A 71,448-nucleotide genomic window follows, 5' to 3' on the forward strand; every position below is an offset into this window, starting at 1 on the left:
TGAACAAGACTCCACCTTCTGACTACCGATGGTCCTCCATGCTTGGAATTTTCTTCATCCGCCTTCCTAACTTCTCAGGCTTCCCAGCTAAACTCCCATCTTCTGCAGGAAGCCTTTGCCGACCCCCTTTCATTCTAGTACCTTCCCTCTGTTGCTCTCTCCAGTTTCTCCCGTATCTAACTTGTTTGTACCCAGATTTTAGTTTTTGTGTTCCCCCTTTAGACTGTGAACTCCTCAAGAACAGGGACTGTCTTTTACCTTTATCCCCAGCACTGAGCACAGTGACACACAGTGGCGCTTAATAAATGCTTGTTGACTAACTCCTTGAGAACACTTTTGCTGCAGCTCCGGTGGCCCGGAACCCTAAGGGTGCATGGAAGTAGTGAAAGGGACCGACGGCCGCAAACGCAAACAGGAGCAGGTCACTGCGGGCACTTGGAAAACCCTCGGGAGGGAGGGGGCCCTTGGGGAATACCTCTTCTCGCAACTTTGTATCTCTTCCACCCAGTAGCGCAGAGCTCAGAGCACCGCAGGGACTTCGGAAAGGCTGGCTGCGCTAAACCAAACACGTTGGAAGGTTCCTGACCGCGGCGGCGGGGAGGACCTGCTGGGACCTCTCTGGGTGGCGGCGGGGGGCAGACCCCTAGGTGTCGCTAATGCAAACGGAGGTGCAGGGGCAGCCCGCGAGAGTCCCGAGAGCCCGGGGGAGGCGAAGAAACTACCAGTCCCGGCATGCCCTACGGGCGCATCCCGCTTCCCCCTCCCCTCCGCCCATACCCCTCAGCGGGCGCCGAAGCCCATTGGCCGCGGCCTGGCGAGGGTCGCTCCCTCCCACCAGCAGGTTAGTAGGCGCCCCCCGGCAGACGTTGACCGGGGCGGGGGGCCTCCGCCATTCTGCAAGCGGCCGCCCGCTGTCGGCGTAGCGTAGGCGCCGGCGGGGCAGCGCAGGGCGGGGGCGCAGACGGCGTGGCGCAGGCGCGCTGCGCGGCTTCGCCCGGGTCCCCAGACAGCTGGCGGAGATAAACAGAGGAGGAGGGAAGGGAAGGGAAGGAGACGAGGAGAGGGAGGGGAGTGCGTGTGTGTGCGTGTGTGTGAGGGGGTGAGGGCGGGCGGGCTCGCGTGTGTGTGCGCGCGTGTGTGCGGGAGTGTGTGCGGGAGACAGACGGTGGGAGTGGGTGCTGGGCCGGGGGCCCGCAGCCCCAGCCGGGCTGGCCGCGGGGAGCATGGGAAGGGCTTAAGGCGGCGGACCGGCCGAGCGAGCGAGCCACGGGCGGACGGACGGACGGGACGACGGGCAGCCCGCTGCCGCCGGACGGGGCCGGCCCGCCCGCTGTCCCCCGCCGCGCCGACATGGGCTCCTGAAGTTGCACCGGCCGCTCGCTGCTCAGCCCCGGGACGAGGCCTGACAGGTAAGCCCGGCCCGCTCCCCCGGCCCCGGCCCGGGCTGGACGGAGGCCTGGGGGAGAGGAGGCGCCCCCCCGACACCCCCGGAGTCCGAAGGCGGGGGAACTTGGGGGAGCGGAGAGAGCCTGGTAACCAGAGGGAGAACTTTGGGGGAGCTGAGGGGAACCTTAGCAACTAGAAGGGGGGACTTTGAGGAGGAGAGGGGAGACTTGGGGGGAAACAGAGAAAGAGCCTGGTAACCACAGGAAGAACTTTGGGGGAGCTGAGGGGGACTTTCACAACTAGAAGGGGGACTTTGGGGAGTAAAGGGGAGACTTCGGGGGAGAACAGAGAGGGGACTTTGGGGGAACAGAGAGAAAGAGCCTGGTAACCAGAGGGAAAACTTTGGGGGAGCTGAGGGGGACCTTAGCAACTAGAAGGGGGGACTTTGGGGAGGAGAGGGGAGACTTGGAGGGGAACAGAGGGGAGAATTTGGGGGAACAGAGAGAGAAAGAGCCTGGTAACCAGAGGGAAAGCTTTGGGGGAGCTGAGGGGGACCTTAGCAAGTAGAAAGAGGGACTTTCGGGAGTAAAGGGGAGACTTCGGGGAAGCAGAAGAGACCCTGGCAACCAGAAGGGGGACTTTGGGGGAGCAGAGAGAGAGCCTGATAACCAGAGGGAGAACTTTGGGGGAGCTGAGGGGGACATAAGCAACTAGAAAGGGGGACTTTGGAGAGTAGAGGGGAGACTTGAGGGGAACAGAGGGGACCCTGGCAAACAGAGGGAGGACTTTGGGGGAGCAGAGAAGCACTCTGGCAACTGAAGGGGGGACTTTGAGAAAGCAGAGAGAGAGCCTGATAACCAGAGGGAGAACTCTGAGGGAGAAAGGAGGATCTTAGCAACTAGAAGGGGAGACTTTGGAGAATAGAGGAGAGACTTGGTGGAGCAGAGGGGACCCTGGCAAACAGAGGGAGGACTTTGGGAGAAGTGAGGAGTCCTTGGGACCCAGAGTGGGAACTTGGAAGAGGAGAAGGGATCCTTGGGAAACAGAGAGGGGACTTTGGGAGAAGGGAGGGGGTCACTGGGTCCCAGATGGGATCCGTGGAAAAGAAGGGGGAAAAAATGAACTTTGTGTGGAAAAGGCTATGCTAGAACTGAGGACAGGTGTAGGGAGGACATTGGATCCAAGAAGGGAGGTTTTGAAAGGAGAGCAGGCCTTACCCATGGTAGGCACCTAATAAAAGTTTATGGACCTGAGAAGGTTGAAGGGGAAATTTTTTTTTTAATAAATTTTTCCCTGGGTTAGTTGAACCAGCACAGGACCTGGGAATTTGGGGGACCTATGTCTGTGGAATTTTGGAGACTTCCTTTGGGAAATTGGAGAAGGAGACAGAACTGAGAGAGTGGTGGAAGTCCCAGAATCACGAGACTTTGGGCAGAGTTTTTGTTTGACATCTGATCTGGCACAGAGCTCAGGAAGAGGGGGCAGGTGGAAATGCTGGGAGGGCTGCCACACTGACCTGACCCCTTCTGTTTCCTTTGCCTGTGTGTGTGCTCAAGTTCAACAGAAGTTCCCTTTAATTGTGCTTCTCTGACCCTGAACTAAAACTCTGTCCAGGTATGGTCTCAGCTGATGCTGGCCAGTGACAAAGTCACCTTTTATGTGTGAAGGTATACAGCCATCAGTTAAAACAATCTGAGGGACAGTTACTTCACAGAGGGAGAGAGTCAGCTAATTCCACTTCTTTTTTCTGAAGCAGCCTTAAGGGAGCCTCTTGCCTGTTCCTTTGAATGTACTTGGACATTGCTGGGCTGGCCCTTGGTCTAGCTTGCAGTTTCACTTATCAAACCTGCACTTTTCTTCTGGCAACTTACACGAACGTCTGCATGAGACTTAGGGCTTGATCTGGGGGACTCTGATGTTTTCTTTAGAACATCTTTGTACTTTTCACCCACTGTGCAATGATTGGGGTGGTGTTCAACTTTGCTTAAAAAAAAAAACACAACTTTGTGTCAGTAGTTTGAAATGCTCTTGCCTATTGGGAATGGTGAATGTCTGCACCAGGTGGCATAGTCGAACAGGGTAGAACTGGAGAGATAAATTGATCTCTCACGTATACAAGGTCTGAAATCTAGAGCAAAAGAAAATATTGGTCAGTGATCCCCATCTTGATCTGTAAAACCACCATGAAAATCTCTTGAGGATCAGGACATTCAAACAGGTAGAAGCCAGTAACCCTAAGTAAGTCACACTTTTCTTTGCTCTTTTGTTACCTCTCTCAGCTGGCTAATCCAGCAACTCATTAAGATGATAGGGAAGGAGTCTTTGTGACTGTATCAAATTCAATTTTATTATCTTATTGTGTGATTCTTAAAAATCACTGTTATAGAACCCATCAGGATTTTGGAGACCATCTAGTCACAATTCATTAATTTTACAAAGGAGTGAAATTCAAGGAGGGGGGAATGAGTTAGGAAAGTCAAGATTAGATCCTAGGGTTCCTGATTCTTGATCCATTCTCTAGTTCCATGACAATAGGCTGCCTCTCATGTTTGAGAGTTCAGATTAGAACTATTGTTTTTAAATTTAATAGCTAGACTCTCTTTAATTTACCATCAATTAACTGGTTCTTGTTAGACCTTTTTTAATGTTAAACATTGTAGTAGATTTTTGAAGAAAAAGTTACTGTTTTGGTGCTAGGCACTTTGATTCTGGGGTTCTTTCAGAGTAAGCAATTTCTTTTGACTTCTCCAGGAGGAGTAAGGTTAACCTGAGTTCATCTTGAAGCACTATACAGAGATGAGCATATAGAAACTGGAATAACTAAATTATTATATTTTTACCTTCTCTTGCTGCCATCCTGTGGTCTAATAGCATAGACCTGGCTTGGGGTAATCCAGAATAGCATGTTGTATATCAGCAGCATGGTTTATTGAGTAGCGTCGTGGACTTGGAGTCAGCAATTTGGATTTAAATTCTTTTTCAAGTCCTTGTAGCTCACAGTGATCATGGGCAAATCATTTAGCATCTCCCAGCCTCAGTTTCCTCACCTATAAGAATTACTCACTTCCTAAGGTTATTTTGATGAAGGCACTTTTCAAACATTAAAGTATTGCATAAACTCTAGTTAGTGACAATTTTATTATTGTGTTGATTATGACAGCTCTAACCTAAACCTGTCAGAGGACTCTAGTTTTTATTGCTAGAGGAAACTCTTAGCAGGGGTTCATTAAAAGTTGGACTGCTTTTGTGTAGTGCCGTTTTGTACAGAGGCATCTGGGAGTTATTCTTGAGTCCCTCTGACTGTCGAGGATCTTTAGTACTTTGGATGCCCATCTGCAGAAGCAAGTCCAAAGCTAAGGTTTGGTGTTTAAACTCTAAACATTGTTTTTCCTTTTCTTCTTTCTAAACTTAAAAGTTACTGTTGTGGAATAGAACACTGGAGAACGGGAGCATCGTGCATCATCAGTGGGGCCCAGGTAGGAAGAGTCTCAATGTCTGACTTTCCTCTAATGTTGACCAGTTGAATAGTTTGTCCCTATTCTGCCTTCATTCTCTGCTTTCTCAAATCACCCCTGTTTCTTTAGGCTGCTGCTTTTGATCACTTGAGAACTCCTGATTAGTATATGTTCTCCACCTTTTTTGTCTAGTCTACAGGCTTATGTACTGCTGCTACAGGATCTCCAGCTGCTGAATTTTAAAAGTATTAACAGGACTTTTGCTACCTTTGACTGAGCTATGGGTATTTAAGTTTATCTTGAAGTATGCTAGGTATGAAATGGACACCCCTTTAAGGCAGGCAGGTAGGCTTGGGGAGAGAAGAGTACTTAGTGGTTCACTGTGTATGGTGTGGTAGGGGAAGGTGAAGGAACCCCTCCTGATTTGTCCCATGTTCTTGAGTTTCAGAGTGCATTTTGTGCTATTAGTAATAGCTGTAAGCTCTACATTGGGCTTTGTGGCATTAGTGACTAATAACTTAAAAACTTGAGGGCTGAATATAGCCCTAGAACATGTCAAGTAAGTGGGAGTGTCCCACATGTGTGTAGGAGGACCTAGGCAAAGAAAATCCTTATCTCATGACTCTCTTGGAAGGGCAGTTGCAATGGGTTCTCTCCTGGTTTTGTTTCTTTATATGTCTTTAAAAAAAAGAGCAGAACTTAACAGATTGGTGCAGTTTTCCTCAAAAGGGAAGTCAGTGATAATCTGAGGTGCAAATTCTATTTTGGATAATACCTCTGAAACTTAAGAACAAGTACCTGAGAGTTTGGATTACCAGGGCTGCCACTAGATGAGGAGCAGCTTCTTGTCCCAGGACTGCGGGCACCTCTTCTGGAGCCCTGACAAGACAGTGCTGGTGCCGAGAAGGACAGCCCTGAACCGTGGTGGGGCAGGTATGGGCTGCTGAGGTCTTTGTCTTGCTTTGCTGTGCTGTCCATCTTCTGAGTTCGTCTAAACCCAGCTTTCCACTGGGCTGACAGGAACTTGCTGCTTGTAGCATGTCATTGAACTGCACTTCTGGTTGACGCTGAGCTGTTCAGGTCCTGGTGATTCTCTCTTGTTCTGGCAGAGCTGCATTTGAAACCAACCCCAGTATAAAGGAAGGGGCTTCTGTTTGTTCCCCTTGATTTTCCCAAGTCCCTCTGCCATCATGACCATGTTTAGAGGATAAAATTTCAGCTTTGGAACTTCCCAGTCACTTGTTTCAAAAACTTCTAGGAGTGGCACCTTAACTAATCCCACCGCAATGTGAGGCAAGATCTAAGAGCAGGCTGTCTTAAATGTGGTGAGAAAAGATAAAGTTATTAAATAGACATCCATTTCTGTCACCTCCTCTTACCTCCAGATAATAGAGGGGTGAAGAAAGTGGGAAGAATGGAGAAACTGTATTGAGCATTCAAAATAAAAATGCTAAGAACCTCAAGGAAAAATTCTTACAAAGAGACAAGCATCTTAAAAGTCAAATCACAGAGAAACATTTCAGGGCTGAGACAACATTGATCAGTTTTTATCAAAAGTTCTTTGGAAAGTAAAGTATTTCTTAGAATAGATGATTCTAAACAAGGGAAAAGGTTACCTAACTTATCATTGACTGAGATGAATTGGTAGCCTTAAAGGTGACATGAAAACTCTCTATAGATCCTTTGCAAATAAGACAATCTCATGTAAAATTACATAGTCTCAAAATTGAAAGGAAACCTTCCAGGTCAGTTAGTCCCTGGATAAGTATCTGTACCTGAATAAGAATTGTCTCTAAAATAACTCCTCCCCTCCAGGCAGTTATCTGGCCTCAACATGAAACAGCCCATTATTTTCCACTTTTGGAAAGCTTTAATAGTTAGAAAGTTCTTCCTTATGTCAAACCTAAATCTACCATCTTCTTCCCATTGCTTCTCCTTTTGCTGCCCGGAGCCAAGCAGAGCAAATCAATTTTTTCCCAAATGAGAACCCATCCAGAATACTTTGTAAGACAACCCTCATATTAACCTTGAATATTCTCTTTCCCAGGCTACACATAACCAATTCCTTCAACCAACTCTCCTATGGCACAATGTAGGCTTTTCACCTCCTGGTTACCCCATCCAGAAGGCCTCCATTTTGTTAAAGTCATTCCTAAAATGTGACCTCCAGAACACTGTACTTCAGATACGGTCTACCAGGGTGAAAGGGCTATTATCCATTTTGCCTTGGACATAGTGCTAAATACGCCCTAAAATGGCATTTGTGTGTTTGAGTTTACAGTCTACCACAGCCCCCTCATCTTTTCTTTAGTTGTCCAGCTGTACCCCTTGTTGCTTATCCAGAACTCCTTGGTGGTATTTGATTCCTAGCACATAAGGTTCATTTACCTTAGTAGTTATGTGCCACGTTTTGTGAAGCATGGTGCTAGGAGGGGACTTGGACATCACATAGGCTACCTCCTTCATCTTGCTAATGCAGAAACTGAAGACTGTAGAAGGAAGATGACTTTAGGCCAACAGAATAAGGAGGATATCTTAGAAGAGGTCACAGGATCAACCTTGAGTGTCCAGGCAGATGACTTTGTATTGTACTTGTCTATCACTGCTAAGAGGAAAGTTCGCCCATGGTCACATATTTAAGTGTGTTAATTATACTTACTTTTAAGTAGTAACCTGTCCCAAGTTTCTCAATATAAATCCACTTCTTTGAGGTTTATAAGCTAACATATTGGAGAATAGCTGCTCAGAGCCTTCTTATAGAAAGTACTTTGTGTATGTGAAAGCAGGCATTAATCTTTAATTAATAGTTAATAAGAGCTGACTTAACTGTTGATTTATTGATCTGTAGTACCTGAGTTTGAGAAACTTAGAAAGAAAAAAACTATTGCTTGGTAGATTTGCTATTCTCATACCTCCCCAGTATGAATTCCTGACAGTGAGATTAAATGTGAGCTGTTATAATCTCTGAATGGAAATGTATCCAGATTGTTTGTCTACAGAACTTTAGGACTCATAGAGGCTTCTCTGAGATTGAACTCAAAGAATCCTGGCTCTGCCATTACTATGTGACCTGGGGAAAGTCATTTACCTTCTCTGGGCCTCACCTTCTTATCTGTGAGATGGAGGTTAAACAAAAATGATCTTTTAAGCAGATCTTTGTCTTCAGTAAATCATTGTATGAGTCTGTAAACAAGCATTTTTGAAGCACCTACTATGAGTCAGGCCTTATGCTCATTCATTGAATGAGATAGGATTCTTTGTGAAACATATAAAAGGGAAAATGCTTCACAAATAAATAATACAAAATAGACTTCATGTACCTTGAAAGAAGTAGAGTTCTATATGAGAACTGGGAACAAAGATGATTTCTGACTATTGGGTTACTGAAGGTTTCATGGAAAAAGTAGCATCTGAGTTGAATTGGGTCTTGAAACAAGTTTAGGAAGATAACAGGAGATATCATGGAGTTTGGGAAATAGCATTCTAGGCATAGAGAATGGTGTATTAAAAAAAGCAGGAAATGAAAGGGTCTGCTGGGAACGGCAGCTTCACTTGGGATCATAGACCAGGTGAGTAAAAAGGGGTGGGAATGCCTCAGCCACTGATCCTATTGTGTCTGACTTCTTCCTTGTGTCTGACATCTCACCTTTTTATGCTTTCCAAGCATACAACCACCACCCTAGTTAAAGGCCTTCATCTCCTCTCACCTTGGACACTTCTCATTGGTTTCTGCTTCAAGTTTCTCTCCATTCCAGTCCATCCTTCACTTGACTGCCAGAGAGATTTTCCTAAAGCACAAGAACTCTGGTGACTCCATATTATTTCAAGGATCAAATTAAAAAATCCTCTGTTTTGCATTTAAAGTTCTTCATAACCAGACCCCTTCTTACCTTTCTGTTCTCCATGTACACTATGATCCAGCTACACTGGCCTCCTTGCCAGACCTAGCACATGATGTTCCATCTCCTGACTCCATGTCTGAAGTACCCTCCCTCCTCACCTCAGCCTCATAGCTTCCTCGGCTTTCTTTAAGCCTCAACTCAAATCCCATCTTCCACCAGGAAAGCAGGCCTTTCCTGGTCTTTGTCGCTGATAGGACCTTCTCTTCAATTACCTTCCATTTATGCAGCATATGCCTTACATGGTTATTTATGTGTCATCTTCTCCATTAGAGTATAAACTCTTTGAGGACAAATCTCTTCTGGGATAACTTGTCAATGTGACGCCTCAGCCACTGTTGCTCCAGAAAACTCAGCAGTTGCCTTGTTCTTGAAACGGGGATTGAAAATCTCTCCATTGATTTGGGTGATGGCACAGACTTTTGCTTATGCCTTTGGCATCACAGGCTAAAATGGTAGATGCACCTTGACAGCACTTGGCTTCTGGTCATCATTTGAGTTGAAACTTCCCCTCCAACCTAGGAAGTTGGAAGGCCTGCAGCATCTCAGGATGCTTTTTGTTCCTTGCTCTGGTGTTTGTAGGTGGTGGGGAGAGCCCCACTAGACATGTTAGTAACCTGTTTATCATCTAGTGCCTGGTACATGGTGAGCTCATAATAAGTGCATGAGAACCAGGGAAAGGACTGTAAGAGACCCCGTGGGAAGAGGAGTGACTGGCTCAGGGTCATTTCTTCAGTGGCAGGAAGATGAAAATGCCAGTGTTCAGGCTCGCATCCTTGTGTTCTTTCTCTTGCACCCCAGAGATCTCATTGGCTATTAGGCTGCACCTAGTGTCCTATCTGAATTTTCAGACAAGGCTCTCCCTGCCCATTTGTAGGTTTACCAGGCATTTAACATAGGAGAACTACATGGCATATGCAAAGATGAATGCCTCCTATGTGCCTAGCACTGAGGACAAGTCTAGACTTGTCCTTGTACATGGGTCCTGCCGGCCAAATGCTGCCAAGGTTTTCACACACACACACAGAGTCATACTCTCTTCTCTCTCCCTCTCCCCCCCCCCCTCTTCTTTTTCCTCTTTCAATATCCATTTAGTACACAAGAGCTAGTAGGCCAGTAGGACCTGTCTACCTGTCCATTGCCCCGTTGGGTAATGACTGGCCCCGGCATCATGCAGGCCATCCTGGGTCAACTTGTAGTTGTGAGAAATGCATGTAGCCTTCACACATACACATGATTTCTGACTATGTGGCCCGTAATTGGGGGCGAGATCTTGGATACCCATACTTGGAGGGAGAAGAAGAGCTAGGAGAACCTTTCTTTAGGAATGTGCTTGTTGATGCTGAGAAGTAGCATGGAAGCATGTAATATGGCTGCCTGGAGTCTTAGAACCAGCCTAAGGAGTTTAGCAGTGGAAAGGGTGGTGGCTGTTCTAGCCATTTTGCTGATTTGACTGGGGTTAGAGAAGCTTGGAGGACATGAGCTAAGGGGCAAATACTGGAGCTATCCGTCAGCTGAAGTTACTAAGCATCTACCTTTACCAGGCATTACACTAAGCGCTAGAAATATTCTGAAAGTCCCCCTGCCACAAGACCAATGCCAAACTAGAACCCAAGTTAGAAATTCAACTTTAATAGCTTAAAGCTGCACTAAGACTTTTGGAACACCTTGTGATATATTTCTGGTGAAATACCTATAACCCCTTTAGCATTTCTTCCCTTTCCTAGTGGAGTTAGTCATTGCTTTCTACCCCTATTCCCGAGGTTCTTCAGTAAACCTGCAATGGGACTCATCCAGTGTATGAGGAACAAGGCTCTACTTAGACAACAGGTCATTAGCTAGCGTGCTGTTTAAGCGACAAAGAAGGATTCTGACACCTACACACATGAATGCTCTCTACACACCCACAATCCACATGCTTTTCCCCCTGGCCAATAGTTGATGATGATTTTTTTCTTTTCAGGTAATTACATGTGTGCCCCCTGGTCCTGGGCTTGGCTGGAATGCTTGGGGGTACAGAAGATCCTTCTAGAGCCTCCCTTTTCCTACCCCATTTTGAGAAGATGGCAAAAGTCAACATAACTAGAGACCTCATTCGTAGGCAGATAAAGGTAAGCGGCTCAGGATCACCAGGTCTCAGAGACTGGGAGACTGCATCCAGTCCCTTACCCCATAGAGCCATAAGATTGTTGGAGTTGAAAGGAATGTCAGAATATGGAATGTTTAACATAGATGATCCTTTGTGATCATTTCGTTAAATCTGCTCTTTAACAGATGAGGAAACTGAGGCCTGGAGTAGTGACTCCCATGTTCCTATAGTGAGTTAATAGCAAAGCCAAAGTTCAGACACGGGCCCCCAGATTCTTAGATCAATGTTCTTTCCTCTGTGCCATACCCTCTCCCTTTCTCTTGTGGGTTTGACTTTATGGAGCCCTTCATCATGTGGCTGCTTATAACTTTGCTGCTAAATAAAGAAACCAGCCAAGTTGGTGAGAAGGGGTCTTTGGGAAGCATGTGCTGAAATGCAGTAGATGGGATTGCCTCACCAGGCTGTCATGCAGGTGAGAGGCGTCAGTCCCTATTCAGCCTCAGGAGGGTGGATCTTGATTAGACAGCTTTATTGTTGAGATAGTTGAGATAGAGTAGGACAGAATCCACTATTTTAATTACCTGTGTGGCCTCCACTGAGTTTCTTAATGTTGCCTCTCTGGGATTCAGTTTCTATTGCCTATAAAATTAGGGGGTTAACCAGATCATCTTTAGCTTTACTTCAGTGACCCTAAGGGCCTTCTTCAGGCCTCTGCCCACTTACCTTATCCGAACTTTGAGGCTTTACTTACTTTTTGTACTCAGAGAGACAGCACAATGTTGTGGATCATGCACCAGGGCCCGGGGGCTTCACAGCTCCACTGATGAGCTGTTACTTCATTTCTCTGGACTGAGGTTTACTCCAGTGTAAAATGCGGTTGTTAATACCTCTATTTAGAGGCAATGAGGTGGCTAGATTGGAGAGTTAGGGAGAACCAAGTTCACATCCAGCCTCAAAACACTTCATAGCTGGATGACCCTGGTCAAGTCACTTGAGTTCTGTTTTGTCTCAGTTTCCTCAGCTTGAAATGGAGACCATAGCAGCACCTGCCTGTCAGGACTTTGAGAAAGATCAATTGAAATAATACCCATAAAGTGCTTAGCATGGTGCCTGTAGTAGGACCTTCATTAATGCTTATTCCCTTCCCTTCCCTTCCCTGTAGTACTTCACAAGTTGGTTGAGACTCAGATGAAATAGCGTGTTGTAAAGTTCTTTACGAACACTTTGTAAACGTCAGCATTATTACGATGTCCCAGATACCCAGTGACAGAGCAGCATTTAGGGTGTAAGACAGCTCCTCACTGGCACAGGGGCCTGGGGCTAGAGGTCACAGAGGAGGGCCAGCAGGGCATAGTAGAAACACTAGAGTACTTTCTGTCAGAAGAAATAGAACCAAATTCTAGGTCTAGAGCTTAGCACAGTTCTCCTGACAGTGACTTTTGGGGTCTCAGTGTCCTTATCTGTGTTAACTGAGACAGAGTGGGATGTATGTACTAAGTGGCCATGGCCATGATCCTCTAACTTAGACCCCATCTAAGTGTAAATCCCCTTGAAAGAGGCCATCTAGGCTTCCTTTGGAGTTTCTGTAGTGCTGTACGCATTTCTTCACTCCAGTGATAAGGGTTCTCATCCCTCATTGTTAGAAAACTCTTCTTAGTCAGACTCTTCCCTAAGTGCTCCCCATTGGCTCTGGTTCTGCCCTCTGGCTCTGGAGCTGTGTTCTAGGTGTTAACCTGTCAGGTGTTTGAAGAGAGCTGCTGTAATGCACATCATGCATGCGTGTGCATGCACACACACACACACACACACACACACACACACTCACTCACTCATTGTGTCCCCTCAGGGCAGGTGCCTGCATTGTGTGTCATCTTATCATTGCCATGCTCACAACATCACTCAGTCACTCAGAGCCTCATCAGTTTCCTCCTCTGTCAAATATTGATCACTATTGTTAAGTTATTGATCTTGAGAATGAATGAGAAAGCATTTGAAAAACTCTAATGCCCCACATACTTGCATGTGGTGGCATGCCTTTACCTATCAAGTGAGGACAGTACTTCTTGTTCCTACCACAGGGCAGAATTGTTAGAATAATAATGTTCAAATACAAATTTAGCATTTAGGATGTGTCTTTATTTTCTTGGCATGGGCCCAGTTAGTGAAAGTTACAGAAAAGCAGATTTAGGCTGGTGATAAAGAGAAACATCCAGGAACTGTAAAAAGTGGCATGGGCTGCCTTGGGGAGGCAGTATGTAAGCAGCTCTCTCAACACCAGAGTTTTTCAAATGGAGACTGGATGAGCACTTGGGGGTGAAGTAGTGGACAGAAGTCCTTTCTATCCCTAAGATGCTATGATTCCCTGGTCACAGTCCTAGCCCTAGAATCTTGGTCTTGGAAGGGACCTTAGAGGTTGAAACCCAGTGAGGTTTTGACTCATCCCCAGGTCACACAGGTACTTAGCCTGCATATATTCTCTGGTATTTTTCAAGTGTTTTTTTTCCCATTAGATTCTAAGCTCTTCAGTGCAGAGAATCTATCTTCTCCTTCCCACAGTGCTTATTATGCTGGCCTGAAAATAGTGGGAGCTTAGTATGACAAGTGTGTTTAACTGAGATGAGCCTTGTGTCCTAAGAACTCCCAATTTCAAGTAAAAATCTTAAACTTATAGGTGAATGGGCATCAGCAATTACACTGGTACTTTGCTATATAGAGTCTGTCTCTGCTGTAGGATTGTATTATAACAAAATGATGAAATGCTCAGATATGGGGCCCAACTAAATGTCAGATGGAGTTCTATGCTATTGTCAAATTACGATGAGGCTCTGATATATTTGTATCACATACAGGACGTGGATATATGGGGGGTAGGAGGGTGCTTTGGGGAGTGTGGGCATCCCAGGATGAGTCTCTGCCCAGACAGTTTGGGATGCTAGGAATTCACTAAATCTCCTCTAGTTAATTAATCCAAGGAAGACTATATGGAAGAGGCAAGATTTCAAGAGTGCTGTTAGTGAAGATGAGAGCTTAGGATGGGGAGGATTAGCTAGATATACTAAGGGAATGGAACCTCCTTAGAGAAAGTCTTCAAGTGGTGCCACTGGATTAAAGAGATCGTAAGCAGGTGTTTTAGAGATGCCACAGGGATGTATTGGTAGGTAAATAGTCATGCTAATAAATATTAAGTGATTTGAAGGGGTTTTGGCACCTTTGAAAGACTAGACTTCAGGATTCTGAAAACCTGCCTTCTCAGAGTGTCCCAGAGGTGTGAGTTGATGTACATAGATAGGTATGTCTTTCTTCTCACCTGACAGAAATCTCCATAGCCTGTTCAAGCCCTAACTCTTCCTTTCCTAATGCTCCAACTCACAGTGAGGTTTATTTTTTCATTAAAAAAAGGGTGTCTTTTATGTGCTAGGCACATTGTGCTTGGTGCTGAAAGAAGGAAAAAAGTATTTGTGAACCACTTAATATGTGTAAAGCACTGTGCTTAAGGCCTGGTTTCAGCTGTGAGTCCTGGAAAGGGTGCAGAGACAAGCAGATGGGCATACCTTCTTTAATGGCACTTCCACTGATAAGATCCTCTCCATTTCTAATGTTGAACCATGTGACATGGAAAAGGATTTTGATGGAGAAAATGTTCTTTCCTGGGTCTTCAATAGTTGTGACTGCTCCCTACCTCCACTTCCTAAGCAGTTGCCATGTGTCATTGTCCTGTGGCCTTTCTTCCTGGGATGACAGGTCTGGGATTGGCTGGAATCAGGACGTGGGGACATGTGGTCTGGGTGGGACTACTCTTCCCAGGGTTTTTGGGTGATGCAAAGATGAAAAATGATGAAGTCTTTGCTGTCACAGATTTTCAAGTCATGTAGGGAAGTGAGACATATTCACAGACAGCTCTACCACAGATGAGAGAGCATAAGAAATATGCATAAGAATACGTGCATAAGAAATGAGAAGCTTTGGAAGACAGGAACCAATGCTGTGGGAAGGAAGCAGACCCAAGAGAGCACTGGACAACTGTGTAAACCTAACAGTAAACCCAAGAGCCCCTGCACAGCCTCCTTCCCTTCATGACAGAATGGGGTGTGGAGGATATAGTGAGCATGAGAGTTTTATTTGGTGTCACATGCTGGTTTTGCTAAGCTGGTTCATCTCTGTTTCCTTGGGGAAAAAACATTGCTGTCAGTTCCCAATAACTGCTTTTCCCTTAATAGAAACTTCCTTTGTAATAAAGAAATTTGTTCAGTCATTTTCAGTCTTGTCCAACTCTTTGTGACCCCATTGGGGTTTTATTGGCAAAGATACTGGAGTGGTTTGCCATTTCCTTCTCCCATTCATTTTATAGATGAGGAAACTGAGGTAGAGGGTGTGTGGTGACTTGCCCAGGGTCATACAACTAATAAGTGTCTGAGCTCAGATTTGCACTCAGATCTTTCTGACTCCAGGCCTGGTGTTCTATCCAGTGTTGCACTGCCCAATAAAAAAAAATACAATTAAATAAACAATGGAGCATTTGCCTAACAGTGTACATCTCACCCCAGATGTTATCCACTCTTTCCCACTGAAGGGAAGGAAGTGAGATTCTTCAACAGTTCTCTGGAGTCAAGATTGCTCCTTGCAGTGATTTGATTTCTTTTGTCGTCTTTGTAACAAGGGATAACTTGCTAGGTGATGGGAGGAGTAGGATATATTTGCAGATGAATGGGATATAACAACAAAAGCTTTTAAAAAACACACAACTTTTAAAAATAAAATTAAATACAAAGAAGAGGTTAGGTAAAATGGGAGGAATTACTTCTATCTGGGGGAGGAGAGAGGAGTCAGGGAAGATTTAGTGGAGTACATGGTACCTGGACCTATTTCCGACATGGGGACAAAGACAGTGAAATTGGAGAGAAAGGGCTGTGTCATGGAGTAGTGATGAGTCTGTTTTGGTTGGAGCTGTATGAGATGAGGCTGGAAAGATCATTTGGAAAGATTGTGGGATCCTTGAATATGAAGCTAAGATGTTTGCATTTTATTTGACCTCGGCAGAAGGCAACCGTTGAAAGTTTTTGAGTATGAGAATAACTTGGGCAGAATTGTGCGTTACGGAAAATGTCTAAAGGAGCAATTAGAGAAGGAGGAGACTGGAGGCAGGGCTGCCAATCAGGAGGCTGCGTCAGTCGTTCTGGGGAAAGATGAGGAAACTGAACAAGAGTGGTATCCATCGGAGTGGAAAGGAGGAAATAGATTAGAGAGACACTGTGAAAGTAGAAGTGACAGATACTGGTAACTATTTATTCCCGAGGAAGAAAGAAGAATCAGGAATGACCATGAAGTTTATAAACTGAATGATTGGGAGGACAATGGTTTACTCAACAGAACCAAGGGAGTGAGGAGGAAGAATTGGGTTTTGAAAGTATGCATTATTTTGGTTACATTGAGTATCTTCTGCAAATACCTGTAGAATTTATAGTCAGTACCTGGTTCTGATCCTTATCAGTTGTGTGACCATGAATAATTCACATAGCCTTGCTTGGCCCTCAGTTTCCTAATGTGTAAAATGGGGATATACAAAACCTATCCCAGAGGTGCTATAGCAACATGAGGAGGTTTTTTTGTTTTTTGTTTTTTTTTATGATCACTTGATTGTATATTAGCTGACCTTTTAGTAGTAAATAATACCTGGCATGGGTTTTTTTAGAGTTTTTAATAGATGTCTTTTGTTGTTGTATCATGTTGTTTCCAAATATATCCCTTCCCTAACCCAACAAACCATCTTTGGTAACAAAGCATAAAAAGAAAGGGGGAAAAGTACAACAGCAAAATAGCCAGCACTTATGTTTCATCTGACAGTCTGATGCCAAAGCAGATGACATTTCATACCTGTAGTTCTCCACCTCTGCAAAGAAGGGAGGGAAATACTTGGTATTTTTTAAGCTACTTAAAGCCATTTTAAGAGTTTTTTTCTGTGTATTGTTACTTGGAAGCTCATGATAGCCCTCTTCCCCAGTAGATCATGAGCTCCTTAGGTGCCATTCATTGTCTTCTTTTGTATTTCCTAGACTACTCAGCACGCTGTTGGATATGTAATAGATGCTTCAGGAAAGACTTGCTAAACTGAATTGATAAAACCTTGGATTAATTTCCATTTTCTAGGAGCGGGGTGCATTGAGCTTCGAGCGGCATTACCATGTCACAGACCCCTTCATCCGGCGGCTGGGCCTAGAAGCTGAGCTACAGGTAAAAGTTCAAACCACTAACATAGTTGCCAAATGGGAACCCGCTGTAGGCTGCTTAGAACACCTTTTCAGAACTGGACTTGTTTTCCCTTTAATGTCAGTTACACCTCTACCTCACTTCCTGCTCCTTTCCCCCCACCCCTCCTTGTCAATTGAACTAAAAAGGTAAAACTGCTGCAAAATCCAAATGATGGCAGAAGACAAGTACAAACTATTTCTGCATTATCTGTGTTTCATGTTCTTCTCTATTACTTGAATGAAGGACTGTTGACCGTGCAACTCTTCTCTACCTAATCCTGGATTTGGCTGTTTTATGACTTTCCATGGCTCTACATGTTTAGAATCACAGATCATTCAAGTTGTAGAGGAGCTAAGAATACAGAATGTCAGAGTTGGGAGGGGCCTTAGAGGACATTCAATCCAATTCTTTAATTTCACAGAGATTTTTATATTTCATCCTAGATATAATAGGGAGCTCCTGGAATTTATTGATTGGGTGAGTGGAAGGGTTAATTCAGCAGCTAAGTAGAGGTTAGATTGGAGTGGGGAGAGACTTTAGGCAGGCAGACTTACCGGCAGGCTGGTTGGCATGAGGTGATGAGGGCCTGCCACAGGGTGAACACCAGTGTCAGGAGAGAAACAGGCATGTTAAGAGATGTCCTGAAGGTAGAATTGCCCAAAGGAGGCGAAATGGATTTAGTCAGATTTACTCTTATGAGACCACTTTGTTGAAGTAGCCTTGTTTGATGGAAAGAGTGCTCGACAAGGAATCAGTTAACTTTTCTGACTTGAATTTCCTCATCTGTAAAACTGCAGTTATATCCTTCCTCGTCCTGTATTTCAGGGTTTGTTTTAAGGCTCAGATGAGGTCGTGGATGTGAAAATGGTGACATATTACACAGTTATAGGGTATTCTTTCAAAATCTGGTTGTTGTCTAGTAACATCCTTTTTCTTTCAAAAAGAAAAAATTCAGTTGGGCAGTATATTTCTCCTTCTCCTCTTGTCCCTCCTTTACTTTCCCAGGCTTCAGACTCTTCTGCCAGCCACAGTTTCTTTAAAATCCTGAGTAGTGGCTTTACCCCCACTAACAGCCACCAGGGCTTTCAGTGCCTGTTGGACCTGTCATTAAGCTTTGCTGGTTTACGTCTAACTCTTGAAATATTCTGCAGCCATTTTCTTCCCTATTTTAGTTTGGCCCTTCACGCACCCCTCACTTCTGGTCCTCATCCTGGTGAACCAGTCACATTGATTTTTTTGCCTGAAAACAAGAAGATTGTGAAGATTATTCAGAGCACCCACTTCTTTCCAATTAGCTCTCATCAATTTCCTTTCCCTAGGGCCTGCTGAACACTTTTACTGGTTGAGAGAGTTTTCATTTTGTCAGAAAGAGGTCTTGGAGTCAGAAGACTTGATTGCCTGTTGTCTGTCTGCCTCCTTCCTCCCCTCCCTGTCTCACCAAGGTTGGAAAGACAGTAGCACTCACCAGCTGATGGATCCCGCTGCTGCTCAGCACACAGCTTTAACCTGCTTTCTTTCCTACCTGTGCCACTCTGACCCTCCTTAGCCAAACTGGAAGCCTTCCTTCCCCACCCCCCTGCTCCCCACTCCTTAGCTCTGGTGGGCTCACCATATTAATGCCAGATTTAGTGTCGATCTCTGATCAACTCTGACCTTCCTGGAGCTTGAGAAATGTGCCAACTCCATCCTCTCTATGCCTGTACCACCTATCTTGACCAGGAGACCTGCTTTCTAATGCCAGCTCTCCCAGTTACATGACCTATGCTAGTCAAGCTTTGCTTCTCCTCTCTAAGTCTGTGTCCCCTTTTGTAAAATGGGAAATGGGGAGTAGTCCTCATTATACCTACCTTACAAGGTGACTGTGAGGATGAAATTCACTCATATACATAAAGCCCTTTACAAACCTTCAAACACTGGTGAATGGGAAGCTTTTAGGGCGGTGCAGAAATGAATGTTCTGGGGAAACAGAAGGTGACTGGGCTACCCTGAGAGGTCATCACCTGTCCAGCTCCCAAGCAGGGACTTCTGAGAGATAGCATGTGACCACTTGTCGGGTGGATTTGACATTATTTCTGCTCAGTTAAGTTGGGGTGCAGATGCCCTCTGAGATCTCTTCTAGCTTGGAGATTGTTTAAAGAAAATTGATTTGTGCTGAGCACTTGGTAGGAGCTCATCAGTTTGTATGATTTATTAGTCTTCCATTTGTCTCTAAGTTCATCTCCAAACAGGTAGCTCAAAACACCAGTTAATAATCTAGCCTAATTTCTACTTTCTGTGACTTCCCTATTTGCCTTTAGATCTCAGCGTTTGGCCATTTTGACATTTTGTTACTCTGCCTACATACTGCTACAGTTTATTCCTACATCCATAGGACTCTGTTTTTGAAAAGTTTTCAAGTCTTACTTGGATTATTTTGTTTCTTAGGCATTTTCCCCTCTGTGTTCTGCCCTATGGCCCCGAGTTTTGAAAACTTGTTGCTCTGAGGTTCATATTTTTTTTACTTTGCACATTTCTGTCCTCTTTTTAGGAATCTGAAAGCTGTCATGTGGTTGCTGCCCAAATGTTTCCACCTACCCTTTTCTCCTTATTTCAGTCCTTCCTCTTAGTGCAAACTGAATCAGAATCCTGGTTGTTTTCTCTGTACTAGAAAATTATCCCAAGCACACTCTTTCAAACCTAGTCACTCCCTTATTGTAAAACAAAACTAATTCCAGTATATAGCTTAGTAGTTATTTACCTCATTATTACCAACTCCTGATCTAAAGGCACATTGCTAAGTTCATAGAAGGTGAGACCTGAATGGGTTGAATTCAGTCCCCCATTTTTCAGAAGAGACAACTGAGACCCAACAGGAAGAAGGGCTTTGCCCATGTTCACACAGCCATTAGTGTTAACTCTTTATAGCTGGGATAGAATCCATGTTCCCAAAACTCTGTTAGTTGTTTTTCACATCCCATCATGATGCTTTAAGTTGAATTCAGAAAGACTTTTCTACCTTTCTTCCTTGATCTGGAGGACTCTTAGCACATTCATTGAATGAGAACATCATTATATTTTTCCTCTTCCATCAGACTTCCATCCGATAGGTAGATCCCTTCCTGTTTCCTGGGCCTCCAAACTTAGGTATGTATGTTATGTGTACAAGACTACCACCTTTCATTATCTTTGTGCCTCTCCAGGAATGTGTGTCCTACCTTATTATGACCCAATTATTCTGATCATTTCCCAACTGAAGAAATCTACCTGTTTCCTTCATTTTCCTGGCAGCAGGAAGACCCAGTTCAAATCTTGCTTCAGATGCTCCCTAGTGGTATGACCTTGGGCAAGTCACTTAATCTCTGTTTGCCTCAGTTGCCTCAACTGTAATATGGGAATAGTAACAGTGCCTACCTTGCAGGGTTGTTGTGAGGGTCAAATATGAGAATATTTGTGAGGTGCTTTATTTTTTTTAATTATTTTTTCCAATTACATGTAAAGACAGTTTTTAACATTTTTTAAAATTTTTGAGTTCCAAATTCTCTCCCTCCTTTCTCAGCCCCCTTGTTGAGAACGTTATCCATGTGCAACCATGTAAAACGTTTCCTTATTAGTCACATTGTGAAAGAAACATGGACCAAAAAAGAAAAGAAAAAGAAAGTAAGTTTAACAATGTACGCTTTAATCTGCATTCAGACTCCATCATCTCTTTCAAGGTGGACAGCATTTTTCATCATAAATCCTTAGGAATTGTCTTGGATCATCGTACTGCTGAGAGTAGCTGAGTCGTTCACAGTTAAGCATCCTTAGGATTTTGTTGTTACTCTGTCTAATATTGTCCTGGTTCTGCTCACTTCACTTAGCATCCGTTCATGTAAGTCTTTCTTGGTTTTTGTGAAAGCATCCTGCTCATCATTCCCTTTAGCACAATAGTATTCCATCACAATCAAACATCACAGCTTAGTCAACCATTTCCCTAATTGATGGGTGTCCGTTCTAATTCTTTGCCACCGTGAAAGACCTGCTCTAATTATTTTCATACATGCAGATCCTTTTCATTTTTTAAAAAAATCTCTTTGGGATATAGACCTGGTAGAAGTATTGCTAGATCAAAGGGCATATTTATTGCCTTTTGGGCATAATTCCAAATTGCTGTCCCCAATATTTGGAAAAGTTCACAACTCCATCAGCAGTGCTTTAGTGTCCCAATTTTCTCATATCCCTTCCACTATTTATCATTTTCCTTTTCTGTTATATTTACCAATCTTATAGGTGTGAGATGGTACCTCAGTTATTTTAATTTGCGTTTCTCTAATCGATAGTGATTTAGAGCATTTTTTCATATGACTATAGATAGCTTTGATTTCTTTCAAACACTGCCTGTTCATATCCTGTCAACAAATGACTTTTCACTTTCCAACTGCACTTTCCTGCCTCTCATTAGTTCCTGTGCTTGGAATATCTGCACCATCATCTCTCTCCAGATGGAATTCCTCCTTGTTTAAAGCCCAATTTAAATCTTGCAACCACCAGGAACTCATCCCTGCTTCCCCTTCTCTAAACTCACACATCACTTCGTACCCCTCACGTAGTTATGTTACTTTGTGTTATAGGTATCTGTATATGTATCTCATTTCCCTGCTACACTGTGAGCTCCGTGAGGTAAAGGACTTTGTCTTATCCAAACTTTGTATCTGCCCAAGCAGGGAACAAAATGCTCTGCACACTAGGACTTAATAAATGTTTGAGTATCAATCAACAAATATTTATTAAGCACATTCTGTGTGAATATAAGTGAATGACTTTAGTTTACCTTTTGACCCCTAAATAGCCATGCTATTTCTTTATGCGTCATCTTAATGAACTAACCTGATTTCTAGTAATAAAAATAATAGCCAGCCTTTGTACAGCGTTTTAAGGTTTGTGCAATGCTTTACAAATATTACCTTATTTTATATTTACCAAAGCCCTGGGAGGTAGGTGCTATTACCTCCATTTTTACAGATGAGGAAACAGAAGCAAACAGAGGTTAAGTGACTTGCCCAGAGTTATATAGCTAGTAAGTGTCTGAGACTGGACTTGAACTCATATCTTCCTGACTCCAGGTCCATTGCTGTCTACTGTGTCACCTAGCTACTTTAATAACTTTTTTCCATTTGTTTTCTAGGTCTTTTTGTGTAGTTTGAGTTCTTATTAGAGAAGAATATGGTGATCTTTCGAAGCTAATAAGAGTTTATTAAGAAAAACTAATATAAATTGACCTCACTTTTTTTCCATAAGTGTACTGGATTAGTAAGAAGCATGATGACTTAGTGGAAGTTGTAGGTAGTTGCATTATTTGGTAAAGGGAATCCCTTTATTCGCACATTCACTGGTCTTTGTCCTCTCTAGATTAGTAGAACAAGGGACTTGTGTGATGTCTCTGAGAAATAGATAATAAATGGTGGAGCTGATTGAGGAATGATTGATTGGGAGTAACTCCCAGAGTACTGTGTCTTATTTCCTTGTCAAAATGGAAGGACGTAGAGTACTGTCCTTGATTCTCAACATTTTTATCAGTGACTTGGATGAAGACCGGTATGATTATCAAATCTGTAGATAAAGCAGAACTCAAAACAGCCACGTACCAGGTGACAGTATCAAGATTTTAAATGGTCTTAACAGAGTGATATGCTAGACCCAACCCAATTTGAGATTTAACAGGAATTACCATAAAGTGTTGTATGTTAAAGTTGTACAAGGCTGAATGACCCACTTCTTGTCAGGATTGTGGTTGAGGGGATTCTTTTTTCAGGTGTGGGCTGGATTATATGACTCTAGAACCCCCTGAACCCCTTCTAGCTCAGAAGTTCTGTTTGTGTTTTTTTTCTTTTGAGAAATCTTGTAGAAGTTGTTAGCAGGCCAGAGAGGTTTAGACCAGGTTCATTAATTGAAGTCTTTTCAGTTTCCATTACAAATCTTAGTGGTATTCCTTGTATGCTAGATGTCACACCAGACCCTGTATTCTTCCTTCTTGAAGCTTGAGGTTTAAAGAGAAGGACTGTGCGAGACAAGTTTTGTTTATGGTTGGGAGAAGGTTGGCAGAAATTGACATTAAATATCCACTTACTGAATCCATAGCCCTACCTTTTTGCTTGTTGACTTCCTGGAGGAGACTGACTTGGAAAGGAGAAGAGAAATGAGTAACTTTCCTATTTTGAACTACTTCTAGACCCAGGAGTTAAGTGAACAGTTTTTGGCAGGTAGAGTCAGGTCTCATTCTAAATTTAATACTCTTTTCCTTATACCAAATTGTCTCCTAGAACTGTGTTTTTAAAACTGGCACTAGTAAATGTTATGCAGTTCACATTTAGGGTGCCTTGGAATATTTTATAAACCTAAATATTGAGTTAGTTTTCTTGGGAACAAGATCATGAAATAGAAAACATGTCTGAGTCCTCACACCTTCCCAATTCATGAAATCTAAATAGCTGAATTATAATGAGCACTATGCAGAATTTAATCTATATTCTGTAATATTCCCAACAATGAGCCCGTGGAAAGAAGTTGGAAAGAGGTCAATATAAGCTCGATGTCAGGAAAACCCTCCTAACAGTTAAAGCTGACCAAAAAGCAGTGGGCTGCTTCAGGATGTGCTGGGTTTCCCCTCCTTGAAGGGCTACAAGCAGAGGCTAGCCGACCATTTGTCTGGGATGTTATAGTAGGGAATTCTTTCTGTGTATGGGTTAGGTTAGGTGGAGTCTGATATCCCTTCTAACTTAAGATTCTGGCCCTTAACATCCTTTTGTCTCTGGTTCTAACGGGAGAGGCCCCTGTTTTCTGGGTGTGGACCTTCCTCTAATACAGATGGGCTCAGCTTTGTTCATTTATCTACTTTCACTCTTGTTCACTTCCACTGGGAAGAGGGTCGAAATTTCCCTGTAAATTCAGTCTTTCTAATTGTGCAGAGCTTTGGGTAGATAACTTTTTTTAAGGCCATTAAACCAAAGGAAGGAATCTGGCTACCCAAGTTTTCCTGTGCCTCATGAAATTCATTTTGAGAAGCAGGCTGGGACACTGGTCAGACAGCATCCGGCTTTGGACACATCTTGTCCTAGCTCAGTTGCTGAATCACTTCCCTGGACCTCATTTTCTTTTCTTTTCTTTTCTTTTCTTTTCTTTTTTTTTTTTTAGCAGATAGATTAATTTTAGCAATTTAGCAGATAGAAATTGACCTAGATGGTAGATAGGTGCAATTCTAGTTCTGACAACTCAGACTTTTGTAGTTTTTTAAATTTTGTGAATTATCCAAGCTTTTCTTCTTTCACAGAGCATGTGTATGTGCACAGTAGAAAGTACATTAAACTTGATGTTGGGTGACCTCTACTTACTAGCTGTGGGCAAATAGCTTCAATTTCCTCATGTCTAAAATGGAGATGAAGGAGGAAAGCGCTTTATAAACCTGGAAAGTCTATTGAAATGAAAGCCCATCTATTTAGGGTTAGAGTGGTTTCCTTTGCTTGTCAGCTCTTTGTCAATCGAATCTTATAGAAGAGGCTGAGGAGACACAGGAAACTGGGGCTTCAATAGGAGTTGGGACTTCAGATTTTTCTCTGTGTTCCTCTTGTCTCTCCTGTGCTCGCGGCTCCTTGGTGCCTCATGGAGCAGACAGCCTGGCGAAACCCCTGCTCATCCCTCAGTAGCAACACCCTCTAACCTCCCCCTCCTCCTAACACCCTTCTCCCTTTTCACTGGTTTATTTGCATCCCTATGTGTAGCGAACACATATTCTTCTCTTGTATTTTTAAAACATAATTACGTATCGTGTGCCTGTACCAGAGCCAGCTCTGTTTATCAAGACCAAAATAATTTGTGTCAGACTCACTGTTCTCTCATAAAGCAGATTCTTGGGCATTTGTTCAAAGTCATAAAGCCCTTTATTGGCATTCTTGAGCAGAATGATTCTGTGTGTAGTGAAGCTATTCTGGACTTTCTGTGCTTTTCCCATCCCAGTACTCTCCTCTCCCCCTCAACACTTCTCTGCCCCTGCTCCTTGCTCCCTGTTTCCTGGCCCAAAATCAATTCTGATTTGAATGTCCACCCTGGTCCCTGCATGAGGGTATTCTTGTTCAGGTACAAAAACTCGAGTCCCAGAAGAGGGGGAGCCTGGTTTTGGTATTTTTGCTTTTTGATGGGAGGGAGTGAGAGGATAGGTGCTTTTCCCTGCTGTGTTTCTCATGCATCCTATAGCTTGAGCAAGAAGTATGAGAGCAGGGTTTCTGGGAAAGAAATGGACTTAGTCTCCTCAGTAAAGCTCTGTGTCAGGAGGAGAGCCAGCACTGGAGAGGGGTCTTTCTGGGGACCTCTTGGGGTTATCCATTAATGGATGGTACTGTGGGAGAAAGCATTTGACCTTGGGATCAACAGACACATGTTTGAGTCCAGGTTATGGTATTAGTTGTGTGGTCCTGCACAAGTTGCTTAATCTCAAAAGCCTCAGTTTCCTTGTCTATAAAAATGGATGTTTTTATACTCACCTCTGAGGAAAACATTGGCAAATCTTAAAGCAATATAGAATTCAGTAACTATTAAAATAGATAGATGGAAAACCTGTAAACATAGTAGGGTAAGAATGAGAAAAGGATTTCTTTTTGTTTCATTTATAGGATTTTGCTACCAGTGATTAGTTTCCCTTAGCTTGCTAATTTGCCTCAACCATTGATTCCTGACTCTGTTTTTTTGGGTTTTTGGGGGTTTTTTGCTACTTATGAACTATTGTTTTAAGGGAAATGGTGAAATTCTACAAACATAATTGTTAGAAAAAATCTGTACCACTATTTGAAAGAGATAAAAATAGGTATCTCTGCCTCATGAAGGAAATGTATAGAGGAGATAGATGAATGAGCTGGGTCCCTGAGTGAAATCTTTGCCTCAGTTTCCTCCAGGAAACTTCCTGACCAAACAAGAACAGTTAGATTCACATCTCTTGTACCTCTTCTCTTACAGAGCATGCCCTTAATCTGTCCATAGTCTGTCTATAATTGGAAGCTGTATTTAAATCATCTTTAAATTATATCCAGGTTGTGACTCCTCACTGTGAGTCTCCTCCCTTTCCTTCCTAGCTTTACTGCTCAGTGTGGAGTCTAGCCAGGATTGGAAGCACAAGAAGGAAGGATCCTGTTAGAATAAATTAAGAGCCTATAGGGCACTTATGCACCAGCTGGGCCATCCTTCTCATTTTACACTGAAGAAGATGAAGCGCAGAAGCCTGCGGAGACTTTCCCAAGGCTTTATAGGGAATAAGTGGGAGGAGATTGGAACCCAGGTCTTCAGGTCCCAAATCCAGATGGTTTCTACTTCATACTATCTCCAAAAGCTATAGGAGCCCGAATGTGTGTGTGTTTGATTATACTTTGATGGGTTCATGGTGCTGGGATCATAGACGTTCTAACCTCTTTTGCAGAATTCAGCCTGTCCAAGCCTTCTCACTCTCTGTGCTTCATTCATGCTGTTCCCCTTAGCCAGTGATTCCTGACTTTTTTTAACATTTGTGTCATTTTTTTGTTTCAAGGAGCATTGTGAAATCCCCTGAACAAAATTAAGTTATGAAAAACTATGCCACATGAATTAGAAAAATATATTTGCCTTTGCTGCACAGCTGAGAAGTTATCTTTCTATGAGTCTTCCATAGAAGTTCTAGTTAACTAGTCTTCTTCAAAATCTTTTGTGTAGGAAAAAATGTAATGTCTGCCTGTCAAACAGAATTTTTTTAAATGATCTAATGTGTAGTATAGTCTGTGCCTCCTTTCTTTGTCTCTATTAGTGTAAAAAGTGCAGCACTATTATTATGACCCAGATTAGGAAGTAAGAATAAAAATAGGATAATGGGCTTAAGTAGTGGCTTCTTCAAAACTGCCTGTGGGGTAGGCAGGGCAACGAATGTCGTCATTATTTACAGTTTAAGAACTAAGATTCATAGACATTAAATGATGTGCCACATTGAAGTTGACTGATCACTTATATCTAGTTAATGTCATTTGAACTCAGGTCTTATGACCTCAAGTCCAATGGTTTTCCAGTTTGAATCAGCAACCTTATTAAAGTGCCTTCTAGGTTCCATGCCATAAAAATAAATTAGTTCCTGCCCTCAAGGAGCTTGTACTCTAGTTTGGGGATAAAGGGTATTTTGCATGCACGTACATAAATGAAAATAGTGCATACAATATGATTTTTAGAAAATTTTTTATTTTGTTAAATATTTCCTTCCCAATTACATGTACAAGTTATTAATAATTTAAAATTTTTGAGTTCTAAATTCTTTCTCTCCTATTCCTACCCCCTCCTTGAGAAGGCAAGTAACTTGATATTTATCATACATGTGAAGTCATGTCCATGTTTCCATATTAGCCATGTTGCAAAAGAAAACACAAACAAAATAAAACAATAAAAATAAAGAAAAAAATATGCATCAGTCTGCATTTAGAGTTCATCACTTCTGCATGTGAAGGTGGATAGCATCGTTCATCGTGGGCTCTTTGGAATTATCCTGAATCATTGATCAGACAGTAGCTTTCTCTCACAGTTGATTGTCCTTATGATATTGTTTTTGTGTCCTCCTGGTTCTGCTAACTTCACTTTGCATGAGTTCATATTTTCTCAGGTTTTTCTGAAACCATTCCCTGCATTTCTTATAGCATAGTAATAATCCATCACAGTCATATACCGTAACTTGTTTACCCATTCCTCAGTTTACGGACATCCCCTGAATTTTCAGTTCTTTGCTACCACAAAAAAAGATGCTACGAATATTTTTGTACAAATGAGTCCTTTTCCCTTTTCTTTGATCTCTTTGGGTTACAGACCTAGTAGCTGTATTATTGCTGGGCCAAAGCTATGCATAATTTTATAGCCCTTAGAGCATAATTTCAAATTGTTTTCTAGAATGGTTGAACTAGTTCATAATTCCACCAGCAGTGCATTATTGTCCCAATTTTTCCACATCTCCCTCAGAATTTGCCATTTTTCTTTTCTGTCATGTTAGCCAATCTGATAAATGTGAGGTGTTACCTCAGAGTTGTTTTAAGTTTTATTTCTCTAATCTGTAGTGATTTAGGGCATTTTTTATGTGACGATTTCTTTTTCTGGAAACTGCCTAATTATATCCTTTGACCGTTTGTCAACTGGGGAATGGTTCTTATTTTTATGAATTTGGCTCAGTTCCCTATATATTTGAGAAATGAGGCCTTTCTCAGAGAAACTTGCTATTAAATTTTGTTCTTCAGTTTCCTGTTTTCCTTCTAATTTTGGCTGCATTATCTTTGTTCCTGCAAAAGCTTTAATTTCACGTAATTAAAATGATCTATTTTACTTTACTTTCTATTTTACCTTACTTTTCTCTTAGCCATCAATCTGACAGGTACATTTTTTCATGCTCCCCTAATTTACCCATGATTATCACCCTTTATTCTAAATCATTCATCCATTTTGATCTTATCTTAGTATACAGTGTGAGATGCTGATTTGTGCCTAGTTTCTGCCAAACTGTTTTCCAGCTTTGTCAGCAATTTTTTTTTTTCAAATGTTGAATTCTTACCCCCAAAACTTCTTGGGTCTTTGGGTTTATCAAACTCTGGATTGCTACTGTGATGATTTACTATTATATATTGCATACCTAATCAGTTTCATTGATCCACCACTCTTTCTTAGCCAGTTCCAGATTGTTCTGATGAACACTTTGTAATGTAGTCTGAAATCTGGCTGTTTGGGCTCCTTCCTTAACATTTTTTTCATTGGTTCCCTTGATATTCTTGTCCTTTTATTCTTCTTAATAAATGTTCTTTTTCTGAAATAGAGTTATTTAAGTATTTTATTTCCTCTTCTGTTAATCTGGGCAGTTTATATTTTTGTAAATATTCATCCATTTCACATAGACCATCAGTTTTACTAGCATGCATGTGGGCAAAATAACTCCTAATAATTGCTTTAATTTCATCTTCATTGGTAGTCCATTCATCTTTTTTATTTTTTACACTAATTTGGTTTTCTTTTTAATCCAGTTAACCAATGATTTATATTTTTTATTGTTTTTGTTTTTTTTATACTAGCTCCTAGTTTTACTTATTAGTTCAATTTTTTTTTTACTTTCAATTTTATTAATTTCTCCTTTGATTATCAGGATTTGTATTTTGGTGTTTAATTAGAGACTTTTAATTTGTTCTCTTGTTCTTGTTAGTTTTTTTAATTGTATGCCCAATCCGTTGATCTGTTCTCTCCCTCGTATTGATGTATTCATTTAGGGACATGAATTTTCCCCTAAGTGCTGCTTTGGCTGCATCCGCAAATTTCAGGAATGTTGTCTCTTTGTATTTCTCTTTAATGGACGTACTGTTTCTATAATCTGTTCTTTGACCCACTCATTCTTTAGGGTTAGATCTTTTAGTTTCAACTCACTTTGAACCTGTTGGCTTTAAGTAAACCAATTACTTCCTTGGCTCTTTATTGCATGTAATTTTTATTGCATTATAGTCTGAAAAGTGTACATTTAATATTTCTGGGTTTCTGCATTTGATTATGAGGGTTTTATTCCCTAAGACATGGTCAGTTTTTGTGAAAGTGCCAGATTTTTCTCATATCTAACTTTTCTAAGCTTCTATTCATTTTCTTAACTTCTTTCTTATTTATTTTATGGTTGAATTTATCTACCTCTGAGAGGAGAAAGTTGAGCTCCACCAGCAGTATAATATTACTATTCTCTTCTGTAACTCCTTTAACTTTTCCTTTAAGAATTTGGATGCTTTGCCATTTGTACATATATTTGTATTGCTATTGCTTCATTATCTATTGTGCTTTTTAGCAAGATGTAGTTTCCCTGCTTATCACTTTTAATTAGGTCTATTTTTGCTTTTGTCTGAGATCATGATTGCTACCCCTTCCTTTCTTTTACTTCATCTGAACATAACAGATTCTGTTCCAGCCCCTTATTTGAGCTCTTTTGTGTCTCTATTTCAAGGGCATCCCTTGTAAACAACATATTATTGGATTCTGGTTTCTGGTTCATTCTGCTATCCACTTCTGTTTTGTGGGTGGTTTCATCCCATTCATTTTCACAGTTGTGATTATTAACAATGCATTTCCCTCCATCCCATTTCTTCCATTTCTCTTTCCCATGGGTTCTCTCTCTCTCTCTCTCTCTCTCCCCCCCCCCCTTCCACTCTCTCTCCTCTGTGCCTTTTCTAAAGTCTGTTTTGCTTCTGACCAATACCTTCTTTTATCCCTCTTATTCCTCTGTACTTCCCTATTGGATAAGATAAATTTCTATTACCAATTGAGTATGTATGTGTATTTTTCCTCTTTGAACCAATTTAAATGTGAGTGAGGTTCAAGAGTTGTCTACCCTACTCCTACCATTTTCCCCTCCAGGGGAAAAGCTCTTCCTTACTTGTCTCTTTTATGTGAGGTAATTTCTTCCATTCTTCCTTTTCCTTCCCCTTTCTCCCAGGTCATCCCACTTTCTTGCCTCTCCTTTTTTTTTTTTTAATACCATCCCAATATAATCTATTTACTCCTGTGCCCTCTTTCTATGTAGACTCCTTCTAACTGTCCTTACAATGATAAAGTTCTTAGAAGATATATGTAAAAACAGTTAATGAATTGGGCAAGCAACTTTAAAAAAAAACTAGTAAAAGAAGAAATTAAAACTCCCCAATTAAATACCAAATTAGAAATCCTGAAAATCAAGGAGAGATTAATAAAATTGAAAGTAAGAAAACCATTAAATTAATAAATAAAAGTAGAAGCTGGTTTTATAGGGGAAAAAAACCAATAAAATAGATAAACCATTGGTTAATCTGATTTTAAAAAGGAAAGAAGAAAACCAAATTACTAGTATCAAAGATGAAAGAGGTGAATTCACCACCATTGAAAAGGAAATTAAGACAGTTGTTAGGATTCATTTTGCCCAATTATATGCCAATAATTTGACAATCTAAATGAAATAGATGATTATCTACAAAAATATAAATTACCCAGATTAACAGAAGAAGAAATAAAATACTTAAATAACCCAATCTTAGGAAAAGAAATATATCAGTGAACTTCCTAAGAAAAAATCTCCAGGACCAAATGGATGCACAAGTGAATTCTACCAGATATTTGAAGAACAATTAATCCCAATACTATATAAACTATTTGGGAAAATAGGTGGAGTCCTACCAAATTCCTTTTACGACACAAATATAGTACTGATACCCAAACCAGGAAGAGCTAAAACAGAGAAAGAAAATTATAGACCAATTTGCCTAATGAATATTGATGCAAAAATTTTAAATAAAATATCAGCAAAGAGATTACAGCAATATATCACAAGGATCATACGTTACGACCGGGTGGGATTTATACCAGTAATGCAGGGCTGGTTCAGTATTAGGAAAATTCTCAACATAATTGACCATATCAATAACAAAATCAACAGAAATCATATCTCAGTAAATGCAGGAAAAGCAGAAAAATACAGCACTCATTCCTATTAAAAACACTAGAGAGCATAGGAATAAATGGAGTTTACCTTAAAATGATAAATAATATTTATTTAAAACCATCAGCAAGCGTTATCTGCTAGAAGCCTTCCCAGTACAATCAGGGATGAAACAAGGATGCCAATTATTACTTCCGTTATTTAATATCGTACTAGAAATATTAGCTATAGCAGTAAAAGAAGAAAAATTAATTAGAATAGGCAGTGAGAAAACAACTGTCATTCTTTTCAAACGCTGTGTTATACTTAGGAAATCCTAGAGAATCAGCTAAAAAACTGCTTGAAATTATCAGAAACTTTAACAAAGGTGCAGGTCACAAAATCAATGCAAATCATCAGCATTTCTGTATATCACCAACAAAGTTCAGCAGATTGAGATAGAAAAAGAAATTCCATTTAAAGTAGCTGTAGACAGTATAAAACACTCGGGAGTCTGCCCGCAAAGACAAACCCAGAAACTATATATGGCCACAAGCATAAAACACTTTTCACACAAGTGAAGGCAGATCTAAACAACTGGAAGTGTCAATTGCTTAGAGGTGGGCCGAGCCAATATAGTAAAGATGACAATTCTATGTAAATTAATCTATTTATTCGGTGCCATACCAATCAAACCATCAAAAAATTATTTTGTAGAGCTAGAAAAAATAACACTTCATTTGAAAGAACAAAAAGCTCAAGATATGAAGGGAATCAATGAAAAAGAATTTGAAAGAAGGTGGTCTAATCATATCTCAAACTGTATTATAAAGCAGTAATTATCAAAATTATCTGGTACTGGCTAAGAAATAGAGTGGTGAGTCAGTGGAATAAATTAGGTACAAATTACATTGTAGCAAATGACTATAGTAATCTAGCATATGATAAACCCCCAAATCCAGACTTTTAGAACAAAAACTCATTATTTGACAAAAACTGCTGGGAAAATTGGAAAACAGTATGGCAGAAACTAGGTATAGACCAACATCTCACACTGTCCTTCAAGATATGGGCAAAATGGGTACATGATTTACACATACAGGGTAATATCATAAGCAAATTAAGAGAGCATGGTATAGTCTATCTGTCAGATTTATGGATAAGGAAAGAATTTAGGACCAAAGAAGATATAGAAAGCATTACAAAATGTAAAATAGATTATTTTGATTACATATAATTAAAAGGTCTTTGCACAGATAAAACCAATGCAACCAAAATTATAAGGAAAGCAGAAAAATAATTTTGCAACAAGTATGTCTGATAAAGGCTCATTTCTTAAATATGTAGAGAATTGAGTCAAACTTATAAAAATGTCAATCATACCCCAGTTGATAAATGGTCAAAGGATATAAACAAGTGGTTTTCAGGCAAAGAAGTGAAAGTTATCTATAGTCATATGAAAAAATGCTCTAAATCTCTGTTGATTAGAGAAATGCAAATTAAAACAACTCTGAGGTACTATTTCACACCTATTAGATTGGCTAATGTGACAAAAAGGGAAAATGTGGGATGTCAAAGAGGATGTGTGAAAACTGGGACACTAATGCATTGTTATTAGTCGTGAAGTGATCCAACCATTCTGGAAAGCAATTTGAAACTGTTGCCCAATGGGCTATAAAACTATGCATACCTTTTGATCCAGCAATAGCACTACTAGATCTGTATCCCAAAGACATCCAAAAAAAGGGTGAAGGACCTAGTTATACAAAAATATTTAGAATAGCTCTTTTTGTGGTGGCTAAGAATTGGAAGTCAAAGTGATGCCCATCAATTGGAGAATGACTAAACAAGCTGTGGTATGTGATTGTAATGAAATATTATTGTGTTATAAGAAGTGACAAACAGGATGATTTCAGAAAAACTTGGAAAGACTTACATGAACTGATGATGCATAGTGAAGTGAATGGAACCAGGAGAACCTTGTATACAGTACCATCAATATTGTTCAATAAAAAACTGTGAATGACTTAGCTGTTCTCAGCAATACAATAACCCAAGACAGTCCCAAAGGTCTAATGATGAAGTATACTATCTGCCTCCAGAGAAAGAACTGATTGTGATTGAATATAGACTGAAGCATTCTATCTTTCACTTTCTTTTTTTCTTTCATTTGAGTCTTCTTATACAAAATGACCAATATGGAAATGTTTTACATAATTGCGTGTGTATAACCTATGTCTGTTTACCATCTCAGGAAGGGTAGAGGGGAAGGAGGAAGGGATAGAGTTTGGGAATGCAAATTTTAAAGAAAAATTTTAAAAAATTGAAAAAATCATCTTAAAATAATTTTGAAACATAATAAAAATACTAATACTTACCCCCACCCTCCAGAAAAGAAGATATGTGTATCATCTTCACATTTAGAAAGGCAAATAATTTAACTTTGTTGAGTCCATTATGATTTCTCTTTTGTGTTTGCCTTTTTATGTTTCTTTTGAATTTTGTATTTGAAGGTCAGGTTTTCTATTCAACTCTATTCTTTTCATCAGGAATGCTTAAAAGTTCTCTATTTCATTAAATATCCTTTTTTAGTTTTGCTAGGTAGCTTATTCTTGGTTGTAATCCCAGTTCTTTCACTTTCCAGAATATTATATTCCAATTTCTCTACTCCTTTAATGTGGTAGCTGCTAAATCTTGTGTCATCCTCATTGTGGCTGCATGGTATTTGAATGGTTTCTGTCTGGTTGCTTGAAGTATTTCTCTTTGACCTGGGAGCTCTGGAATTTGGCTATAATATTTCTGGGTGTTTTCATTTGGAGATTTCCTTCAGATGTGACTGGTGGATTTTTTTCATTTTCTCTGGTTCCAGGATATCAGTGGAGTTTTTGATGATCATTTTTAAAAATATGATGTCTAGACCCTTTTTAAAATTCATGGCTTTCAGGTAGTTTTATTGTTTCTTGAGGTCTCATTGATTCATTAGCTTCCATTTGCCCAATGATTTTTAAGGAGTTATTTTCTTCAGTGAGCTTTTGTACCTCTTTATCTATTTGGCCAATTCTGTTTTTTTAAACCGTTAGTGTCTTCAGAATTTTTTCTGCCTCTTTTACCAAGCTCTGTTAATTTTCTTTGTAATTTTCATTTGTTTTCATTTCTTTGCCTAATTTTTCCTTTCTAACTCTGAGTTTGAGAATAATTTTTTAGCTCTTCCACAAATTCTTGTTTGGCTTGCATCCAATTCACTTTGTCTCAATTTTTCATTGAGAGTTTCCTTTAACTGTTTTGGTGTCATTGTCTCCTTCTGAGTTCACATCTTGATTGTCACCATAGTAGCTTTTTATGGTCAGGTTCTTTTTTTGTTGTTTGTTCATTCTTCTGACCTATTTCTTGATTTTTAACTTTATGTTAATGTTGGGCTCTCTTTCTGGTGCTGGGGAGTTTGGGAGGGACATTGTCCCAAGCTTTAGGCTTTTTCACACTGCTGTTTTCAAAACTAGTTCTGGGGGCTTTAAAGTTTTCAGTGCTTCCAAGGTGGTATGATCTAGGGAGAAGTGTGGTCATTGCTTTCTTGGTTTGAACTCTGATCCTTACCCAGGAGGGGCCTCTGATTTCATGGGATTGTAATGGATACAGTTTCTCAGGGTTCCTGATCCCTTGGAACCAGAAATGATACTGCTCCCCAGGGCTTCTTGACCAAAAGTGCTCCTCTCCTCCCTTGAACTGTGACCCAGAAGTCTGTGTAAACAGTAGAATTGCCAGTGTCTGGGTCTGGTCCTATATCCAGTTTTAGCACTGGTCTACCCTGTTGTTTTTCTGACCAGTTGCCAGGTTCCCTTGCTTACTGACTTGAGGGCTCCCAAAGCTGCTGCTGCTGCTGCTGCTTCTGTCACCATCACCTCCTCCCTCCCTGGAACTTCAACCTCACATCACCAAGTGCTTATTGGACATTCCAAACTGGATATCTCCAAGACTTCTTGAAAGTTGGTTGTTTCTGTTGGAAGCACCACCATCCTTCAAATTTCCCAGGTTCATAACGTCAGCATTGGCCTAAACAGCTTATTTTCCCATGTATCTGATCAGTTTCCAAGTGTTGTCATTTCTACCTTCCCAGCACCTCTCCCATAAGAGCCCTTTTTTCTGCTCACACAACTCCTCCTAGATTGTCATCCCCTACTTTCTGGAGGATTTGTCTTCCTGTACTCTAGTTCACCTTACACACTGTTCCCAAAGTAACTTTGTTTAACTTAAGTGTGAACTTCCCTCGGTGATTCCTGTAGCCGCTCTACATCAGTGTCTTGCTCTTGCTTCTCAATTCAAATATAAACTGGTCTGTTTAACTTTTAAAGCCCTATGCAATCTAGCCCCAGCCTATCAGTCCAGCCTCATTGAACATTATTCCCCATCTCACTCTCAGCTATGTGGCCAAACTGGCCTCCTCTGTGTTCTTCACACAACACTTATCTCACTTATCTCTGCTGTCCGTGTCTTTCCCCCTGCTGTCTCTCATACCTGGAATGCCATTCCTCCTTAATTTCACCTTAAAAAGTCCCTCTCTTCCTTTAACATGCTGTTCTGCATGACATCTTGCCCCCAACTGCTTGTGCCCTTTCTCCCTAACTACCTTGTATTTAACTAACTTGTACATATTTGTGTTTTTTCATTTGATTTACGACATATACACATTTATAGCTGTATGCACCTTCCTATGAGGATGTTAGCTCTGCATAAAGATTGTTTCATTCTTCATTTCGGTATCCTTTTGGTCCAGCACAGTGCCCTGGAATGAGGAGGCTCTTGATAAGTCCTTATGGAGCCACTCTTGGGCAGCAGCCATCCCTGGGCTACATCTTCCTTGGCCCACACTAGCCTGAGAGCCTGATCCCTCAAACAGTCTCTGTGTGTGAGAGCATTTCACAAGAACTCATGTCACTGACTCTTCTTCCCTTTCCTTCCTCTTTGCCTCCCTCCATCAGGGTCACTCAGGATGTGTAAACTGCCTGGAATGGAATGAGAAAGGAGAGTGAGTATCAGCCCTTGGGTAACCCAGGAGATGGCACTGAGGCTGAGAAGAGCAGGGCTGGGCTGAGCTGCAGAGACCTCTTCCTAGAGACCTCTTAGAACTGTCCCTTACAGGACTAAAGAGGCAGCGGGAATTGGAGCCAAAGCTTTTTCTCTATTCCCCACCCTTACTTGAAAGTGTTATTTTCCCTTCTTGTTTTCTGGCCACTTGATAAATAGTCTCCTTTAGTTCCTTAGTCCTCTAAACCAGCGGTTCCCTAATCCAGGTGTTTTGACAGCACATCACATTTCTTTTTTAAAAAATGTTTTTGATGCATTTTTTCATTACATCAGTCATTTCTGGGGGAAAACCAAATGAACAAATTTCCCCTTTTCAAGATTGAGCCTTCCTTTGTATCAAATTATTTCAAAAACTAGCATGAAATTCCCAAAATTGTAGTTAACTTCGTGGTTTAAAAAAATGATCACCTGCTATCTAGCCCTTTAGTCATAAAACTGTCTAGGAGCAAAGATGGTACTTGAAGTCTTTTTAGCTTATCATAGGTCCTTTAAAGTTTTGCTCTGCTGGCAAAGTTAAAAACTTATGGTCCTTTCTAAATTATGATAAGGCATTGAAAGAGGACTTTAATGGAGCAAAAACCCAAGCTAAATTTAAAAAGTTTATAGCATACGTGACATTTATGTGGGGTGTCATGATGTTAGACCAACAATAACCCTTTTAATAAAACTTTTAAAAGTATGGGCATTTCTAGCATGACATTACTTCTAGGCCAAGGAAAGCCAGGGAGTCATGAAAAGAGAAAGCCTATCTAGAAGCTGGAAATATTGGGAAAGTAAAAGCACCAAAGAACCCTCAGAGACAGGCCCTAGACTCAGTTCTTGATCTCTGGGACAAATGGCTAGACTCATTGCTTTCTGGGGCCAAGTACTATGAGGGACTCAGGACATCTCCTGCTCTGATCTCCAGTTTGCTAGCATCTGGCTCCGATGACCAGCACACCATCGTGTGGGATCCCTTGCACCATAAGAAGCTCCTCTCCATGCACACAGGGCACACTGCCAATATCTTCTCTGTCAAGGTGAGTGGTGGCTAGAGAGGCACTGGAAAAAGGGGAATTAATGCGGTTGATGATTGAACATAATCCAGTCTTTTGTTTGAGGCCACTGGTGGGATACTGATTGTCTTTTTAAAAGCTTAGGTCTCAAGCCCCCAAATTATGTTCTTTGTCAGTAACAAGAAGCAACCAGATGCATCCAGATTGGAGAGGTCAGAACTTGCCTTAGGGCATTTCAGAATGTCAGAGCTGAAAGGGGCCTTGAGTTCATCTGCTTCAGCCCCAGAGTTTAGAGGGGAGGGTAATGAAACACAGTGAGGTTAAGTGATTTGCCAACACGGTTAGCTAGTAGCTGTTGTAGTTGGGAGTCAAACCCAAGTCTTCTGACTTCAAATTCAGTACTCTTTTCACTCTGCTACACAGACTTATACATAATCTTAGCACTAGAAGAAACCATAGACTTGTAGTCCAAGCTTATGATTTTACACATGAGCAACTGAGGTCCACAGGTAGAGATGACTTGCCCAAGGTCACATGGCTTATGATACAAATGCCACCCTGAATGCCTTCATATCTGTTTTCCTGGGCCCTAGTCAGCTGCTGTGGGATCTCACTTCTCCAGTGCCTCTTGACCTCAAATTTTCAAAACAAGGGAAATAGTTTTTACAATGAGCTTTTTTTTTTTTTAAATTTTTGCAGTTTGCTTTGAGTTAGGTAGGACCCTCTGAGAGACAATGGCATTGTCGAATTGCCTTAATGGTTGGATGACAGAGGGCAAGTCCTGTGCCCAGGTTGAAAGCCATTTCTCAGGTTTTACAGTCTGAAAAGGAGTTCTAGGCAAGCTATGCCTTCTGTCTCGCACCCAGACTATAGTAGGAGTCTATTGTAGAGATGACAAGACCACAGGTGCAAGCGGGGCCAGGGCTCACCTCCTTATCTCAACCATGAATCAGTGTTTCCCACCCCAGATCATGCTGAATCCTTTCTGCCAAAGCTGCTGAGAATCCCTAAATACCATTGACTTGGTTTTAAATGACTTATACGGTTAACAAACATTTACTAAGTGCCTCCTTTGGGAAGGGCAGATGGAGAGCAGGGATCATTAGTGCAGGAATGGCTTCTTTTCAGTTGTGTGAGAGAGCAGAATGGTGCACAGATGACCTGCGGAAAAATCCCTGCCCATCATCCTTGTTTCCAGCTAACTCACCTTTCTGTAGCACTTCAGTATTGAGCTAATCAAGGGCTTCCCTTGCCACGACCCCATGGAGTCAGTCATGGTAGCAGCGCTCACCAGTTTATAAAGTGCCCTCCAGTTTATAAAGTGCTTCCCTCCCAGCCCAGGAAGGAAGTATTACAAGTGTTGTCTCCATTTTACAAATGAGAAAACTGAGCTTCCAAGATGTTAAGGGTCTTGCCTTAGCAACGCTGCCAGTAAATGGCTGATCTGGTCTCACGTGGAACCCTCTTAATTCTGGATCCGTTGCTTTCTGCTATAGCATAGACTTTAGGTTAGTTCTGTGCAGATGTCTGCACAGCTCTTACTTGGGGAAGAGGACCTATCTGAGTGAAAAAATTAGGGGTATGGGCACAGAGACTCAGGATTGTCCCCGTATATCCAGTGAGGGAAGTCAAACTCTGACAGAAAGGGATTCTAGCTCCTGTTTCTGACAAAGACTCTGAGGATTGGCATCTGGGGAATGTAAGTTCCTTGAAGGCAAAGACTGTTTTGTTTTGTTTTTGTCTAAGTACTCCCCAACACTTAGCACAATTGGCTGGCATACAGAAAGTGCTTGATAAATGCTTTTGATTGGTTGATTGATTGGGAAAAAGAATCCTTTTGTCTAAAGAGAAGAGTTGAGAAGTCGAATGGCTACCAGAGCTGAAACTGACTTTTCCCCTTCTCCATCACCACCCACAACAATATTTACCCACACTAGTTTCTGCCTCATGCTGGGGATCGGATCTTGATCACGGGAGCAGCTGATTCTAAAGTGCACGTGCATGACCTGACTGTGAAGGAGACGATCCATATGTTTGGAGACCACACAAACCGGGTGAAGCGCATCGCCACAGCCCCAATGTGGCCCAACACGTTCTGGAGTGCTGCAGAAGATGGGCTCATTCGGTAAGCGCCCCAGCTCAGTCTTTATGCCAGACTGTTTCCTTCCTGGCCAGTCCTTCCTTCGACAAGTACTCAGGCCCCATTTTGCTGCCCATCGCAGAAGTCTGTTTCTTTTGTGAAATAAGATTATCTAAATGTGTTTAAAGCAGCAAGATGAATCAGTAAGAATTTCCTAAAATGACCCAACCAATTAATTACTGTTCTGTGCCTAGCCCTTTCTGAGGTGTTATGGCCAAGGGAGGAAGAAAAGATTGTTCAAAGAGGGGTATAAGACTTTTACCCTTAATCAGAAAGAAAACAAAATATGAAGATGTATGAACCAATTAACAAGTGAAATAAGACAAACCTCCCTAATACAAGTCCTTGTTATGACTCACTTAGGCTCTTACAATCTCCTAATAGGTTCTCCTTCCTGTTCCAGTCTGTCCACACCAATATCAGAACAATCTTCTGTTTTTTTAGATCTGGCCATGCTACTCAAGCTCAGAAATCTTCTGTTGATCCAAAGTTCCTGTTGAATAAAGTTCAAATTCTTGAGCTTAGTATTCAAGGCCTTCATGATCTGGTGCTCCATTCTCTTTCTATCATCTTTACCCCTTCCCATGTACTCTTCCCTCCAGCCAATCTGGACGACTCGCCACTCCCTGTGTGTCCACGCTACCCACCACCCCCAACCCTCAGCCCTGTGATTTTCCTTATGTTGTTCCCTTTGCCAGGAATACTTTTCTCTGTCCCCCAAGCTTCATCTGTTGAATTCTTACCCATCCTTTAAAATTGAACTGAGATTCCTCCTCTGTGAAAACCTTTCCTGACTGTGACCTTTTCCCTCCTGGAACTTCACATAGTTCTTGGTTTGTTCCTCCTTTGTGCACTTATATATGTAACATTTTGCATTTTAGTTGTGTATGTATGTGTGTGTGTTCATACTAGTCTGCAGGTTCCATGAGAATAGGGATTGGTTTGTCCAGATTTTTCATCTCTCCCAGCACATTGCCCTGTTCTGTCAATACAATAGGCACTTAATAAATGTTTGATTGAATTTATTTGAATCATAGTTCAGTCATTCAATAAACTAATTGATTATGAAGCACATGCAGTGCATTTCAGGAGATAAACAGCAAAGAATGTTGTCTTCCCACATAAAGAACTTGTGGGTAGTGAGGAGTGGGCAAAGTAGAATTGGAGAAGCATTGAAAGGGATTACAGAAAGGGATTCAGAAATCTAGAGGAGGAAGGGAGAATGGGGAGAGGCTTCATAGGGCAACTGGAGACACCCAGGGACATGTTCAGGGAGACTGGCCAGAACAGGACATGTGAAAGGGAATGGTGACCTCACCCTGTAAAGGGAGGCTGGGAACAAGGCAAGGAGGGCCTCAAATGCCCTACAAACAAAGGTATACTTTGTTCCATTGGCAGCAGGTGATAATTGGGAACAGGGGAATAACATGAATTATAGAACATAGAGCTGAAAGGACCTAGCCATCAAGATTAGTAATGCGTTAGAAGAACTTATCTGACAGTCTTTATTGGAAGAATTGGTTGAAGCAGGAAGACAGGTTTGGAGTCTATTATAATCCAGGCAGAAAGGAGCAGTGGAAGTACAAAGGAAGAGTAAGAGAAAATGTATAGAGGTCAAATTGGCAAGACTTGGCCACTATATACAGAGAAAAATGGAAGAGTCGGAGATGATTCCAAAGGTTAAACCTAGTTGATTGGAAGGCTATAGAAATAGGGAAGTTAGAAATAAGAGTCAGTTTGAAAGGATAAAATTAGTTCGGTCTTATAGGTGTTGAGTTTGAAATGATGGGATATCCAGTTGGATGCATTCAGTAGGCAAACAGAACTTTGATTCTTAAGCTTTGGAGAGAGACTGGAGTGGAAAATACAAACCAGCTGTGTAGATAGTAGTTGAAGCCACACAAGAGAATTAGATCAGAGAAGAAAGAACCCCTGTATAGACCAGTGGCATGCAAACCCTTAGAGGAAAGTTTCCTTAAAGAAGGCCTAGTTAGTAGTGACAGTGGCTGCAGAGAGGTCACGGTCATCAAGGACTAAGCACAGTTCAGTGGACTTGATTGGAAGTCCTTGGTGACCTTGGAAAGAGCTGGTCCAGCAGAGTGATGGGAATAGAAACCTAATGGCAAGTAGTGAAATAAAGGTAACAAATGTGTTAAAGTTTAGTAATGAAAGAGGAAGTAGAGAGAAGAAGATGGCTTGAGATGTTGTGGCAGAGGAGCCTGCAGGTGTGTGTATGCAGGGAAATGAAGTATTAAAGCAGGTAAATATAATGACACATGTGTGGGAGAGAGAGAAGAGGAGTGAAGTACAAGGTTCCAGATGTTATGGGAGAGGATGACATCTAGGCCACAGGTGCAAGGTTAGTTGTGGTGAGGAGGCCCAGGATGCCTCTCTTCTGGTGAGACAGGAGGAAAGAGAGATCAAGTAAAGATACAGAAGACTTGTGACGTGCAGAATAGAAGAGTTGAGAAAAGCTTGTATTGGAGGCCTTGACCTGAGGCTGGGGCCTGGAGAAAAAGGGAAAAGATTGAACTTATTTACTTTCATGTGAAAGTCTCCACTTATCATTCCAGTTTCTGGTACCGTGAGGCCCCCTCAGCCTCTTCTTTGAACTCCCAGATCTTCCACTTCTCCCCAAGGCAGTGCTAGAGTCCACAGAAGGTTTAGTCTGCAGTGGCTTACATCTTCCCAACCTTCTGTCTTGCAGTCAGTATGACCTTCGAGAGAACAGTAAACACTCAGAGGTGCTGATCGACCTGACTGAGTATTGTGGCCAGCTGGTGGAGGCCAAATGCCTCACAGTCAACCCCCAAGACAACAACTGCCTGGCAGTGGGGGCCAGTGGCCCCTTTGTGCGGCTCTATGACATCCGAATGATCCACAATCACAGGTATGGCCCTGTGGCCCCCAACCCCCCATCAGTACCAAGTCATCTTCCTCTCCTTGATGCCCCACCCCTTCTTACTTGGTGGCTATTTGAAGCTGTGAAGGGAACTGCCTTCTATTCCATCTCCCAAACCTTCTCGAGGTCCCAGAGGGGATCCCTGGTGAGACCAGAACTCTCTTAGGGGACTCTACAGCAGAACCCCTCAAGTGGTTTTAGGCGTTCCAAACTTATTCTAGAACCTCCTGGAAATGGTCTGTGATGAACCACAAAAAGATGTAGTCTCCTGGCCCTCCTTGCACACTTCCTTCAGTGGAACCAGAATCTCGGTGGTTCCTGGCTCCACCAGTACAGACTAATGTCCATCTCCCCCTCCCTGTCCTGGACCATTCTGCTCTAGACTTCCATAAATCCTCCATGAGGCCCCAGTGTGCTTTTCTTACCTTGGGGGATAGCTATCCAGCCAGCTGTCGTCTCATGCCCCATACATGACCTGCCCACTTTTTTCCAGCTCTCTGCACCCTTCACTGGTGTCTGTTGTATTGCTTCCTGTATGCTAATCATTGGCAACATACTGTCTACAGGCACCATCAGTAGTCTTTCCATTGCCCTTTGAGTCACCCACAACTTTGAATTTTCTGATACTGTGGTGATCTGTGATTCACAGCATCAGTGGAAATACCCTAGACTGGCTTGAGAGGTGGGGGGAGTTTTGGATGATATTTTCAGTGCCTCATGAATCAGTCTCCCCCAGGGGATAGGCAGGGAACACACACTAGCCATGGCGAGGCACCTCACTGGGTAAGATATGAGCTAGTAAGGAAAGATGCCATCTACCATGTCATTCAGTTCATTAGGTATTTAATAAGCACCTGCCCTATACAGGGCACTGTCCTAGGTGCCAAGGACACAAAGACAAAATGATACCACAGACTGTCTGATTTTGTCTTGTAATACCACCCTTAGGTGGCAATTCTTAAGGTTTTTATGGTTCCTTCTCCTGGCAGAAAAAGCATGAAGCAAGGCCCTTCAGCTGGTGTGCACACATTCTGTGACCGACGGAAGCCCCTCCCTGATGGTGCTGCCCAGTACTACGTAGCAGGTAGGACTTGGTCCAGCCACAGCTCTGGAGAACCTCCTCATCAGGTTGAGGCTGGCTTTTTGGGAAGTGGGGGGAGCAGGAGTATAACTAACTTTGGGAAGTACCACTGGCATCCAGGGATAGCGGGCTGTTGGTCCTTTGGCACCTTTTCTGTAGGGTGTAATGGACTGGTAGCTTTTGGAAAGAGCCTTAGGTCTTCTGGGCCTCAGCTCTGCTCCTCAGCAGCCAGCTCCATGAGACTTGTCATATCCTGGAGTTGCTTCATCTCTGGACACAGCATCCCATGTTCAGTGAACTGAAGAGCAAGTCATTTCACTCTAGGCCTTAGATAATCCCTTAAGGTCCTTTTCAATGTTAACTCTCAGTGATTATGTGGCCTCGCTCATCTGTCTATACGTTATGGACAGATTGGGGTACCAAGGATCCTGTGGTCCATTGGTGAAGCAGTTATTGGGAGGACTGGTAGATGAGGATTGGGAGGCACAGGTTCATAACCCTGCCATTAATTGGTTGAGTGACTTTAAGGAAACAAATTCAGGAGACAGCCTGCTTATTGGTCAGTGCTGGGGCTGGGAGATCGTAGTTCCCCTTCTTCACCCATAAGTATATTGTTAGGATCAGATGAGGTGATTCATGTCAAAGCACTTCATGTTAAAGTATCAGGAGAGTGAGCACAGAAATGGTATCTGGACTTGGAGGGAGAATCCCCAACACTGCGGGAAAGAGCAGTGGGCAAAGGAACTTTCTCCTTTCCTTCTTTTCTCTAGTCAGTCTTCATGTCTGTGATTGTGTTGAAAAAGATTGAATGCTGTAGGCTTGACTATAATGCAACTCTAATGCTGTGTGGGTCACTACTTCTTCATTAACAAGATCTCTCTCTGGGATAGTGGGTATGAAAGGAGGTTGGTGGGTGAGTAGGGTTGCAATGGAGACCTTACATCCCAGTGGTTGACTTGTCCCCCACAGGGCACTTACCAGTGAAGCTGCCGGACTACAATAACCGCCTTCGAGTGCTGGTTGCTACCTATGTCACCTTCAGTCCCAATGGCACTGAGCTGTTGGTCAACATGGGAGGGGAACAGGTAGGCACTATAGTGGGAAATAGATGAGCTTTACAGGTAGCCCTGTGTCCAGCTAGTTGAAGTTGTGTGTGGTTACCACAGAGGAGGCTAAGATAGAATGGAGAAAACAGTCTTGAGTTCATATCCAGAGGCTCTTAGGGAATAGTGGTTCTGTCCCTCATTCAGTTTGTTTGAAAAACAAAAGGTCAAAGCAGACCTGCAGAGATAAATGAGAAACAGGACTTGCTCGTTGTACCAAGAAAAATGGCAAGGAGAGTGGGCATGGTGCTATAGTGTTGGGGCCAGGGCCTTGCCCAGCTGCCATAATAGTCCAGGAAATCTGAAGGGCAAACAGAGGGCACGTGCCCAAGGTGAACAGGTGGTGTCTTTCTGTCATCTGGTTAGATGGGTATTAGAACGAGTGAGCCTTCAAAAAGAGTGTTATCCTGCTTCTCCCTGTGTTATCCTAGAAGTTCCATGATGGCAAGAGTATAGTCTTATGTATCTCTGTATATCCTCTAGAACTGAACCCTGCACTCCACACAAAGGAGTTTAATAAAGAGTTAGTTGAACAGATGTCCTCAGGACCTCTAAAGAGCTTTGGACCAAACTTATCGTTTGCTTACTGAGCATTCACTTCATAGTAGGTCCATTTTAATGGGTCTGTAAAATGGGGATAGCAGTTCTTGTACTGCCCACCTCTTGAGGTTATTGAATCTGTTAGAAAAGCACTTTAGAATAGGTGTGACTTTTTTCATTATTTGTTGCCCTGTAATATCATTTAATCCTTAACTGTTTCCTGTGGCTGTGTAACTGGGTATGTCACTTCCTACTCTGGCCCTAAGATGCTGTGATCCTGAATAAGACAATATACAAAAAGTTCAGGCCCTCAGAGGCAGGGGGCACGGGGAGTCACTGGAAACTGGAGGAACTGGGGAGGGGTTTCTAGGTGCACTAAGTCTTCTGACCCACAGAGTAATGGGTTGGAGGGATTCTATTTGGGAGTCAGGGCAAGTACAGTAGGAAGAGAGTTGATGTGGAGTCCATGGAGCCATATCCCACAGACTGTGTTTCCCTCAGCTATCTGTTGTAACCTCTTCTCAGAGATTAGTCTTGTTGTAAAGATCCCATGAAAGAATTCTATGAAGTACTTTGTAAACCTTAAAGAGCTGTATTTCACAACATTTCAGCTGTTAACTCTTCATGTCTTTTAATATGAATTGACTGAATATTCCTCAGAGGGCTCTTGCTCTGGAACTGCCCGTTGCCCTGAGAGAGTCTTGTCTGGCAAGGCCTTGAGTACCATTTGTTGTTAATCTTCCCTGCCATCTATTTGGCACCCACTATCCTGGCTTTTTAGGATATATCCCTGAAGAGTGTGAAATTTTTGCTACCCATTAATGACAATGAGACAGTTTCATGGCTTCTGTGTCTGTCTTCTCTCTCTCTCTCTCCCTCCCTTCCTCTCCCTTTCCTTTTCTCTTTCTAGGTCTATTTGTTTGACCTGACATACAAGCAGCGACCATACACCTTTCTCCTGCCAAGGAAATGTCACTCGTCAGGGGGTGAGTGTGGGAATGGGAGGGCCCAGATTCCTGACACTTCTCTTCCCCATCAAGTCAGAATGGAGGTGTCAGAAGCTGATCCTGTCAGGTCCAGATCTTGGTCCTCTCTAGAGACATCACTAGATTCCTTGTCAGTGTTTTTCTCCCCTTCAGTTTAGCTGCATGTTCATTTTACTACCGCTATTCCCCCTCCCCAGCTACTGGTCTGGGCTTGTACCCCCTGGACAAGCAGCAGAGGTCATGTTGAGCTTCTTTAGATATTGATAGGGTGACTTGTCAGTTGTAGCCTTGTCCTCCAACCTTGCCCCATCATGGAACCTCTCCATTGGAAAAGTGCTCTGTGCCTCTCTCCCATTTCTTCCAGCATGGCTGGAGGAATCTCTTAAGCCAGTTTTGTCCACTGCTCAATAAACTGCCCATCATCAGCAGGTCCTGCTGGAGTTTGGGTGGGAATAGAAGTATCATCCTCCATGCCCAGAATTTAAGTTGTCCTTGTCTCCTTTCTTCTTCCCCCAAACCCGTCAGAGGTCCAGAATGGCAAGATGTCCACAAATGGCATGTCCAATGGGCTCCACCTGCACAGCAATGGCTTTCGATTGTCGGAGGGCAGAGCACACGTGAGGTAATGTCAACTTTCAGGCTGCCATATCTCTCCCTAATTGTGATGTGTGCCATCAAATGACTTGGCACCTTTCATGGTCTTCCCTGAGAGGGAGGGAAAGGATGTGGATCTGCTGTATAGGCAAGAGAGAGCCAGCAAAGCCCTGGGTATGAAATGGTCTGTGGGTGGAGAAGCTGCCTGGTCAGGCCTCTGAGAATAGGGAATGTGTCAAGTCATGCCCTCCCAGGATTGCATCAGCAAGGACTGAGGCCCTAGAGTTTTCTTTGCCCTCTCTCTCTCCTGTTTTGATTTCCCCCTTTTTTGCTCTCTCACCTGTAATCTCCAAGTTTCCAGTAAGGATAGCATGAATAGGCACCATTTCCAACACACAGGAAGTGAAGGGGAGAGATAATGGAACAGGGAGCCTAGAAGGCAAGAAATCTTGAGGAAGGAGTTGGAGCTTTACACCTTGTGAGGTGTCATGAGTCTGTGACTCTCCTCTGTAGCTTTGATGAGTATGACTAGATGTGGTCTTTGAGTTATGGAGGGAAGGAGGTGGCTCAGGAGGCTTCTCACCTCTGCCAAGTCTGGGGTCAAGAAATTTAGTTTAATTCAATAGACATTAGTTATGAAGCCCCTGCTGTCATGTCAGGGTCCCTAGAGATCTCGACAAGTGCTGGGCTGAATCTAACAAGATGAAATTCAACAGTGAAATGTGAAGTCTTACACTTGGGTCCCAAAAATTATCTTCAAGGACAAGATGGGGAAGGCAAGATCAGAAACCTGTTTGTCTGAAAAGAAGCTGACCATTTTAGTGGACTGCCAGCTCCATGGGAATCAGCAACATGATATGGCAGCCAACTGGTCTAATGCTGTTTGGGGCTACCTGGAGAGAAATGGTGACTTCAGTGTCCCCTGCCCCTGGCAGAACAAACCTGGAGGGCTGAGTTTATCTCTGGCTGCTACAGCAGAAGAAGACTTAGCATCTGGGGAGCAGTGAAGACCAGGTGAAGGAGCAGGGAAGATTTCACCTGAGAAAAGACTCAGGGGAGCAGGATGACCATCCTTTATGTGGAAGGAGGAATTGTATGTGTTCTTTTTGTTCTCAGAGCAGTGGGGGAGCTTCCCAGAGGCAGGCTCAGACTGGGTGTTGGATAAGACCTTTCAAACAGGGAGACCATCCAGAAGTGGAATGGATGGGGCTGCCTTGGAAGTCTGGAGGGCTAAGTGGCCACTTGTCTAATCTGTTCGAATGGAGATTCCTTGTAGGTTTTGGGTTGAACTAGATGGCTGCAGAAGCGCCTTTCAACCCGGTACAGGGCCATGTGATAACCATTTGGATAACAAGAGGAAAAAAGGTAAACATACCTGCCTTCAAGGAGCTTATGATCTAGCTGAGAGGCGAGGTGTGTACAATTCCAGAAGTGAATATGTGCACAGGAATAGTCAGAGAGTTTAGTCAGGGAGAATCATGTTGATAAATACCACTTTTATATGGGAACATCAAATAAGGCGTCTTGAAGGAGGCGGCGTTTCAGCTATATGCTGGTGGAGGCTCTCAGTGTGCAGAGGTGGAAGGGTGGAGGACAGGAGGGGCCACAGAGTCAAATGTGACTGAAGAATATGTAAAGGGGCAGCAGGGTTAAGAAAGGCCATGGAAGGCCTTAAATTCCAGCAAAGTCGTTTGGACTTTATTCTAGACAGTAGAGAACCAGTGAAGGGGAGGCAGGATGTGCAGGGTTGGTGGGAGCAGCAAGAGACTGGAGGCAAGAAGGTTGTTTTGGGAGTTACTGTAGTAGCTGAGCATAGGCTAAGGAGGACCAAAGAGGAGATGAGTGGTGGAGGTCACATTGACAGGGCTTGAGGTGGGAGACAAAAAAGGGAGGCTTTGAACTGGGCTGATCTGGCAATGGTGGCATCTCCCCAGGTGGACAAGCCAGGACAAGAGGTAAGCTTTGGAGGGTAAGATGTGAGCTTGCGTTTTTAGTCATCCAAGTGTAGATAGTTAGCAGGCAGTTTGATGTAGGAAACAGGGACTCAGGGGAAGGAATTACTGGAGCTTTCCTGTCACATCCCATTCTGTTATTTTATCTGCCATCTCAGCTGCATCTCTCTGGAGCAGGAGCTGGGAGACCACCCCTCTCAGTGAGGCGTAAAGAAGACCTAGTTCCCTGGCCAGCACCACATACCTGGCAGGGCTAACCTGGCCTGTTCCAGCATTCAGGGTTGCTCCTCCTACCTGGCCCAGGTGCTTTGTCCCTTGCTTTCCTAGCTTGATTTTCTACCTTCGTTTTGCCTCTTCTCTGTAGTCCCCAAGCAGAGCTGCCTCCATCCCTAGAGCGAGTGAAGCAGCAGGCCAATGAGGCTTTTGCCTGCCAGCAGTGGACTCAGGCCATCCAGCTTTACAGCAAAGCCGTGCAGAAGGCCCCCCACAATGCCATGCTGTACGGGAACCGAGCTGCTGCCTACATGAAACGCAAGTGGTAAGTGAGCCCCACCAATCTGGCCAATGGTGAACAGGACAGGGTACCTGGGCGCCCTTGGGCTTAGGTGTGGTGTCTAACCAACCTGGCTTCTCATCCCTGATAGCAAACTAGCTAGAGCCAAGCCAAGCTCATCCCTCAGTCACTTTGGACAAGTGACTACCTTTCTCTGAGCCTGTTTCTAGTTGTAGAGGATTTCTGAAGTCTCTTCCAGTTTGGATCTGTGTCACTTACCCTGTCTGAGCCACAGTGACCTCATTTGTAGAGCAGGAGTAACAATCATGGCACTAGCTTCCTTCTTGGGTTCCTATAAGGAAAGGGATCATAAAGCACTCTGGTGTTGGCTGTGGTTGGCAGGGCTTTCTCACTGTTTTTCACAGATGAGCTTAGCAAAATTCACAGTCCTTCCCAATTTGACCACCAGGGGATGAATTTTTCAGCAACTCATGAAGCCCTTCTAAGTCCTGGAGGAATTCTAGTCCACATGAAGGGGAATCACAGTTGTTTGAGGCATCAAAGTCTGGGTTGGAGGTTGCATCCTGTCTCTGGCAATCTTGGCCCTCCCCAGGAAGGAGAAGATTCAGTGGAGTCCCCACCCATGATGCAGAGCCTGTGGCTGTAGCACCCAAGTCCACATTACTACTGCACCACCTCTAATGGTTGTCATTGATTCAGCAGAAGAGTTCGGGGGCTTCCCTGAAACCAAGTGATAACTACAAAAGGCTTAGTATGGATACTAGGCAAGGAAACTGGGTGAAGTCCATCAGTGTCTGTCTAGAGGTCCTTCGGCTTTTGGCCTTTCAGGTGCTTTTCATCCAAACAGGGTGTCCTAGTGGTGTAGGGTCTGTTGTGAGCCTGAGTTGCTCCTCAAGGGCTCACAGCTGGACTTTGAAAAGACCTCTCTCTCCCTGTGCCCTTCAGATGAGATGGTGTTTCTAAGCGTGTTTGGCACATAGTAGATGCTATATATAAATGCTTATTCCCTTCCCTCCCTTTATAGGCCTTTTTTTTTCTGGTGATGGAACATTTGGGTCTCCATCCATTTCTGTTTTTTTCTGGCAGCTACCTGGGCCAGAGAATGCCACTGGAAAACCCCAGTCAATACTGGGGACCCTTCAGTCCACAAATCCTCCGTAGTTCTCAGTCCAGCTTCATACCTGCCCTTGGTACATTGCGCTGTCCTTTTCTAGTTGTTATATTGCCTGGAATTAGAATGTATTTCCATTGGGATCTTTGGAGTCTGTCCTTCCTGCTGCTGCTGATGTGCCCTGATAGCTCAGACCAGGAGATGATGATGGTTAGTTTCCCCTTGCTCTGCGTATTTCAAGATATTCCCCATCTTGTTTGGGACCTTCCTAAAATGTGGAGAGAGCAAAGCTGGGTCATTGGCTTGACCCTCCTGTGCTCACTTTCTCCAGCCCAGATTTCCTCCACAGTTACTGTTCCGGTTTGCCCCAAGGCCTGCAATGCTCTTGACTTGGTCTTTGGGCTGTGAGAGGGGCACCTTGCAGACAGTGAATGGATTTCAGTACTGCAGCGGCTCCTGACTCACTCCCACTTGTTCTGGTGTCACCCCTCTCCCCCTCGCTCTTCCCCCCCATTTAGCATCAGTCTGTCCTGGTCACAGCGTGGCAGCTTCAGAGCTCTGGTGACCCACACACCACACCCTTTTGCTCCTGCCTTAGGTGCTGAGTCTTGAAGCTGGAAAGTTCCATAGAAATTCAGGGCAGTTCTTCCTTGTTAACCATTGACTTAGTACTTGTTTTGGCCTGTCTTGCATCTTCACCTGTGCTAGTCACGGCTGCCTGGAGTCTCTGAATGGTCTTGTCCAGCCTAGATTGTCCTGCTTGATATGAGACATTTTGAGTCTACAAGCAGACCCCAATTAGTGTGAATAAGGAATCCCCTGAAGTGGAGAAGAAACTTACCCAGATTTGCACTACACATTTCTGTTGGTCTGAAACCAATTACAGATAGTTCTTAACTTTAAGAGGACTGTTCCACAGACTTCTGTGTAATGTGAATTTGTGAATTTGCCTGCAGACATAGGGAAGAGAGGAAGTGAGACAGCAAGGGGATCTTGCATTCATAGAGGGAGGGGGCTAGCACACAATTCGGGGACACATGGGGGCCATGGACAGAGAAATGAGAGCAACAGGAAGATCATGGGAGGCCTGGCTGAAACAGAGGAAGAGCACACAGCAGGCAGACCCAAGAGGGCTGGGACAGACGTGAGGGGGCTGGACAAGCAGGTAGGTAGGTGACTCGAGGCAAAGGTCTCTCACTTGAGGTCTCAAGCCAGGCCCCTGACCTGGTGGCAGTGGTGCAAGACCTCTCTGTGCATCAGTTCTTCTCCTTTCACTTGGAGAGGGTCATTTTGGTGGGGGGACGGTAAGCTGCAGAGCAAAGAGAAGAGAGCACACTAGTATACAGTAAAGGTAACAGGTATTTTTTGGAATGTACATTTCTGCCAGAATTCTTTATGTAATGTTGAATTTGCATAATGCAAATTTATGTAAAGCAAGAACCTCCTGTGTCATATTTAAAATGATCATAATTTCAAAGTCTGATTTCAGATACATGCAAGCACTTAAGGGGGCTCATTAATTGCACTAATTACAAGTGCACCTCATTGTCTTCTTGATAAATGAGCAATCAGTAAGCATGTATTTATTAAGCACTTACTGTGTGCCAGTCACTGCATGGACAGCTGGGATTAAAAAAAGACAGGAAAGTTCCTGCCTTCAAGGAGCTCATGCTCCAGTGGGGAAAACAGCATGAATCACAGAACACACGAAGGGGGCTAAGTGGTGACGTTCTCTAAATTCCAAACAGAGGACTTTCTATTTGATCCTGAAGGGAACAGGAGCTTATTGAGCAAATTTTGAGGCAATGTCCTTAGATTTGGCAATTAAGAGAATATTGATACCATTGGAGAAGGCAGATTCAATTGGGTAATGAGTTCAGAAGGCAAATTGCGGAGCATTTTATGAGAGAAAGTATAGGCACCAAGTATAAATGGTGTTCTTATGTTTAGCCAAGAAGAGCAAGAAATAGGTTGGATGATTGCTAGAGAAGATGATAGGAACAGATGAAGCTGGTGTTTTTTACAAATGGAAAAAGATTCAGGTTGACAAAATTGAAAAAAAAAAAGAAAAGAAAATGCTGAAGGGTACATGGGAAAACAGATACATTCATACACTGTTGGTGGAGCGTACTGGTTCACCCATTCTGGAAAGCAATTTGTGACTGCCCAGAATTAGCTATTAAACTGTGCACACCTGTTGACCCAGTCATACCATTATTAGTTCTATCCCAAAGAGATCAAGCATGAGGAGAAGGAGCCATATTGTGGTAGCAGAGAATTGAAAACTGAGGGGAGAGTGACGGAACAAGTTATGGCATATTAATATGGTAGATTACTGTTGGGCTGTAAGAAGTCAGGATGTAGATGGTCTCAGAGAAGCCTGGGAAGACTTGTATGAACTGATGCAGATTGAGCATGACCAGGAGAGTAATTTATACAATGACAATAATGTTGTAAAGGCAACTTGGAAAGACTAGGGCTGTGATTAGTGTAATGATCAGCTACAGTTCCAGAGGCCCCACAATGAGACATGCTGCCCACCTTTCTGAGAGCTGATGGAGTACACATTGAAGCATATTTTTTGGACATGGCCAATGAGGAAATTTGTTTTCACAAGGATTTTGTTTTGGTGTGGTTTTTTTTGTTTTCCTCAGTGAGGGGAGGGAGAGTGAATGCAGACTTGTTGATAGGGGAAAAAATTTTAAAAAGAATGGTGGGGCAGAGATATGTTTGTAGGCTTCCCAGGAGGAACCAGTAGATAAGGAGAGACTGAAGATTAGTGAGAGAGTGGGGGTGATTGTGGGTGTAATGTGCTGTTATCAGATTAACACCATGGGCTTTTAATGAGACTTATTCCTAGAATAGATCCAGTTGCCTGGAGCCAGGTGACCAGGGCATGGCCTTTATACCCCAATGATCATGATGGTGTCAGCAGATTTTACCATGGCCTGGTACTGGACACTGTGCTCCCTGGACAGGACAGGGTAGAGAAGAGGGATGTTGTAGCTTTCTGGGAGGATAAAAATGTTACTAGGGATAACTTGCTTTCAGTCCTTGGCCTTCCGAAGCCACCTGCTGGCTTCATTCCCTTCCTCCCCCACAACTACTAAGTCAGATTTTTCAAAGCATGTAGACTAGCTGGTAAACTATGGGAGAGAAGCTGCTAGTGGCTAGGCTGAGAGAGATTGTCCTCTGGGATTTATGTGTGTCCCTTTCCCCTCAGCTTGTACTGGGCCACCCTTCTCCCCATGAGGAGGGTGGGGTGATGGAAAAAAGAAGTTGCTTCTGAAAAGGAACCAGTGAATGGACTGATGGGTACCCAAGGTGCTGGCTGGTTGGCTGGCTGGCAGCATGCAGTTGGTCTGTTTGCCCTCCGGAGGGCAGTCTTGCCTTGCACTCTGAGAGTCATTTAGTTTTAAAATGTCTTGGAGGTTCTGGCTTTTTTAGTAATGTCTGGCTCTTCATAACTCCATTTGGGGTTTGCTTGGCAAAGACACTGGAGTGGTTTGCTATTTGCTCCTCTAGTTCATTTTACAGATAAGGAAACTGAGGTGAAGAGGGTGAAGTGACTTGCTCAGGGTCACACAGTTAGGAAGTGTCTGAGACTGGATTTGAACACAGGAAGCTGAGTCTTCCTGGCTCCAGGCCTGACACTCTGTCCACTGTCCTCTGTCCACTGTTTCCTGGATATGCTTCACCCGTTGGAGAGGACGACGGGAATAGAGAAGCTTAGAATGGCCAAGCAAAGCTGGTTTCAGAGCCCAGAGGCTGCTCTTTAGAGAGCTGTCAGTCGTAGCTGATGTGTGCAAATCCGGATCTAGGGGTCTCTCGTTCGAGCCTCCAGTCACCCAACAAAGAAGGTCCTACAGGTGAGAAAATGGGCTCTCAGAGGAATTGTGATTTGCCCATGGTTACCCAGCTTGGAAGCAGAGCCAGAATTCAAGTGGAGCTCTCTTCTGATTAAGCCATGCTCTTGCTAAGCCAGCTCTTTCATTTTACAAAGGAGGAAACTTAGACCTAAAGAGGTTAAATCAGTTGTCCAAGGTCACACAGAGAGTTAGCAGAAGAGCCACTGCCAAAGTCTGAATCTCTTGGCATCTGCCTCACTTATCTCTATGTTGTGGTGCCTTGTTATGAGCTGTGGCCTGTGTCTCCTCTGAAATCTTCCACCCCCTGCCCAGGAGCTGTCGTGTCTCAGTGGGATCTCTCTACCTTAGACTGGGAAGAGGTGGACTGGGGCAGGGAAGACCACTGCCACCCAGCCCTGTTCCTAGCTAGGCTAAGATTTGGGCTTTGGGGTGGTAATGGTGTAGTGAGAGTAGTATTCTCTCCTTCTTGCCCCTCACTCCAGTCACCTGTCTGTCTCCATAGGGATGGGGACCATTACGATGCCCTGAGGGACTGCCTCAGGGCCATCTCCCTGAACCCCTGCCATCTGAAGGCTCATTTCCGTCTGGCCCGATGCCTCTTCGAGCTCAAGTATGTGGCTGAGGCCCTGGAATGTCTGGATGACTTCAAAGGGAAGTTCCCAGAGCAGGCCCACAGCAGCGCCTGTGATGCTCTAGGCCGGGACATCACTGCAGCTCTCTTCTCTAAGAGTGATAGTGGTGAGTGAGGTGGGCAGCAGGAGCAGCCAGCACGGCTAAGGTGCTGGTGCTAAACCTCTCTCCCCTGCCAAGTTATGAGCTGAGCCCTAACCCTGCCCACCCCAACTCCGTTCCCTTTTCTGCTTTAGCTGTGTGAGCTAGGTATCACCCCAACAACAGCTGCCCCAGGGAAACCAAGTAAGGGCAGAATCAAGCTAGGCCTTGAGGCCTAGGCCTAGATTACAGAAGGAATCTTAAAGATCATCTGGTTCCATGGAAACCCAGACAGGGCAGTGACTTTCTCAAGGTCACACATCCTCACCAGCAAAGTCAGAATTTAAACACGGACCTTTTCTGTGTGTTCCACCGTACACGTCTTGTTTTGTGCTGGTCATAGTCATATTCCAGCTTGGTTGCTGTGGAGACAAGAGGCTCGTACTATTTACTTGCTGTGTGATCTTAGCAAAGTATGCAGTCTCTAGAACTTACTTGCCTGATCTGTAAAATGGGAGTGGTAATTCAGTTTGGGCCGACAGGCACCAACTATGTGCAAGACGCTGAGGATACAAGGACAAAAGAAAAACCAGGCCCTCCTGCTTGCATTCTCTGGGCAGGCTTTATTTGCCTAAAGTCGTGGGATTGGAGACATCTAGTTGCTAGGACCCCTCCTAGCTGTAATGTCTAAATTCCTTCATGGATTTACAAAAATTTACTCACTCAGTGTTTTTAGTCATCTTCCTCATCCCTGGAAAATACAAACAGTCCCTGACACTGACAGGAGTGCTGATGATGACTCTTGAACATCCAATTCCTTACCCTGGCATCCTCGTGGAAGGAATGCTTTCAAAAAAAGAGGCTTCTCTGTCTTCCTCACTATCAGTCACTATGGCTGTCTCCTGTGAGTCTGAGTCAGGCCTGGCATCGGCCACTGCATCAGCCCTATCCAGAAACGTCCCTCTGTGCTGGCACTGAGGCCAAATCTTGTACAGAACACCCGAACTGAAGGCAGAGGGGGAGGGGAACAGGCTGCTCACTGGCTCTGGCTCCTTCTCCCCACAGAGGAAAAAAAGGGTGGTGGTCCTGTGCGACTGAGAAGCACCAGCCGAAAGGACTCCATCTCAGAAGACGAGATGGTGCTGCGAGAGCGGAGCTATGACTACCAGTTCCGGTACTGTGGGCACTGCAATACCACCACAGACATCAAGGAAGCGAACTTCTTCGGCAGGTCTGTGAGTCGGGGTTCCTTCCACTCCAAGCAGGTGGCTTGGCTGGCAGCAGCACGCTGACCTGGCTCTCCATAGGCCGATTATTCACCCTGAAGGAGAGTCAGTGAGGACTCTTAGAGCCTGGCAGTTGGGAAGGGACCTGGGAGAGCCCTCAAAATCAATGCTGGGCATGCTGTGTGCCCAGCCCTGTACTAGGTACCAGGTGAGGGATGTAGGGAGGAAGAACATACCACATTTTGAGATAGTCTCATTTACTAATATCTGCTCCTGGGCAAGAATCCTGTGCTCACTGCTGGTGAAGATACAGTCTAGCCCTCATGGAACTTCTAGTCTAGTGAGGAGGGAAGACCCCAGAGCAGCTGTCACGTGGAATTCTATTGAGGAGTGCTCCCAAAGGTGTACAGATAAAGTTCTAGTCAGGGCAGAGGGAGCGGAGAGCCATAATGATGATAACTACCACTGCATTTATGTAACCCTTGAACATTTGCAGAAGCACTTGGTATGTATTCTCTCATTTGTTCACATTTGCCTTTTGGGGAGGAGGTGGCATTTGAATTGGCTTTTTAAAATGGGTAGAAATTCCTCAGGTGAAGAGGAATAGGGAGGACATTGCAGGCATAGGGAAGAACATGAGTAAGGTACAGAGGTGGGAAGGTATAAAGTTGTTGTGGGAGGAGGGGAGTGATGAGGGAAGGTGCAGATTGGAGTTAAAAGACATGGCTTCATTCTCTGCCATCTCTGAGTCAGTTTTATCACTAAAATGGAGCCAATAATACTTATAGTACTACATCAAACTGGGCTACCCTTACTACTCATTATAAAAATAGCAGATCAGAATAAGATGAGATGAGGGGACTCAAGTCCCCCCAAGACTCTATTACTCCCTGCTCCTCCAATCCAGGATCCCACCAGCCTCTGGAACTGAAGGACAAGCCTGGTGGGTTGAGGGATGTGTTGTGAATGCTGGTAGTGACTCCCACCCATGGTGACTAACCTCCTCCTTTCCCTCCCCAGCAATGCTCAATATATTGTCAGCGGCTCAGATGATGGCTCCTTCTTCATCTGGGAGAAAGAGACCACCAACCTGGTGCGTGTGCTACAGGGGGATGAGTCCATTGTGAACTGCCTGCAGCCCCACCCCAGCTACTGCTTCCTGGCCACCAGCGGCATCGACCCTGTCGTGAGGCTCTGGAATCCTCGGCCTGAGGTGAGACTTGGGGAGGAGTTGACAGAGAGCTCTGGGATGTGGGGGATTAGAAGACCTGCGTCCATCTCCCAACTCTCAACCCTTACTAACTGCCATCCTGAGCACTCTCAGCCATTGGCCTCTGAGCCACAGATTTGGAAAGAAGCCCTTGAGAAAGCCTGGGTCAGCGGTGATGGGCTTCTTCTTGTCCCTATTTTTGCCATCTCCTGGATGGAGCCTCAGGGCTCTTGATCCCAACACCTGCAGTGTGCAGTGCTACCACTGCCTGGCCCTGTGGAGGTCAGCAAGGAGATAGAGATAGAAGCCCTTCCCTGGGAGGGCTTCCAGCCTGGAAGGGCCAAGACTGACCCACGGAGAATGGCTCCTTAGAAGGAGAATAGGGAGAAGGGAGCCCAATAGTTCCTGTTCCTTGGGTCCCACTCTGAGGTGTAGTTATTGTGAGTGATGGTACAAGATGGGGACCTAGGGTGTTGAGAGATGAAGTTAGCTATGCAGTCACACACCTGGGAAGTTAAGGAAGACTTCTTAGAGAAGGTGGAATTTGCTCTCTGCCTGAGGAAGGCAAATGCTCTTTGGATTCTTTGTGGGAACTGGCAGCCACTTCCTCCTCCTCTTGGAAACCAGTTTTCTGATTCCAAATAGAATTGATCCTCCCCTCCCACCCCCCTTCTACAGCAGAACTGATCAGGCTCCATAAGACAGTCAGCAGGATCCTGGCTGGGTCAGTGGCAGCAGGGGAGGCTTGACTCCCTGGGACTCGGGCCAGTCAGGGCACAGTCCTCACAGGGATTGGCTTCCTCTCAAGTCAGGCTCTCTCTCTTTCCCTCCTTCTTTGCCCCCCTCAGAGTGAAGACCTCACAGGACGAGTGGTTGAGGACATGGAGGGGGCTTCTCAGGCCAATCAGCGCCGGATGAATGCCGATCCCCTGGAAGTAATGCTGCTCAACATGGGCTATCGGATCACGGGCCTGAGCAGTGGAGGCGCGGGGGCTTCTGATGACGAGGACAGCTCTGAGGGGCAGGTCCAGTGCCGGCCCAGCTAAGGCCCAGCCCGTGCCTCCCATCTCCTCACATAGGAGGAGGAGGAGGGGGAGGGGTTTAGTTTTGGTTTTTCTTTTTGTTTTTGGGTTTTTTTTATCCCCCTCCAAACCCCCCTCCAGCCCCCCCCCCCCGTTTTGTTTGTTTGTTTGGAGGTGGAGGGTGGGGGACGGTACAGCTCATTGGCTTCCAAACTCTTGGGGGTGATGGTCCCAGACCCTGAGCAGAAGCTTCTCCAGCAGTCCCCCTCCTCCTGCCCCTGGCAGCAAGTCCTCTGGCATCAGGCTGCTGGGAAGGGGGGTGAGGCCTGTGGGAGGGCAAGAATGTAGCCCCAGTACCTGGAGGCCTTCTGTGACTACAGAGGGGGTTGTGGGGTGTGAGGGAGGAGTCTTGGCCTACACATCCTTGGCTTTGGTTATTTCTTGTCCTTGAGTCCCTGGAGAACTGGCCTGTCTCCCTATGTCCTCCAGGGTGGTCAGGGATGAGGCCTTAGCCAAGTCTGGAATCTGCTTAGCATTCCTACTCCCTTCTTCCCTGGAGGGGAGGGTCCAAAAGTGGTGGGAGCAGATTGAGAGAAAGCAAACCTTGCTCACCCTCGCTAGACTGGAGAGTCCAGGCTCACCTAGCCTCATAGGAAGGGGCTCCTTGGTCTTCACTGAAGTACTGACCCTCAGTTCTCTCAGCAGCCTCAATTAACTAATTCCCTGTATCTTCCTGGGAAAGTGGTTGGGGCCCAGAGCCACTGGCCCTGGCAGAGAATAAATAGCCTTTCACTGCGCTAATGCCCCCTCTCCAACTCTGCTTGGCCTCACTGTGACCTCTGCCCCAGAGCCTGTTGGCATCCTCCCCTTCCACTGCCCCTCATCTCTTCAGTGTCAATGCTGAGCGTAATGCTACATAAAGGGCTCCTTTCTACCATCCCTGCCCTGGCCATGGAGTTCTCCCCTTCCGGCCTTCCTGTCCGTTTTACATTCCCTGTTGTGCTGAGCCTCTGAACACCAAGGAAGTGACGAGTTTTCTGTCTGTCTTCTCTGTGGGGACCACCCTGCCCCACACATACATCTGCACATGTGGGTGGAGAAGGGGGTCTCATTCACCCTTTCCCACATTCTCCTCTTCCTGTAGAGTGCTGCACCAGCCCAGGTTTCTGGCCCTCCCCCCCTCAGGTCCCACCCTCCCACCTCCAAGCCAAGGACACTTAGGAAAGGTAGATGCCATTCTCCTCGCCTTCCAGTCAGCAGGAGGGCACCTCTGAGCACCTCCCTGCCTCTGCTGGCAAACCAGACTGGGAATCATTTTAAAATACATTTCATTGTTTTTAAAGTAAAATTAGGGGTGGGTTTGGAGGGAAGATGGACAGTGAAGGTCTTGGGCATCTTTCTGCTGCTTCATTCCCTGAAAGGCAGGGATGGCTTCTCCCTACCTTCTTTCCCTCACACCCTCCCCCTCCTTTCCTCCTTCCTATCCTCGCTTGGTAATGAAGTATATTTATTGGTGAAGGAGACAGCTGCTGCTGGGACTTACTCTCCCCTCTCTTTTCCCTGACTTCTCCTCTAGCCCAGAGAGGGAGGGGGGGCAGGCAGGACTCCCCGTGGAGGAGAGGGGAGGCCTGGCATAGCCCCTTAGCTTTCCTGCCTCTTAAGCCGACACTCACTCTGCTCCAGCCCAGGGTCCTCCCCCTCCCCCTTCTCCCCCCTCCACCCCCCAGTGTGGAAGAAACACAAAAGCCTTACTGTCCACTTGGGCAGGAGCAGAATATTTTTGTTCCTCTGCCCCCCCTCCCTCCCCACCCCCAGCAGAGTGAGGGTGATGATGCAATTGATTAAAAAACATTTTGTTCTAGGTGTGGATGTGGAATTTGTGGAAGGACAGGGAAGGCCCCTTAGGACATAAGACTGGCCCCAAAGCTTTGAGCCCCTGTAGGCTTACTAAGAATGGGCTCTCCGCTGATGCCACCAGTCATCCATCCATGACTTTACTAACAGCCAAGCTGAGCCTTGACTCAGCTTTCCACACACAGGGTGTTCACAGGGTTCATATCTGGCTTTTGACACTTCCAGTTTTATACCACTTTAGTCCTTGGATCTCATTTAGTCTCTTGGAATTTCGTCGATTTATCCACATCTCATTTTGCAGAAGCTGAAAGAAATGGCCAGAGTCAGGACAGGGCTGGAGGAGACTGGCCAGGATCAGGCAGTGACCCCATCCCTACTCTGATGCTCCTTCTGAAGGATGTAGTCCATAGCTGCTCATAGGATCAGAGAGCTCAAAATGGGATTTCCAAGGCTGTCTAGTCCAGTCCCGGATCACATAGAGAGTATGTGAAGAAAACTAGGATTCTGAGTCCTGTGTTGAGCATCTAGAATGTTTTCTACCTACTGGAGAGCTAGGAGAGGAGGTCAACTTGAACATCAACCACAAAGGCTCTTAGAACATAGAACTGCAGGGTTGGAGGGACCTGAGAATTCAGCTGACGCTTTTTACAGTGGAAGGAACAGGCTCAGAAAGAGAATATGCCCAAGACCACCAGGCAAATCTGAGGCCAAGGCAAGAGCAGAGTTCTGGTTCCCAATTCCTAGGTTTATTGTCTCTGTTGGACTATGCCAAGTGGCTCCTCATGTCTGTAGAGAGCTTTGAGCCTTTTCTGAGTGTGCTCACATTGGAGGACTTGCTTGTGGCTCACAAGGCTGGGCAGGCACCACTGTGCCATGTTTTATAGATGAGGAGACTGGAAAAATGACTAGCGGAGCAGTCATTAGACTAGGTCTTTGGGTTCCTAGCCCAGCGCTGATTCTGATTCATGAATAGCTGAAATGGTACTTTAAGATTTACAAATCTTTTTCACAGAATGTTTCTATACATTGTCCATAGATACAGCTTTGGTCTTCTGCTAGGGCAGCAACTATGAAAAGCCATGTGATCACTTCCATTGGCATGGGCACTGGCCTTGATTGATACTTGATATCCCAAAGCCTGGGTCCGAGGGGACAGTGCTACACTAGAACAGTACTGCTTTGCCTTTGTTACTTCCAAAGATATGCAATTTCTTTAGCATGAGTGCTTCCTCTAGAGGTGAGCCTCTATAATCAAAAAAAAAAAAACCCAAACAAACCCGAAAAACCATACTTCATTGATGTTTTAAGATTCTGCATCTTTTCCATGGCTGGAAGTATGCCATAGCTCCCTTCCAGTGACCCAGGACCAGTCTTCTATTTGTAAGGGTCCAGTAGGTGGTGCTCCCTAAAGGAAGTTGGTCAGGTCTGTTCCAAGGAAGAAGACAAGGTAGTGAAGAGTGCCGAGCCCAGAGAGAGGGGCCACTGTATGTAATAATCACCTCCCCTTTCTTTGCTGTTTCTGACATTTCAGATAAGGGGAATTGACCAGACAATCTCTAAGGATCCTTCCAGCCCTAGTATTATTTTGTGCCTCCACTAAAGTTTCACAAGGAAAAATCCTGTTAAAGGCAATGATGTTGCCTTTTATGTTCAACATTGGACAATGCTAGGCACTTCAGATGACATGGCAAAAACAAAACTGTCCCTGCCCTCAAGGAGTTTACCTTATCATGTCTGGGGAGAGAACCTGGGCAAGAGCACAGAAAGTGGGAGCTCAGGGAAGACTCCAGGGGTTTCTTGAAAGGTAAGACTTCTAGAAAGCAGAGACTGCATCCTATGTGGGTTTAGAGCTGGGAGATCATTGGTCCAGTTCAAGCAGCTAATGAGCCAGTTGGTCTGTAACTCAGAGGGTATGAATGGGAAAATATGCAGTACAATTGGGACAGCAGGTTCTAGACCTAAATGCCACTGATCTGGGAAATTAGCATTTTGTCCTAGAGGCATCCCTGTCCCCTGGACTTGCCCTGCAGTGGGCAGCCCAGTTGGGTGTTTTCCATTCACATGACATCTTTTATTCAGCTGCCGCCAGAATAATCTGAGGTTGTAATGGCAATTACAATGTAATTAAGCACCTAATGTGTGCTAAACACAGTGCTGGGTGTAAAGGATAAAATGGCAAAAATGAAGCCCTCAAAGAGGTTTTGTTCTAACGGGAGACACCAGCATGTTCCTCACTAAGTAAATAGGCTCAAACAAAACGTAGGATAGAAGGTTCCCTGGTTCAGTCCCAAAAGAATAAGGAGGATCCTCCCTTTCCTGGGCTCCAGGCATTGCTTGGCCAGCTGCTTCTGAGCTGGGGCATAAAGAGCATTGGAGTCAAAGGATTTGAGTTCAAGTCCTAGTTCTGATTCTCACTTTCTCTGTGACCTTAGGCAAGGTATTCTGCCCTCTCTCCATCTCAGTTTCCTCGAATAAAATGAGAGGTTGGTATAAATGAGCTCCCATGACCCTTGCAGCTTTTAAGAACTGATGGAATGGGAAGGGTACATGAAGCTAGGTAAAGCTTCCATTCTGCAGATGAAAAATGGGGAGAGGGGGGAAATGTTTGATCAATGTCTACCAAACCACCATAGGCTTGGTGGTACCAAATAGTGATTGGGTAGGATTCCCTGCCCTCAGATCACATAGGTCAGGCCTTGAATGAAGCACTGCCTACTGTAACTTTGGGCTCACACAGCCCTAACATCTGTAAAATAGAGATACACAATCCATCTCGAAATGTGGAAAACACTTGGCAAACCTTAACCTAATACACGAATTATTCATTCATTGTCCAAATATTCAGTAAACATTAGGCACCTGGTATATGCAAGGGATGCACATACAAAAATGAAAGTCCCTGCTCTCAGTTTACATTCTGCCAGAAAGATATATAAAAGTATAATTTTAAATGGGGGGAAGAGTGATAATATCTGAGAGGATAAGGAGAAGCCAACACGAGTTTTGCTTTTGAGGAGTCCGTTAGCCCAATGAGTAGGGAGTGGGGTAGAGACCACCTGTGCAAAAAGCAGGAAGGTGGGAAATGGGGTGGTCATAATATAGAAGCCCTGCTTGAGCTAGAAGACTGGGTTCTCAGGAGGTCAGACCCCTGCTCCCCTCTTCTAGGAGTAACCTGAAGAGGGTGGAGGTTTCTGGTACTGTCCTTCCTGAGCTCCCAGTTGTGGGCTCTCTGTGGATTATCCAGTTGAAATCAGTTAGCCAGCCAAAGTGAACTAGCTTACTAAACCACTAGGGATGTAGTTGGAACAAAATTATCCCTCCAAAAAGTCAGATATTTTCCCATAACTATATACAGAGTCCAGGCAAAAGTGGGCTCCAGGTTGGAAAGCAGATGTCAAAAGGGTAAAAAGTTGTTGATTGGATGGAAGTTTTTTACTCCCTGGAGCCCTCAGGAAATTCCCCTAAACAGGGTGCAAGCACACTGCTGGACCAGGTTGTGAGGCCCTTTGCAGAAACCTGAAGCTATTTTCTCCAACCTTCCTTGAGGAGGTCACCCTCCCTGAAATGCCCTTTCCTCAGCACTTCTAGTTTGTCCTCTTTCAGCTCCGAGCTGAAAGCTTCCCTTGTTACTAGTGACATGGTCCATAGGAGGGTTGTCACCGAGCTCGTTGCTGGAATGACCCTGCTCAAATCTCCTTTTCTGATGGTGAAGGGGGTGGGGGGGGGGGAGTGCCTAATTCTTTCAGCCAATCGGAATACTTGTATGTCATCAAGTATTTTGCTCCTCATACCTTTGGTTCTGTAAATCAAAGAGGCTATGTCACCTGATAAAAGGATCTTGGAAGCCACCTAATCTAACCATTTTGTAAATGATGCTGGGAAGGGTGAGTGACAACAGGGACATATAGTAGATAAGTGCCTCAGGGTTTGAGCTCAGTTCTTGACTCCAAGCTCAGCACTCTATACTCGAACCAACTACCTGTTTACTTCTCAGGGTATAGAACATTTGTTCATTGGGGATGGGCGTGGATATGGAACACTCCTATTTGCAATAGAATTATACATCTAAAGCTGGAAGGGACCTCAGACGTCCTCTAGTCTGATACCCTCTCATTTTACAGATGAGGAAGCTGACCACTGCAGACTGGTTGCATAGGTGATAGGAGCCACTTTTGCCCACAAGTACACCACTTACTACTTTAGTGTTACTATCAGGATCATAAATTTGTAGCTGAAAGGACCTTGGAATGATATGATGTAGTCCATCACTTGGGTTGTTTTGTTTTACAGATGAGGAAACTGAGACCCAGAAAGATATGGTGGCTTGCTTTAAGTCACAGAGGTAGCCAGCTATGGAGACAGGACATGACTCTGGGGCTTCTTATGGTTTTCTCATCGAGGTACATTGTCTCTTTGGCATCATAAATACAGCACTTTTGTTCCCACTATGTTTTTCTCCATCAACCTTTGGGTTACTTATAACTTTAACTCTTCAGGTATGGAAGGTTTGAAAGTATATAGCATTTATTAGCTGTGTGACCCTGAGGAAGTCTCTTCACCTTGTTTGCCTCAGTTTCCTCATCTATATAATGAGCTGGAGAAGGAAATGACAAATCACTCCAGCATCTTTGCTAAGAAAACCCCAAATGGGGTCATGAAGAATTGGATGACTGAACAACAACAAAGCATTTCTAGGAGGATGTTCTATTTTAAAATGGGTCTTGGAACTGAAGAACAGATTGGGGTTCATTAAAAACACTGGGCCTGACTGACATTCCCATTTTCTTCCTGTTCAATTCTGGGCCTGACTGACAAAAAATTAAGAGGCTATTCCAACCCACACTTAAAAATCCCCTCTACTACCTAACAAAAAAAGTGGCTAAGGATTTCAGTGGCTGAAAACTAAGTCTAAATAACTGTGGTATGACAACAGAGAAAGTTAAAGCAGCCTTGGGCTATATTCAGACACAGCACTCAGAAAATGGGGAGAAGCTTGGGCTGATAGTCCTCTCTGCCCTGGTCAGAGGGTGTCTGTAACATCAAGTTTAAAATTGTTCCTGTGTATCCACATGGGTTGTCTAAATGCAGCTCACAATAGTTACTGATAGATATCTATGGTATCTTTTCCACCCCTCCCCAAGGGAATTATCCAATTTGAATAGAGTAGGTGAAGGATCTGACATCCAAGAGGGGCACTGGTCCGTAGATAAAATAGTTTAAAAATCAAAACCGCCTCCCTGATCGTAACTCCTTAAGGAAGAAAGGTAGCCAGCACTGACTGACTTTACACCTTCTGGCTTGGCCCCTTCTCACCAGTTGGTTACATAAAAGACAAATTACACATCTATCAAATAAAGAATAAATTCATTTATCCGAGCAAACAAAAAAGTTTCACAGATTAGAATGTATAAGAAAATACACAAGAGTGAATGAGTTCTCCTTAGGCTGGGAATAAAATAAGATCTCAGTTCAGACTGAGAGATCTCAACCCAAGGGGAAATTCCCTGAAGTCTTTGGGGAGGCAAGCTGGAGAACAGAGACATGTTGAGGAGCCAGCTTCCCCCATGTGTCTTCATATTCCAAAGTCTCTCTTTACTGGGATCAATCCTGAAGGAAGTGTGGAACCACATATTCCTCTCAAAGAATCTCTGGGGACCTCAACCCCCACCCCCACCTTACGTAAGTCTTCAAAGTTGTGTCAGGTGTCAAATCTCTATTATTTAGGAGTCATGTCATACATGCAGGGATAGGATTGTCTGGAAATACAGTTTATGCAGATTTAATTCTAGTTGCCGAGTATTAATATCACCCATGATCCAAGACGCTAGGCTCACGTGAATCAAGCCTGACCCTGGATTGCAATCAGTTTCTCTTTTGGGATCCTTGCCCATACTTGGAATTATTCAACTCAAAGAGATCTGTGATCTTGGTCTCATGATCTCAGCGCATCTTTTTCTATCACATATTTCCTTATTAACATGTTTAACTTCAGTTCTTCATAGTTATACATTGCAGCCTCCCTACACTCACCTCTTCATGACTCTCAGAGTGATAGTAGTTTTGAATTCTTTGAAGAGTGTTGTAGTCTGTCTCACTGTTATATTGCAATGGCAGAATGTTGGTATTAAAAAGATGTACCTGTTTTCATGGGAAGTTTAGAGTCATTAAAGAAGTTTTGCACCTCCCCAAAGGCATCTAGCCCTCCCTTGTAATCCTATGTATTTCATTTTATGAATTTAACATTATTCTGAAAAAAGGTGCTTAGGCCTTACTAGACTGATTGCCAAAAGAATCCATGACACAAAAAATGTTACGAGCACCTGTTTTTTATCATTAATAGCTAATTATCAAGCACCTACTATGTGCCTACTAAGCACTTCACAAATATCACATTTGATGTTCATTACAACTCATAGAGGTGGGTGCTGTGATTTTGCAGATGAAGAAACTGAGGCAAAGAGGTTTAGTTTTGGTTTTTGTTGATTTGTTTTAGTGACTTGCCTGTGTCCACATCAGCGATAAAAGGTGGAGATTTAAACTCTGGTGCAGGGGCTTCAAATTCCATGTTACTGAATGATATCTTTGGGGTAGGGCTGAGTCAAGTGAAGCTGTCTGAGAGACAGTGGAGACCCGGGAATCTTTGTGTTGGGCAAGGAAAAGACTGGTAGTCTAGAGGATTGAAAGAGTGTGATAGTCTAGGAAAATGGTCTCCATACTAGTTTGGTCACACACTTCTATCAATTCCAGTGTGCGTGCAGTGAAGGTCTGGAGCATGCACAGACTCATCAACTGTGGAGGTGGCTTCCAGGAGAAGTACGATGGGAAATGTCTTGCAGAGACTGTGGAGCATGTATGGACCTTCTGTTGCTGGTTCCAGTGGGCTAACCATGTGGTGAAGGATCAGCTTTCTGATTGGCTTCAGAAGCATCCAAAAGAATCTGATCAGCTTCAGGGGCATGTGTTTTGCTTCATTCATATCCAGGGGAGCTTGGGAGCTCTCTCTGCCTCTACATCCAGTGAGAGACCAGGCAATAAGGAAAAAGATCTGAGGTCCTTTCCCAACTCTATGGCCATATAGCTCCTGAAAACCTCGGTCCTTCCCTTTTTTGTTTGTTCTTTCTCTGTTCTAAGTAGAAGGAGTGGAGCAGGATGATGGAGCTCCAGCATCCTGACATTCTACAGCCTGGAGATTCTAGGTTGAGTATTGCAGCCAGCACACTATTTAATGCCCCAAGGAAAAAGATGCAACCTTCCAAGACTGATCCTTGGGACCCCAGCCTGGCAGAAGGCCTCACTCAGTTATTATGTTGTATCTGTATGTGAACTTGCTAAGATCAATGCTATGTAGAAACTGAGCTAAGTTTTGAGCCTACTTTCCCAGAGGTCAACAACAAAAGGAAGCATATATTCCAGAAGTGTTGAGAGAAACACTTGTATGTTTATTCTTGCTTTGAATATCTTTCTGTAAAAGCCAATTGGTGCCAAGTGGCAAAATGGAACTGGAATGCTAATTACCTGGTCCCCCTAACAATGGAGGGAATGTAGCCAGTGGAGGCCCCAAGTCAATTGTAGTAGAAATAATACTTCCAACCACTCATGGTTCTTTGGAACCCAGAGGAGACATGTGGCCTGCCTGACTGTGAAAGAACAGGGCCAGGATCTACACATTATATATGTCAAAATCCTCATGGTTTCTTGAAACTGTGAGGGGAGATGAAGCAGCCTGGCCTTAGGAGAGGATATTAGAGCATCTCCACTATATGTGTATAGTCATTTATAAATTGTGTACATATACTACTGTACTAATAGTTATGTGTATTACAAAACTTACCAAGTAGTGATCCACCAGAGTCTATTGAGGAGGGGAGTGACATGGTCAGACCCACTCTCTAAGGAAAATAACTGGGGTAGCTCTGTGGAGGATGAATCAGGGAAGGGAGACACTTAAGGCAAGGAGACCAATTAGGAAGCTACTGAAATAGTCCAGGTAAGAAGTGATGAGGCACTGAACTAAGGCAGTGGCAGTGAGATTCGTTGTTAAGTCGTTTTTCAGTGATGTCCAGCTCTCTTAGTGACTCTGTTTGGGGTTTTCTTAGCAAAGATAGTGGAATAGTTTGTCATTTCCTTTTCCAGCTCATTTTACAAGTGAGGAAACTGAGGCAAACAGGGTGAAGTGACTTGCCCAGGGTCACACAGCTAGGAAGTGTCTGAGGCTGAATTTGAACTCAAGAATATGGCCCAGCGCACTGTGCATTATGGTGTCACCTACCTCTCTTGCAGTGAGATATGGGAGTGTAGATGAGAGATGTCCCTGACTTCATGGAGCTTAACAATCTAATAGGAAAGCCACAAACAGAATTAACATGCAGAATCATATAGCTTATTCTTTAGAGATCTAGATGACTTTAGATTCTTTGGGGGGACTCCGTCACTTTCTCCAGCCTGACTGCTTTCTACCCCTCTGGGCCATCTGTTTCTCTCCCAGTGAGACATAGATCTTGATTCTTCACCTGAATACATGATCTGATTCACTTTACTAGCCCTGACCCCAATGGATCAATCCACAGAGCCCTCTCCAAATCTAGATTTTCCGGAGAAAACTATGGTCTACTTAAAGGCTAAAAAAGACCAGTGTTGAAACAAAAATTCTCCTGGGCTTGCCCTTTAAGGATCAATTCCATAGGAATGAACATTTCTAGCTATTGCAGGAAAGATTAGCCCAATGAACAATGTCTGGGAGTTTGGATACCTTTGCCAGAAGGATTCTAAGAGGTTCTCTCTAGCTATACATGTACATTAAATGTTACACATCGGGGGATGGGGAGAGGCGGCTAGGTGGCACAGTGAATAGAACACCTGCCCTGGAGTCAGTTAGACCTGAGTTCAAATCCAGTTGCAGACACCCAAGAGCTGGGTGACCCTGAGCAAGTCACTTAAACCTATTTGCCTCAAAAAAAAAAAAAAAAAGTTACACATCAGGGCAGAATGTTTATTTAAAGGAAGAGGAAAAACAATTAAAAGATCTGTTTCTCGGTGATTAAGAGTCCAAAGACCCAATTCTACATTTAAAACAGAAAGCTTGGTTATCTTGTCATAGTCCCAGACTATCTAGTACATTCTAATTCCTTTCACCAGCTATACATCATGGCACATAAGCTTCTTCTTGGTCTACAGTGAATGGCCTGTTTGGGGCCCCGTTATTTAATCCTAGCAATAAGGCCTTTCATTATAAGTTTATGCTATAGGTTAAGTGATTTGCCCAGGGTCACACAACCTAGTAAGTGTCTGAGGCTAGATTTGAACTCAGGTCTTTCTGACCCCAGGCCCAGTGTACTATCCACTGAGCCACTTAGATACCACCATGCTTTATTGTTGCTTAGTCATTTAGGTGGTGCCCCACTCTTTGGGACTCCATTTGTGGTTTTCTTGGTGTGACATATGAAAAGTATAAGAAACATAGTTTCTGGGTAATTAATATCAATTCATTAATTATAACCAGCAAATAATAAAATGATGGTCATCGGCTTTCTCTCATAAACCAAAGATAGACCTTGGAGAATATTCAATGCTTAAAAGGCCTTTAGAAAAGAGAGTGTCCCTGAGGATGGAAATTAACTGATTAGTTAATAATCAATCTGGACATATTAATGAGGAGGAAGGGTAAAAAGTCTTCAGCTCCTCCTGCTGAGAATGGGACCCCATCATGAGACTCAACCACCTCCAGCAATCTGGACAAAAGAATCCATCTCTACCCCCCACTAGCCTGGCTGGTTTTCCCCTTCATAAGCTGGGTCACCCTAAATACTAATGGAACATTCCCAGGACAGTGCCTTATTTTCTAAGGGCAAGATCTCACCTAGACTAGATTCTGTTTGTAAGGTCTTCTAGTTAGGTGGGGATCCCACCCAAGATTCAAAAGCATTCAAAACCCTGAGGATTTGGGCAATCTCATCTAGCAGCAATGTCCTTCAGAGGCTGGCTGAATAATTTACAGGGGTGAGTGTCTGAATGAGGAAATCGAAAAGGAAAACCCTAACCTTAATGAAGAATTGGTTATTAATATAAGGGAAAAATAATCATTCCTCTCATTGGCAAGGATACTAGAGTTGTTTGCCAATTCCTTCTCCAGCTCATTTTGCAAATGAGGAAACTGAGGCAAACAAGGTCAAGTGACTTACCCAGGGTCACACAGCTAGGAAATGTGTGAGGCTGGATTTGAACTCCTGAAAAGGAGTCTTCCTGACTCCAAGCTGGGCACTCTATGCACTGTGGCACCGCCTAGCTGCCCTCGCAGTCTAAGGGGGCAAACAAATCACTATACACACATAAGAGACATATGTCCTGTAAATGGAAGGTAATCTTTGGTGAGGTTTCCCTCCTTTCTCCTCCCTCTTCCCCTCCCCACCCCCCAAGCAGACCACTCTGCCACGAGTTACCTTTAATTATTAGAAAAATGTTCCTCATGTCAAACCTAAGTCTTCATCTGGCCAATGTCTCTTCATCACATACCTGTTACTCCTAATTCTGCTCACCTGAGCCAAGCAGAGAAGTTAAATCTTTCTTCCCTGGATCTGCTCTTCTGATATTGGCTGTCACTCATACCCTACCACACCCCCTTCCCCCCAAGTCATATCTTCTCCAGGCTAAAACATCTCTAGTTCTCTCAAATTTTCTTCATTCGGCATGAACTTTAAACTTCTATCCTCCTTCTCAGAATGCTTTCCAGCTTACTTAGGCAGCTAGATGGTGCAATGCATAGAGATCTGGGCCTGGCCTCAGACTCTAACTGCGTGACCTTGGGCAAGTCCTCCACTTCTGCCTCAGTTTCCTCATCTGTAACATCTACCACCCAGGGTTGTTGTGAGGATCAAATGAGATAATACTTGTAACAAGCACCTAGCCCAGTGCCTGGCACACAGTAGGTACTTAATAAATATTTGTTCTCCTTCCCTTATCATTATCCTCCCTAAAATAGAATGCCCAGAACTGAACACAGTCCTCAGGATGTGGTCTGACTAGTGCTGAGCACAGAAAGACAATCACCTTCCTTATTTTGGACTTTAGGGTCTCTCTTTAA

At 43.8% G+C, this 71,448-nt stretch overlaps 1 protein-coding gene across 4 annotated transcripts; it reads left to right on the forward strand.

Annotated features, from left to right (window-relative positions):
• Positions 1-776: 776 nt before the first annotated feature.
• On the forward strand, positions 777-60,378 carry WDTC1 (WD and tetratricopeptide repeats 1). 4 transcript variants are annotated; one of them, XM_072609503.1, is made up of 17 exons: positions 818-841; positions 4,802-4,862; positions 10,704-10,851; positions 16,974-17,057; positions 36,456-36,502; positions 37,469-37,580; positions 39,494-39,681; positions 42,404-42,586; positions 43,588-43,682; positions 44,649-44,764; positions 46,233-46,308; positions 46,834-46,930; positions 49,219-49,392; positions 54,851-55,086; positions 56,125-56,290; positions 57,306-57,498; positions 58,344-60,378. In XM_072609503.1, exons 3-17 carry the CDS (start codon positions 10,744-10,746, stop codon positions 58,539-58,541), a joined length of 2,073 nt encoding a protein of 690 aa, XP_072465604.1. In that variant the 5' UTR covers positions 818-841; positions 4,802-4,862; positions 10,704-10,743; the 3' UTR covers positions 58,542-60,378. The 4 variants fall into 4 exon arrangements, with proteins under 4 accessions (XP_072465606.1, XP_072465604.1, XP_072465603.1 ...); XM_072609502.1 differs by lacking the exon at positions 818-841 and adding an exon at positions 1,098-1,409; XM_072609505.1 differs by lacking the exon at positions 4,802-4,862 and having other exon boundaries at positions 777-841.
• Positions 60,379-71,448: the final 11,070 nt, after the last annotated feature.

Source organism: Notamacropus eugenii, chromosome 5, assembly GCF_028372415.1.
Source record: "Notamacropus eugenii isolate mMacEug1 chromosome 5, mMacEug1.pri_v2, whole genome shotgun sequence".
Classification (NCBI taxonomy): Eukaryota; Metazoa; Chordata; class Mammalia; order Diprotodontia; family Macropodidae; genus Notamacropus; species Notamacropus eugenii.

Excerpts from the sequence above, each read along its gene's own strand:
- WDTC1 (XM_072609505.1), top strand. The coding sequence starts at position 10,744 with ATGCTTGGGGGTACAGAAGATCCTTCTAGAGCCTCCCTTTTCCTACCC. Across the intron at positions 10,852-16,973 it reads TCATTCGTAGGCAGATAAAG|GAGCGGGGTGCATTGAGCTT; the intron begins GTAAGCGGCTCA and ends TCCATTTTCTAG. Across the intron at positions 37,581-39,493 it reads CCAATATCTTCTCTGTCAAG|TTTCTGCCTCATGCTGGGGA; the intron begins GTGAGTGGTGGC and ends TACCCACACTAG.